This window comes from Cyprinodon tularosa, unplaced genomic scaffold (assembly GCF_016077235.1).
Source record: "Cyprinodon tularosa strain WSP-4 unplaced genomic scaffold, ASM1607723v1 ctg512, whole genome shotgun sequence".
Lineage (NCBI taxonomy): Eukaryota > Metazoa > Chordata > Actinopteri > Cyprinodontiformes > Cyprinodontidae > Cyprinodon > Cyprinodon tularosa.
Window position 1 is genome coordinate 203,135 of NW_024039244.1, and position 60,948 is coordinate 264,082.

The window sequence follows — 60,948 nt, forward strand, 5'->3', positions numbered from 1 at the left end:
GACATTACATAATCATATCCTTTGACTTGCACATGCATTAGTGATAAATTTTCTCCATCATTATTATTGATTACCCCTTGGTTAGTAGCTAGTGTTACCATTGCTAGTGCACATGTTTGTGTGTGACGCATTAAATGTGTGTGTGCACTGTTAGTATTAATTTTCATAAGATCCCCCCTTGTTAACCCACAAAGGGTTAACACAACAAGAAAGTTAATCAAAGTCTGAAGAAGGCGCATACGGGAGACGCCCAGACGGCGATGGGGTGGGCGGGACCGAGTGGATCGGCGGCCCACTTGCTTCGGAGGAGGAAGGGGAAAGGGAGGGGATAAGAGGGAAAGGTGCAGGTGAGGGATGTTAAGGGGACAGGACTCCACCAGCATCTGATGGGCCAGAAGAAAGAAGTTCGTCCAGTGCCTGAACGACGGATGGATCTGGGTGAGACCCAGAAGAAGTCTCAGTGGCAGAAGGATCATCATCATTGCATTGGTCGACCTGTAAGCATTTCATGAGGAGTAAGATGGGTTATGCGGTTAGTTTGAGAACGCATTGCCATTAATGCAACAGGCAAGGCGTCCACCCAAGTCAAACGGTTGTTGCTGTCAGCTATTATCTTAGCAATCTTCGATTTCAGGATCCCGTTAGCTCGTTCCACGGATCCCTGTGACTGGGGATGATACACACAACCAAACTTTTGTTTTATGCACAACAGTTTAAACATTTGCTGGATCACCTGTGAAACAAAATGTGGTCCGTTATCAGATGATATTGTGTCAGGCATGCCAAATCTGGGAAAAACTTCTTTACACAAAAACCGTGCTGCTGCTTTGTGGTCATTATGAGCAGTGGGACATGCTTCTACCCATCTGCTAAACCTACAAACAACCACCAACATGTACCTCTTTCCCTGAACCCGAGTTATCATGTCTACGTAATCCATCATCAGATGGCGGAACGGACCGTCTGGCATAGGGATATGTGCTAAGGGTTGAGTAAACATTTTACGCACATTGTACTTAGGGCAATGTGGACATAAGGCCAGTTCTCTGTCTACCATAGGTGTCATATAAGGTGACCACCAAACTGCCTGTAACTTTTGAACAACTTGGGCTCGTGAACAATGATCAGGTCCATGCATTATTTTAATGGCTGTCGGTAATAAGGACAAAGGTAGTACAAAATGTCCTCGAGAACTACGCCACAATCCATCGTGGGGGTGTGTTAACCGAGCCGCCCCCCTTTGTACCCATAGGCGTTTTTCTGCTTCAGATACGTTATTTTGGGCTTCTATTAAGGAGGCCAAATTAGTAATGGGTTCACACTCAGCTACATGAACCATTGGTCCCTGCACTGCTGAACCTATGGCTTCTTTAGCTGCCTCATCTGCTAAGTTATTTCCAATGGCAATAGGTGTTTTTGCTGTTTGATGAGCAGCACATTTTACAATAGCTAACGCAGATGGAAGTTGCATAGCTTTTATTAACTCTACTACTGCTTGCCCATGTGTCACTGGGGTGCCATCTGTTCTAACAAACCCTCGTTGTTTCCAGATGCTAGCGTTTATATGGCATACCCCGTACCCATAAGCACTGTCAGTATAGATTGTCACTCTTTTACCAGTAGCCAATTTACATGCAGCTGTTAATGCTTTTATCTCTGCCAATTGGGCAGAGCAAGGTTGATCTAGACTCATTGATTGTACCTTGGTAAAGGTCCCATCGGGGTTAAGTTGGACTATTCCATATCCAGCTCTATTCCCTGTGTCACCTCTGACGCATGATCCGTCTACGAACAGCGTCAGATCAGATGGGATTGGATGATTGTATAAGTCCTCCCTTACCTTCATGAAGGTGTCCGTCTCCTGGAGACAATCATGGGGCTCACCTTCTGTGGGCAATACCATTCTTGTGGCTGGGTTAATGGTGGTACAACGTTGTATTGTTAAATCAGGTCCTGAAAGCAGAACTTCATAACCTGTTCGACGAGCTTGGGTTATCACAAAGCGTGGGCTGGTGAGCAGTGCATGTAATTGATGTGATGTGTACAGAATAACAGGGTGGCCCATAGTAATAACTGAGGCCTTTTTGTAGGCGAAGGCTGCTGCTGCCAAACCCTGGTAGCAGGGAGGCAGACCTTCTTCGACACCATCTAATTTTGTGCTGTAATAAGAAATTGGCTGTTTACCTGTTGGGGTGTCTTGCATCAATACTGCACATGCATACCCTTGTCGCTCAGCCACATAGAGATGGAATGGTTTGCCATAATCTGGATTGGCCAGAGCAGGAGCAGTTTGGAGATCTTGTTTCAGCAGCTGGAACGCACCCTCTGCCTCATCTGTCCATTGTAATTGAGCCGACTGGTGTCCTTGACCTGCGGCTTTAATCATTGCTCTCAGTGGAGCCGTTTTGATGGCATAATCACACACCCACGGTCTGCTGTAACCTGCCATGCCAAGGAAAGACAACATGTGACCAACAGTCTGAGGTTTGGGCATTTGGGTTATGGCTTCCAGTTGGGACGGTGCAATACACCTCTTGTCCCCACTAAGTTGCCTGCCGAGATACTCCACTGTTTGCTGGCAGAATTGCAATTTTTGTTTACTTACTTTGTGTCCTCCTTCTGCCAAAGCAGTCAACACTGTAATGGAGTCTCTCTCACACTGCTCTTTAGAAACAGAACAAATCAGAATATCATCAACATACATCAACATTGTAGATGGTATGTCAAGGTGATTTAAGTCATTTGCCAGTACACGATTGAAAATTGATGGTGAGTGTACGAAACCCTGTGGTAATCGCGAATATGTATATTGTTGGCCTTTGTACATAAATGCAAATAAATACTGGGAATCTGGATGGACCGGTACACTGAAGAATGCTGAACACAGATCAATCACAGTAAACCATTTGGTACCTGGAGGTATATTACTCAGTAGTGTGTGTGGGTCGGGTACTACTGGTATTTCTTCTGCTACAATAGCATTAATCAATCTTAGATCATGGACTAATCTATAGTCATTACTGTTGGGCTTTCTGATGGGAAAAATTGGGGTGTTACAGGGGCTTACTGTTGGTTTAAGAACTCCTGCTGTTTCTAATCCTGTAATGATAGGCTGTATTCCTTCTACTGCCTCTCGTTTAAGTGGGTACTGTCTTTGGAAGGGCAATTTAGCATTTGGTTTAATGGTGAATTTGATGGGGTCTGCTGATTTTACTAATCCTACATCTGTCTTACTTTTAGACCATACCTGCTCTGGGACTTGTTCTAATAGGGATTCATGTTCTGCCGCCACTGCCATTTGTCTTTTCCCAGGAACTTTAATGTGTTCTGCAATTACTTCATCAGCTTGTGAATATGAGATCTTGAAAAACAGTCCATCTTTTGACATGCTAATGCAGTCCCATGCTGTAGCAATCCATTCAGTGACTTGCTTGGCTTCTTGAACCATGGGTCCTAGATCATGTGACTCATATTCGTCTGCAATCAGTAATGTGACATGTGGTGCTGAGTTGGTAACCTGGAACCATTCTGCTACATCTTTATCAGGAAATGTGACAACAGCTGCAGCTCCTTGTGGTCCAACCACTATGTCAGCATACTGGATGACAGTTGTTTTGTTATTTATGTCTTCATCCCAGCTTTTCTCGTAGTCTTCATGTGTTTTGCCTTTGTCATAAAACATGGTACAATGGAGTGGAAGAAAAGGTTCTTTAGATTTCTCGTAGTGATTCATTATCAGGGGTCTCCATGTTTCCCACTCTAGTTGGAGGAAGGAGGTTGGTGATGTGAGTTTCAGCCAAAATACTTGGTCTTCTGGCTCATGGCTTGTTATCTGGGGGGTCATTTGCAGGCCCATTGGCATCATGTAGGCTTCATTCTTGTCTGTTGCTTCAAAATAAATTCCATTAGGGGTACATTTAATTTTTGCATTGAGCTGGCACAGCACATCTCTACCCAGCAGATTTATGGGCGTATCTTCTGAGTAAAGTAGTGGTGCATACACAGTCTTTTCACCTATGATCATGGGAACTGGCTTAGTCATGGGTATTATTTGGGTCTTCCCAGAGAAACCTACTGTTCGAATCTTTGATGCTGAGAGAGGCAGGCCAATTCCACTTTTTCCTATACAGGAGTAGGCCGCTCCTGTATCAATCATAAAGCGATGATGGCTGTCATATATTATGACATCAATGGTGGGTTCTGTTTGTGGACGTTGGGTTAATACAGGTAGAATGGCCTCTCCATCAGGTTTCTCTGGGCACCCCTATAGCCAGTACGTGTCTTGTCCCGTTCCATAGGTGGCTGGTCCAGCAGTAGGGGGCTGGGGTCCCATCCATGGGTTAGTGGGGCAGTCTCTTTGCATGTGTCCAACTTGTCCACATCCCCAGCATTGCATTCTCACTCGCTGTTGTCCCATGTCTGGACCGGCCTGTGGCATCTGCTGGTATTGGCCTTGAGGGGGCCTTCTTGGGGCTCCTTGTGGGCCCCTCCATCTTCCCCGCATGGGTGGCCCCCCTCGTCCCCTTCCGAACGTTGCTTGTTGGGGACCTCCTCCTTGGTTTAGATGCACATGAATAGGAGGGACTGGTTGAGGTTGGGTCTGCTGTGGCAGGGCACCTCCCACAGGTGGCGCTGCTGGATACTGCATCTGCTGTGTGGGTGGAGGAATAACAGGAGACACTACTGGTGCTTGTACCACTGCCTCCCCTGTTGGTGCTCCCTCGGTTGGGGGTGTGGCCACCACAGTCAGTGCAGCTTGATGCTTGGGCTTCTCTTTCTCTTTCTTTGCTTTGGACAATTCCCCAATCTGCAGCTGGGTTAGCTTGGTGGCCAGCATCTTGCTTTGGTCCTCAAAGGCCCGTTTCTCGGCCCGATGCATGTTTACATAGTGAATAACATGCTCAGAGAACAGAGGCCAGTCCATCTTCATGAGCCCCACAACTCCGTCCAGTTTGGCTTGTACTTCTTTGGGCATGGCCTCTCTGATGTAGGTTCTGAATAGAGGGCCAGATGTTTTCAGTTCATTCCCATCACTTCCAGTCTCTGTTTTCCATTTCTGTTGGAACCTGTGCAGAAACTGGGCGGGGCTTTCATCATCCTTTAGGCATTCTTGTCTCAGCTTAGTTGGATCACTGCAGGTGGGGTATTTGTTCCTTAAGGCTGCCCACACCTTGGGTCTTATTTGGTTGAATGGTATCTTGTCATACTGGTGTGAGGTCATGACCCTTGGAAGCTGGGCTTCGTCAAACACCTCTCTGGCTGCTGAGTGTCCTGCTGTTTTAATTAGCAGCGCCTTGATGTCTCCAGCTGCCAGATTGATGCCTCCAGTGATTTCTTCCAGCTTTTCTATCCATCTGTCAGCACCATCTGCCAATGGGGTCAGCCTTCCAGCCAGGTTTAACATGTCCATAAAAGACCATGGCACGTATCTGTCGTCATGAGGTCCTTTAGACAGCAAGGGAGCCATATAGGTCCCTCCTTGATCTTGTTCCATCTTCTGCTGTCGCATTTTGGACCTGGTCAGCATTTGGCTAGGGCCGCTTTTTAATATCTGTAGCCCCACGTCACACTCAGCTGTGAGTGGCTTCCTTTCTTTTGCTGCTAGCCTGCTTTCCTCCTTGAACCCCTCATGGAATGGGTTTATAGTTGGCAGTATGTCTGAGCCTTCACTGTCCTCCCATTCGGACACATCACCTCCCTCTTCCTCATATTCCATGTCTTTTCCCCCTCTCCTTCCTGCCTCTTCGATCAGAGACAAAGTCCGTGGGCTTGGCAGGTCTGGGTAATCAGTTTTGGCCTCTATTATAAGCTGCTCCGCTTCCATTCTCTTCAATTTTTCCAATTCTTCATCTCGTCTTTTCTTCTCTTTTTGTTTTTCAATTGTCTCTTTAAAATTTTTTAATCGTCTATTTTGTGCTTTCTCTTCCAACTCTTGCTCCTTGAGTCGTACAAATGTTTCCGTTAGTTGCACCAAGTCCTGGTTTATCTCTTTTGCCAGTGATTCAGTTTCATCCAAACATAACTCTATCTTGGGATCTGTGTGGCCTTTGTATGCTGACTTGGTCCTGGGCTCTGAGCAGCATGTGGGGCCTCTTGGGTATGATAAATGGCTGCGACGTACTGGGGGTAGGGAACGGCTAAGGGTGGATTTTCTCCTTACTTCTGGGGTTTTATCCCACTTATCATATTCACAGCTGTAATCATACTGCTGGGTTTTACTCATTTCTTTTACTGTTTCTTCCTCTTCTTCTTCTAAAACTAATTTAAGTTGCCCTGTAATCTTTCCCCTGCCTGACTCTATCACAACTGGGTACTGACCTGCTGCGCTAGGGTGATAAGGTGGTGGCTTGTGATTAATGTACTCAGGGGCTGTTGGGCTCTTTTGGTGTTCTACTTTGAAATATTGCAGGATGTCTCTCTGTTCAGCCTGCCTCTGTTTTTTATGCAAAAGCATCCGGTCCCGTTTTTTATCTTTATTTCTCAATCTTTCTTCAACTTCATCACAGCATGAAGGATCAAAGCTGCCTTCTTTAGGCCAACGATTTTTTCCAGATGTCATCTTATGCCATTTGGTCATGCATTTTTGAATTTTGCGTTTATTGGATGGGTGTGTCAATATTACCAATTTGGCTGGCGTCAGCCCGTCAGACTGTTGTTTGCTCATATTGATTCCCATGGCTACTAGCAGTCACTCAACCGTCAGGTCCGTGCTCATTCACCAGTCTTTGTAATCCTCAGTTAATTTTTATCTTAACTGGTTCTGCTCTCTTCAATACAGATCGTGTTTATTTTCTTTTAGTTTCTTTCTAGTTAATTTACTTCCTAAATTTAGATCTTTTCAATTTTGAGATAAAATCTTTAATCAAACAAATTTGTAATGTTATTTTGCACTTTCACTAATTCTATACTTTATATATTTTACTTTATGTAGACTATAGTTTGTAATAATATATACTTAAAATATCTTTATCTTATAAGGCTTACAATTTCTTCCAATCTTATTTAGGAATTTTGTTAATTTATTTCATTCTCATAACTCTTGTGTTTCTTTCAGTTATCAATTTTGTTTTCCAATCCTTATTAATTTTCAGGTTATTCCTTTTAACTATATTCTGTACTAATTACTTCTATTAATTTATTATTATATCTTTAAGCTTTATCTATATTATAATCTTTATTTATTAATATCACTTTAAGCTTTATCTATATTATAATCTTTATTTATTAATATCACTTTAAGCTTTATCTATATTATAATCTTTATTTATTAATATCACTTTAAGCTTTATCTATATTATAATCTTTATTTATTAATATCACTCACCCCTTACTTCCCCTCAGTTACTCAGCTCTTTCACTCTACACACTAACACAGACACACAAGACAAATGATTATATATACATATTTACAGTTACTCAGCTCTTTCACTCTACACACTAACACAGACACACAAGACAAATGATTATATATACATATTTACAGTGCACTTCTTCTTTCTATGTTTTCCCTGCTTACCCGGCTGCACCCAGATAACTGGAAATGCATAGACGTCCTCCGGATGGTCAGCGGTACTATTCTGGCTATCGCTTAGCCTCTCAATACCTTTTCCTCACTGTTTCCCTACAGTGGCACAATACCTTTTCCTCACTGTTTCCCTACAGTGGCACAATACCTTTTCCTCACTGTTTCCCTACAGTGGCACAATACTTTTTCCTCACTGTTTCCCTACAGTGGCACAATACCTTTTCCTCACTGTTTCCCTACAGTGGCACAATACCTTTTTTACCTTAAGACTACTTAAGCCTTCTCGTGGAGCACCCCGACTACCTTAGTCACTGATACCCTCACGTAACACGCGTACACTATTGGTTCCGGATTTATGGCTTCCACAGACTATATATCAATCTGTCCCTTTACCAATCATCCGCTCAGAACAACCCGTGTTAAGCTTAACTTATTTACAAAATAATTCAAACACAGAACAGTTTAACACAAACATTAATAACACTTAAAACATACATTCATATATACATATATACATACCTGGACCCTTCCTCAGCTTAGTCTGTCTTTATATATTCTTATATAAATTCTTATCAAATTTGGAAATTACTTTATTAAATTTGGAAAACTAGGTTTTTTTAGGAGAGCTTTGTGACGTCTGACCCTCACAAGCAGCAGTTGGAGGCTGGTTCCCCACTAATTTAGAAAATTATAACGAATTCACTCACCTTTAAATGGTGAATTATGGGCCCTTGGGGTTCCACGCTCTCCAGCTGGTGCCTGCAGATCGTCCGACGTCCCCTTTTTGCTTTCCTCCTGGCTGGATCTCGCCAATTATGTCGTCCTATAATTCTCTTCTTGACGACTTAAAATTGAAGCTAAGTTTTATAAAAATTCAAAGTTCTTAAAAAGCAGAAAAAGTCTCAGACAAAGATCAAAAAATTCAGACAGAAGCCGCTGAGTACAGGTCCAGTGAATTTATTGCTACACACTACATATTTACACAGAGCTGGTGAGCCGAAGCTGACAAATGGTGAAACCAGCTCCCTTTTATACATTTCTTTATCGGTGAAAAAACACCCTTCAGAACATATTTCAGTCATTGGTAAAGGTCACATTGATATTTATCTGCAAAACACGGTGACATTCATATACACATCTCATTCTTGTGAGAGCACTCTCTCAGGCCATGAAAACATCTGGTGCATTCAAATCAGAAACTTATGACGGTTTAGTCAAAAACATTACAGCTCTTGCTTCAGGTCACGTCAGACGACCATACTGCTCCCCCTTCGTCTTCTCACCCTTTGTGGGATCATTACTGCTCCATGTGCTCTGAAAATAACACCTCCTTTGTATGGTCAGATTTTTGCTGATCTGGACTACCTTGGGATGTCAAATATTTCATTTTTATTGCGGGCGCTTTTCTTATCACTAAGAGGCCTCTACCCTGCGTTGTCCTGCAAACCTGTCTCCCATTGGCGCCAGCTGCAACCGATACACACACTCACTCTGCTTTTCTCCTCTTAGTCTTGAACTGCTCTGTTTTTCTCATTTGTGAAAACAACTTTAAACTTATAAAACATTAACTTTATTTTATCTTATGATTAGTGCAGATTAATACACAACAATATCACATTCAAAAAACAGCTGTTACATACAGAAACGACTAGAAATGATTGTCCAACCATAGCTTTGGCTCTCATTTGTGCTGTTTTGTGTCACATCAGTACCAGAAAATCCGTCGTTGATTAGAGCCGAAAACTTGCTGAATCCACTGATGTCATCTTTGTTTTGTGGACACCAGACTGGCTACAGTAATGTCACTTAGATATTATAGTGACATTCTATTGTGTTTATTTCCTTATTTAACACATAAGGGGAGTGTTTTGTATGCAAACATCTGTTTTTTTGTTTTGTAGGTAGAATGTATTGTTGGGACATCTAAACTGCATTCACCCAGGCCTAGAATAATTTATTTACAACTTTTCACATCCATGTTATCCTCCAGGATCTCCCCTTTAAGAGGTATAAATCTCCAGCAGAAGCAGACTCAGTGTGTCAGAGCTGAGCAAACAGATTGTTCCACGACCATTTGTCTATTTTATGGGGTTTAGGTGAAGCATTTTTACTGATGTGCAGAACAGTGCAACAGCTTGTCAGTGTCAATGTAAATGGAACCAAAATGTGAAAATGTCTCTTGTAAAAATAAAAATAAAAGAAATGGATTAGCATTAAAAACAGCTGCAGTAGCAACAGAATAAAATAGGTTTGAAGTGAAAATTCACTAGTGTGAACAATTAAAGCAAATAAAGTGGGTGATAGGATTAAATATCCTAAGACATTTGCAAGAGAGCGCAACTCTGTAAAACAGAGAAAGACCGATCTTTGCCTTTTCAAATGTATTCAGGATTAAGCATTTGAAGGCTTCTACTCTCAGAGAGGCAAAAAGTGTTAAAGGAAGGTGTGAACACAATTTTATACCTCACAGAGGAGGTTTTTTCTAGCTTAAACCGGTCTGTGATCAATATTCCTCCTTAGATGGCTTGGAGCAGAACTACAGTACACTGTGAAACTTTTCTCAATCCAACTCCTTAAACACAATCAGTACGGAATGACTTAAAATATGCAAAAGGGCAGCATGCAGCTTCCCTTAAGACAAGATATGGATATTGCAAAACAACTTAAGCAAATCAGGATAGAAATAATCATACATGAAAATTTTCCACCACACATGGAAACCAGAATTTCCAGTTTTGACCTCATTAACCAGAGGACCTAATTCTGCATTATTGCTATTTCCTAAATGGCCTCTAGCAAATGACTACTGCTTGTGCCTTTTGTCTAACAATGGCTTTATTGTTGACATTGGTACATCCAAACCAGATTTGTGAAGTACTTAACTAAAGGGTGCAGCTCACTCAGAGCTACCATGGGCTTCTTGGCTGCTTTGATTAATTATTTAATTTAATTCTTGAAGGTTCTCCTTACCTTGCCTATCAGCTGAGGTGAACAGCTAAATCTTTGTGGGGTGAGGTATTTTAGATTAGATCAGATTAAATTCAACTTTATTGTCATTAATTACACAGGTACTGGTACAAGGCAACACAATGCAGTTTAGGTCTAACCAGAAGTGCAATAGCAGCAAGTGCAGGATAAATAATGGTTCCATAAATACAGGACATGGGTTTCTACTGAATAAGTATAGAGATGAATACCATTATAAGCTGAATCTTACTAATAGATGGATATCGTATATAGATGATGAGAGATGATGGTGCCCTGTGAGGTGTTCCCTCAGAAAATAGATAACCTGAGCAGAACCACAGAACATAGATCGAAAACAACCAAGACAGGAAGTAGGCTACTGTAATTTGTTAGAAGCTGCTGAAACTTTTCCCATTATTCTCCAGTGTTGCATAATTTGCAGTAATTTCTGCTTTTCCGTTTTTTCTCTCTTACACTTAGCCAAATCTGGCCTGACCTACTGTTCAGACGTGCCTCTGTCCTCAAGGCGAAGATTGGATGGTTTTCTCCTGCTGCCAGGGACTTCATATTCTCCTTTCTTTGATCCACTTGGCCTCGCCTTTCAGTACTAACTGTGTCTCTCTTAGTCACACCTGCTTCGCAGTATTCAATGCAGGTCCAGCAGATTCTGCAACACTTTCTTCCCCATCGACATCAAACTGCTGAACGTTTGAGAAGCTCTATATCATGTCACAGTCTCTGCATCACACTGAAAACACCAAACCTAAACAGTACATATTTGCACCATATATATTAGTGAACTTTCATATCATATATTTTGCACCATGTTTTTTTTCGATCACTGCTGCACTTTATGGAATGAAAATGTTCATTTACTGTCTGAAAAGCTATAGTAATTAATGCAAAAGTAGGCCCCACCAAGCATTTAATGTTAATGGACATGAATAACTTTAACCATACTATTCTTTACCAAAACTTTTGGTTTTATTTTATTTCTTTTATAAACCTAATGTTTCTATAAAGTTTAGGTTTGGCTATTCTTTACTTTTAAGCTACAGTCATTAAAAACTAACAAGACGGCCTTACGTAAACATATCACCAGAATGATTGACAAATAGGAGGTGTCATGAAACGAGGACAGATGGACCCAGTATTCAGGAGAGACAGTCAGTAGGAAAGTTCAAAAGGTTTATTAAAATAAAAACAAAACAAAAGCGGAGCTGTGGCTCGCGGACACTGCAGGCGGGGGGGCATCGCCCAATCTCAGACACTCTGGTTTAACAGTCCAGACCACGAGTGTCCCCAGTGCTGCAGTTCCAGAGGGCATGCTGGAAGCTGATCCTGGTGAGGGATCCAGAACAGACAGGAACAGGCAGGATCCAGATCAGACAGGAACAGAGACAGGTGGCAGGATCCAGACTTCCATGCATCCACAGGCTTCCAGGAGGGTTCAGAGTCTTACTGGGACCAGAAGCATGACCAGTTGGTCACGCACAGGAGCAGACAGGATCAGGTGCAGACAGGCAGGCACAGTGGAAGAGGGTAGCCGAGACAGGACGTAGGAAACGGAACTTGAAGCAGACTTTAAACTGGTCTCCACCCTGGAGCCAGGCTTACTTTGATAAAAACTGAACCTCCCCCCATAATGAGCCAAAAACCCAGAGGACTCCGCGGGGGAGGAACAGTGGACGATCAGGAGACAAGACAAACACTAAAACCCTCATTCCACTGGCAGCTAGGATCCAGGACATGCATGAACCAAATAAAAACTGAACAGAAAGACTGACAGAAAGACAAGCAATGATCTGGCACTGAATGCTCAGGCTGAACTGAATATAAACTAGAGGAAACAGGTGAGTGGAATAAATTATAATGAGGCAGGGAGGGAAGAGGGCAGGTGAGAGGAATTACTAATTAAGGGAGAGCAAACAGGCCAGATCATGACAGGAGGACCACTTATTTGGATGATCCAGCTGGAAAAAGAACATCCAGAGTTTGGGCGGTAGTCCAACCTCGTTGCTGAGGAGTGGGTCGACACGTGGATGGTAGCACGCCAGGTGTACGAGCGGCTGATACTAAGCGGAGAGAAGGCGGTTGACATAAACTGGTTTGTGACTGGATCGGGATGGCAACAAAGTCAGATGGGGGTGGTGAGGATGACATGGATTTTGATGAGTGGACATCGGTAGGAAGAGGAAGAGGTAGAGGGAAGGCGAAGGTTCTGAGAGAGGATAGAGTAATTGGTAGCCAGAACAGTAAACGAAGTTTGGAAGAGTACAGCTCTGATGAAGAAAACAGAGCAGTCAGGAAAAAAGTAACAAACGAAGAATTTAAGGTAATACTTAAATTCAGGAACGAAGATATAAATGTTAACCTGAGCCCGATTCAAGTCTCAAGGGAAATAAAAAAGAAACTAGGGGAAGTGGAATTTGTTAAAACATTACGAGATGGAAACATGTTGATAAAATGCAAATCTGAAGATCAAAAGAATAAATGCATGCAGATTGACAACATTTGCAAAAAAGTTTTTAGTGAGAAACTAATTGTTGGAGAAAATAGAGTGTCACGTGGTGTTATCACTGGTATTCCGCTGGAGGAGGATTTAGAAAGACTCAAAAAGAATATACAGGGGGGAGAAGTTCGGAGATTGAAAAGATTGCAAAAGCATGTAAATGGAGAAAAAATAGAGAGCTTATCGATTCTTTTGGAGTTTCAAGGAGAAGTCCTTCCTGATAAAATTAAAATTGGATTTATGAGCTTTCCTGTAAGACCATATGTCCCTCCCCCTTTGCGCTGTTTTAAATGTCAAAGGTATGGTCATATCGCAGCAGTATGTAAGGGGAAACAAAGATGTGCCAAATGTGGAGGAGATCATCGATATGCTGAATGTGGAGTGGATGTACAAATGAAATGTTGTAACTGTGGAGGTCAGCATAATGTGGCATATGGAGGTTGTGAGGCAAGGAAAAGGGCAGCAGAAATTCAACAGCTGAGAACAATTAAAAACATCACTTATGCAGAGGCAGCAAAAAGTGTTCAAGAGAAAAGAATGGTTCAGAAAAGTCAACAAGTAATGTCTAGCACAAGTGCTGACCCCAGCCAAACTTCAAAATCTGAAATGGAGATCACAATGGATAAATTAATATTATTCATGGCATATGTAATCAACTGCACTGATCAAGTAAAACAGAAAACAGAAAAAATTTAAATTATAGTGAAAGGTGCAGAAAATTTTTTGGCCGTGAAGGATTTATCTTGGGAACTAATAAATAAAAGGCTTGAAATGGATGGAAAGCAAGGTGGAGGAAAAACTCAATGATTATCTTACAATGGAATGCAAGAAGTTTAATAGCAAATGGTCAAGAATTGAAAGGATATATAAACTGTTTGGAAATTAAACCAGATATTATTTGTATTCAGGAAACATGGCTTAGACCAGAACTAGATTTTGTGATTTCGGGATATGATAGCATTAGAAGGGATAGGGAGAAAGAAAGTGGAGGAGGTTGTATAATATTTGTTAAGCAAGGGATTCAGTATAGGTTTGTAGATAAAGGATCATCTTTAGAATGGGTATCTGTGGAAATTTGGATTAACAAAGAAAATATTAGGATAATAAACTTTTATAATCCCTGTAAAAAACTGAGTTTAGATGAAATAGAGGAAATGTTTAAAAATCTAGGAAAAATTCTAATCTGTTGTGGAGATTTTAATGCTTTTAGCACTGTATGGGGTCATAAAAATGATGAAAACGGAGAAGTGGTAGAACAAATAATGGATAAGAAACAATTGGTCTGTATTAATAATGGAGAAGGGACAAGAATTGATATTAGAAATGGAAATGAATCAGCGCTAGATCTAACTCTAGTATCAGCGAATTTTGCTGGGATTAGTAATTGGAAAGTTTTAAAAGAATCAACATTAGGAAGTGATCATTATCCTATTGTTATTGAAATCGGTTTAGAAATAGAGAAAGTTGTTAATAGAAATATAGAAAAATTGAATTTTAAAAATGTTGATTGGGAAAAATATAAAATAATAAGTGATGAAAAAATGCTAAAGGTTAATTTAAATTTGGATATAGATAGTGTAAATTCTTCGATCTGCGAAGCTATTTTAGGAGCGGCCCGAGGAACGATTCAAAAGAAAAAAGGAAAATATAAGAGAAAAATAGTTCCATGGTGGACAAAGGAATGTGATTTGGCAATTAAATCTAGAAATAAAGCTTTTAGACTGTTAAAGAGAAATCAGAATTTTGAGAATTTGTTGGCATATAAAAAGTCACAAGCTTTGGTTAAAAGAACAGTAAAAAGTGCTAAAAAGGTTTATTGGGGAAATTTCTGTAATTCAATAGGAAGGGAAACAAATATTTCAAAAATCTGGGGAATGATTAAACGAATGAATGGAATTAGAAGGGAATATGGTTATCCAGTTCTTAAGAATGGAGATGAAATGGCTCTAAATGATGAGGACAAGGCAAATATGCTGGGTAGGAAATTTGTTGAAATACATAGTAGCAAAAACTTAAATATAGAAGAAATAAGGAAAAGAGCTTCTATTATTAAGGAAAATAGTAATTTATTAGAAGTAGATACAGAATATAATGATCTATTGAATAATTCCTTTTCATTATTTGAATTGAACAACTCTTTAAGGAAAACAAAAAATTCTTCTCCAGGAAAAGACAATATCTCTTATATTATGATTAAAAAACTTAGTAATTCATCTAAAAAGATATTATTAGATTTCTTTAATAAGATATGGGAAGAGGGTTATTTACCTGTGGCATGGAAGGAAGCAATTATAGTTCCAATTTTAAAGCCAGGGAAAGAGAAGTCAAATCCTACAAGTTATAGGCCCATTGCTTTGACATCACATATATGCAAAATAATGGAAAGAATGATAAATGAAAGGCTGAATTATTTTGTAGAGAAGAAGGGGTTTTTGTCAAAATTTCAGAGTGGATTCAGAAAAGGTAGAAGTACTATGGACCCTGTTTTGTGTTTAGAACATTAAATCAGAAAAGGGCAAGTTAATAAGGAGAGTGTGGTGGCTGTCTTCTTCGACATAGAGAAAGCCTATGATATGATGTGGAAAGAAGGGTTTTTAATTAAATTAAGAAAAATGGGGGTTAGAGGATCAATGTTTAATTGGATAAAAGATTTCTTACATAATAGATCTATACAAGTAAGAATAGGTCAACAATTGTCAGAAAAATATTTTGTTGAAAACGGAACACCTCAAGGAAGTATTGTGAGTCCTTTGTTTTTCTCTATTATGATTAATGATATGTTTGATAAGTTAGAGAGTGGGATGGGTTGTTCATTATTTGCTGATGATGGAGCAATCTGGAAGAGAGGTAAGAACTTGAAATTCATAGTTAAAAAATTACAAGAAGCAATTTATAGTATAGAAGAGTGGTCATATAATTGGGGTTTTAAAATTTCAATAGATAAGACAAAGACTTTATTTTTCACTAGGAAGAAAGTATCTAGTGATTTAAAATTGTATTTGTATAAACATGATTTAGAAAGAGTAAAGGAGTTTAAGTTTCTGGGTTTGTGGATGGATGAAAAACTGACCTGGAGTAGTCATATTCAAAAAGTAGTGGACAAGTGTAAGAGAGTTTTAAATGTTATGAGGTGTTTGGTGGGGAGAGAGTGGGGCGCTGAGAGGAAAGCGTTAAAATCAATATATACGGGTTTAATAAGATCTGTATTAGATTATGGCAGCCTGGCATTTGGATCAGCATCAGAAACACTTCTTAAAAAATTAGATATTATTCAGTTTCAAGCCTTGAGGTTGTGTACAGGAGCCATCAGAACAACTCCGATCTCAGCTCTGTTAGTTGAAATGGGGGAAATACCACTTTACCTTAGAAGATTACAGTTAAGATTATCTTACTGGAGTTATTTAAAGGGTCATTATAAAAACCATCCATGTCAAGAAATTTTAAAACCTAGTTGGGAAAAAGGGAAAAAGACTTTAAAATCCTTTGGTTGGGAGATAGAAAGTGATGTTAAAAATTTTCAGTTATCATCCATAAAAATGAGTGATACAGTTCCTCTGTCACTGGTTCATCCATCTCTATTTAATGAAATCATTGTGGACTTATCATTGTTGAAGAAGAGGGAAAAAGGAAATTTTTCAGAATCTTGCTCAGTCCAATCATATATAGAAAATAAATATTTTGGTTATGTTCAAGTGTTTACAGATGCATCTAAAAGCCTAAGTAGCAACAATGGGGTGTCATTTATCGTTCCAGAATTTAATATTAAAAAATGTAAGAGGATTTCTGATGACGTATCAGTGTTTACAGGGGAAATGATGGGAATTATTTTGGCTTTGAGTTGGATTGAAGATGTTCGTCCTTTAAGAAGTTTAATTTGCTCTGATTCAAGCTCATCATTATATTCAATTAAAAATAATCATTCCAATAGTAGACCACACCTTCTATTGGAGATTCAGTTAATACTTTATAGAATTCAGACCATGGGATTAATTGTCATTTTTACATGGGTTCCATCTCATATAGGAGTAATAGGTAATGAATTGGCAGACAGATATGCAAAACAAGCTTCAAAAAACAGTTACATTGAGATACTGATTCCATTTAGTAAAGAGGAGATAAAATCTATTATAAAACAAAAGGTTAAGGAAAGATGGCAGAAGCAGTGGGAGGAGGAAAGAACTGGTAGATGGCTTTATAGCATTCAAAGGAAAGTTGGGGTAATGAGGGGAACAGGAAGAAGTAGAAAAGAAGATAATATCATATCCAGGTTACGTTTTGGTCATACAGGCTTAAACAGTACATTATTTATAATGGGAAGACATCCATCAGGAAATTGTGAATTTTGTTTTCAAGAAGAGACAGTAGAACATGTTTTGTTGTTTTGTCCAAAGTACTCTGAGGAGAGAAGGAAATTAGAATATCGACTTCTAAAGAATAAGTTACAATTAAAAATATCAGATATGTTGGGATATTGCTCCTCTTCTGAATATTTACGTCATTTATTAAGATTTCTTAAGAAAACTAAACTGATAGAAAGGATTTAGTTATTTATTTATTTTATTTTTTTTAAGTTGCGTCCTGATCCACACTCCTTACCAGTAGGTGGCGGTAATGCACACCAATAAGTTGCTTGTCAACCGCCATTAAACAAGAAGAAAGAAAGAAAGAAAGAAAGAAAGAAAGAAAGAAAGAAAGAAAGAAAGAAAGAAAGAAAGAAAGAAAGAAAGAAAGAAAGAAAGAAAGAAAGAAAGAAAGAAAGAAAGAAAGAAAGAAAGAAAGAAAGAAAGAAAGAAAGAAAGAAAGAAAGAAAGAAAGAAAGAAAGAAAGAAAGAAAGAAAGAACATCCTGCACCGCACTATACTATACTGACTATTTTTATTGGATCGATTAAACAAAAATAACTTATGGGGATTATTACAATTATTTACCACGTATATTTGTATTAACGGAATCAAACTCAGTACTTGACAAATTTCGTGAGTGATTTATTTCATAATGCAGAACTCGTGATATTCCAGGGTAAACTATAAAACATTTTAACAGGCGTTCTTCTCAGCTGCTCCTAGTAAAAGTTAGCGGGCGTGGCTTTAAATACGGTTTGGACCCCAAGGCTTCCCGTAGCTCACACCCTGGGCGTCGCTGCACCGCTACTGCTTAGGAACCAAACACTTCAACACAAACAGAGCCGGAGGGGTCTCTCACATCCAAAGGGAAATTTAATATAAAGTCGTGAAAAGAAAAAAATGCATTCGGCCGCTCTGGACAGCAGTGGTTCCCCCAGGAAGCGGACGATTTCTCGGGGAATGAGCGAGGATGAGTCTCTGCGCAGCGTAATAAAGGAGGTGAGGTAACAGATCACGGTGTTGTTGATAACTGTATACCTAAAGCGGCTGTTTTATAATCTGTAAACACGATCAGATGATGGATGTGTGCTTATTACTCTGGTTATAACGAAAAAAAGGCTAGATAGATAATACAGTAGCTGCCTCTGGCCTACACTTCCCCTTTCTTTGAGCTAATTTAGCCTGTGTTTTGGTTGTGATGCTAACTGTGTTTTCCCAGACCGAGAGCTCCTCCAGACGTCTGCCCCGCAGCGACAGCAGGACAGGGAACCTGAGGAAGAGGACTGACAGCCAGGTAGGAGATCAACAAGCTGGCCTCCACCCAGCATTCACCATCTCTATCATTGCAACACAAGGATTAAGCCTGAAAGCTGGATGTTTTTAGGAGTCTGCCTGTCTGCCTGTCTGTCTGTCTGTCAGAAACATCAGCTTTAAAGATAAGCTGTAAAAAAATAAATAAATAAACATATATATATATATATATACATACATATATATACCTACACATATGTGTGTATATACATATGTTTGTATATATGTGTATGTGTATGTATGTATGTATGTATATATGTATATATAGTATGTGTATGTATATAATCATATAAAACTTTACAGTTTTATATGACTGATGTTTTAAATACAAATTCATAATGAATAATAGTAATAATAATTTACCTTTATTGATCTCATATTGGAGAAACGTACCTCTGCATTTAACCTGCCACCTTGGGGAGCGGTGGGCTGCCATGGGGAGCAGCTTGGGGTTAAGGGTCTTGCTCAGAGACCCAGCCTGGTAGCCTGATAAACCAGACTAAATGTGAGATTAAATGTGTAATTTAGTCTGGTCCCGATGAATGAGACATCGGAAGATTGTTGATGAGAACAACCAGTTGTTTTTCAAACCATGTCTGTGCCTATTGGACAACGCTCTGACCAATGAGCGCAACTGACTGTAAGGTTGACAGAAAGTTGGTGGGGGAGTGCAAACAAACAGCCTGTCGGTAAAACGGTGAATATGTCCTTCTTAAAAATGGATGAAGCCTCTTCCTGCTCAGGTTTCAACGAAAACCCCAGGTCTAATCCTTCCGAAACTGATTTCAAAGCTGAGTCAAACGAGAACCGATCAATAGTTGTTACCATCTTCCTTGTTGTGATTTCTCTAGTGTTGCACAGTTTTGTCGTCCCCTCCTCAAAACCCCACCTGCTTTGCATCCAAAAATTCAAAGCACATCTCTGCGTTGTGATTGGCCCGCCAGTTCTAGGGCCTGGGGCAGTGATCGAGGCTAGACCAACTCAAGGTCAAAATAATTTTGGCCGCTGGCAGGTGGGGCTACTTTACTAGGCTACCAGAGTGGCAGTCTGTGGGAGTGGCGCTCGAACTCAGAACCTTAGGTTTCCAAGCTCTATGCCCTAACCACTAGGCTGCCGCTCCCCCATTTATTTGTAATGAGATAGAATCACATTGCTTATTTCTAGATCTGAGGATCTTAGAGCTAAAAATGGCCCTTTGGTGCACTTCATTTATGAAATAAAACCCTTTGCTCTATTTTTCTTTCTTTCTTTCGATCTATTGTTGGGCGCCCCTAACCTGACAACAGCCAGATACATGTCTCGCTCCGCCTAGCTCCACTCACATACATCTGGGAACCCGCCATAGGAATTGCCTTTACTGAAGGCTGGGCCTTATCAAAACTCCTTGCATATGATTGGATAAGCCACTTGTATGTCATCTTTATTGACGTGCTATTTCAACCACTCACACCGAAGCTAACCCGTGACGCTGTGAGAGGAGGAGCCATTTGGTAGATCAAGCTCTTGCCGGTCGGGAGGGCGAGAAGGGCGAAAACATCGTTTCCACCAACAAAAGCCTTCAAAGCTGTTCTCTGCTGTTCTTTTAATGAAATAATATCAGATAGATTGGATAACACAGAAGAAATAGCAGCATCAATGCTAACGCTTGCTTCCTCAATGCGAGCCGCCATTGTTGTTGGAATCTCACGGTCGCTTCTCCACTCCAGGACACACCCGCCCTGCGTCCTGATTGGACAGGCCATAAATTCGGTTGGGGAAATCACTTTCAATGAGCGGGTTCCCAGATGTATGTGAGTGGAGCTAGGCGGAGCGAGACATGCATCTGGCTGTTGTCAGGATAGGGTGCCCCCAGTAAAATAAACAAACTTTAAAAAAACACTATTTAAAGCCCTAAAGCCAAGATTCATCAAAAAAAGAAGGGCAGGTTGATATGTCTCGAGGATTATAAGTGGTATTATAACACTGTAGATTTTAGTCCAGAGTTGGTAGGATGGAGCTATACATGTATGTGATTTCCTTTTGAATTTTTGTTTAAATGCTCTGCTACTTGTTGATATTTTATGTTTGTCCTCTTCAGCAATCCGACCAGGACCTCTTCATGGGACTACCAGAAATGGTAACTCTTGTTCTTTTCACTGTTCAAACACGAAAGTCACTTAAATTGCTGCTGATAGTTGAGTTAAAAGTTGTGGAGTAATTCATAAAAGTATTTCTGAACATATGGATCAGCATACAACCTCCAACATACTGTCGCCTCCTCTTGTCGAGCACTGATTCAACCACACGCTCATTACCGATTAATGTGTGTGGTACAGTTGGAGCTGCAGGCCAGCTATGACGAGGCGGTGCAGGAGCTGCGTGGGCTGGAGGTGGAGCGAGAGGCTCTGTTGTTCCAGGTGGATGTCCTGCAGGATACTTTGGAGAGCGTAGAGGAGCTGCTGGCCGAAGCCCAGAGGGAAGCTGGGCAGGCAAATTTGGTAAGCTGAAATGTTTGAATCCTAACTGTATGAAAACAGGCCCAGCTCCCTATTGTTACGCTGGTATGTCTTTTATATTCGCAGGAAAGAGCAGAGAAGAGGAAACTGGAGAGCCTGGTGTCCTCTCTGATGAAGGAGGTGGAGAGATTAAGAGAGGTAAATCAGGAAATAAAAATATAACTGGGTGTAATAAAAGCAAAGGGTTACATGTGCTTATAAAGGGTAATATTATGCCTGGTTTTTAAAACTTCTGTTTTTTGGCTCTTAGAATCATTTCGTAGAATATTTTCCCCGGCCATGATGGAAATCTGTTGAAAGACGCCTGAATAGAGTCCAATTGGCGATTGTTTGGTTGGTCGTTTGGCGATCGATGGTTTCCATCTTGGACACTCATGACATGCATGAATAATGAGCCATAATATTTTCACAAGAGTTTAAAGAGGAATTTAAGACTGCCAACACTATGCCTGCTGCTATTACTTGCTGGAAACTGGAGCCACCATGTATAATGTTTTTATTTAATAAAAGGCTTAAACGATTAAGTAACATGATGTAAAACTAGGCTTGGTTTCCATTTGCTTTTCCTGGCTCTTGCTGTAAAGTACAATTCAAAGCCCTCCTGGTTAGACAGTTGATGCAGATAGACCCCTCTGAAAACAAGAGATTAAAAGGGAAAATAGTGGAATATATAGACAAAGCATTATTCTTTTATTGCCAGCCACATTTATTTTCATTTGATCTAAATAGTTCATTTTACCCAAAAGCAAAATGGTTAGCATGAAACCTGGTGAAATACAGCAAGCATATCCCATTTCACCCAATGACAACTCATCGTTTTTTTTTTTGTTTTTTGTTTTTTCAAATGTTGGTATTTCACATGCATGCTACCACTCTAACATGTTGCTTGAGCAGCTGGAAAGAAAACAGGCCCACAGCATCACAGATCCTCCACCGTACAGCTGGCATTAGAGCAGGGGGTGATGGCCTATTACGCATACACCCTCTCTGAATTTGGATCTACTGTGGTTCTTTGGGAGAGATGGTTCCAAAACATTGTCTGACCCAAACAGTAAGCATGGGAAATGTATAACTCTTGTCCAGCCTGGTGGGCAATGGTTAGAAGGAAGTGACCTGCATGATGCCAAGGGGAACAGAAAAAAATGTTCTTTTAACTATATACGACGTCCTGATTCGATCTAAAGAAAGTTACAGTTAAAGGTATAGTGGAAGATTCTCTTTTTCCAGGTGGATCATCTAAATAAGTGGTCCTCCTAATTGTCAATCATTCTGGTGACATGTTTACTAGGGATGCACCGATCCACTTTTTTCACCTCCGATACGATACCGATATTTGAAGTTTAATGTCGGCCGATACCAATACCAAAAACAGCACTGACTTATTACCTAAAAAAATGGTTTTATTGTGTGAAAAAAAAAAAAAATTTGTCTGTGCATATGATTTGACTTCCCTTTTCTTAAAAAATAGGAAACAACCCACATATAAAAGTTATGACTCTTAAACCAAAAGTTCTCTGACTTGATCACATTTAAAAAAAGTTTCATTATCAAGTATCATCTCTGTGATTTTTTGGCCTCTATACTGTTACATGGAAAATTTAACTTATTTCCAAAGAAGTTAGCTGCTTCCCGCTACTTCCTTTTTGTTTGCCGAGTCTGATAATCTCAGCTAGTTCCTTGTTATGAAACTTCTGGAGGTGTTTCAATAAGTTGGTGGTGTTATAGTTTGAAGATTTAACACCGCCTCATGGAACATTTCTCCCACAAATAATGCACGTAGCCATTGGGCTAGTAGACTGAGAGAGCCTGAAAAACCTCCACAACGCAGATCCTTTCGCCGCGCTCCATCAAAGTTAATATGACTGTGTTGTGTTGTTGTGCTGCCGCATGACGGCAGAGCATACCCTACAGTTCGAATGATTAGATCTGCCCCTATATTGAATCAATTGTCACAGATACCGATTTTTTTTCTCTCCCTTATATCTGGACCAATACCGATAAAAATATTGTATCGGTGCATCCCCAATGTTTACGTGCTCGTCCCCATTTTCATTAACGTTGGTGAGTCTGACACAGTGGAAAAAATTGCTAATCTCCTTTTGCAAAGTAAGCTTCTATGAGTGATCCAAACAACAACTTTGAAACAGAGGGTGAACGAGGAGAAATGGGTTCATGCATGCTCTTGCAGGCGTTTAATAGGCATTCCCTCTCAGGAGCGGATACCGGGTTGTGCATGTGCTCTTTTTTTTTTTTTTTTAAGTGGGCAGGTCTTTTCAAAAATTCGTGGAAATCCTCCACTAGCTAGTGATTTTAAAATGCTTCGGTTTGATTATCATTAGCATCATCATAATTTTAAAGAACTTCTCAGGATTTCTTGCCATTCCCATTTAGTTTTATTTAACATGGTATGTTTTATATTAAATGTCCTCCAAATGGTGTGATAAAAGATCATTTATCTGAGATCTTCTATACACATTTAAAATTTGACAGAGATGAAGATTCTAAGTATATATATATATATATATATATATATATATATATATAAACTGCTCACTAGTAAGACTTTTTTACTTTCTTTACAGGGAGAAAGCAACCAGCAGACTGCTGCGTTGAACTTGACAGATGAGGAGAAAGGCGGAACAGATGCTGTTGTGTGCGAACCTTGTATCACCAAACTTGACAACGCTGGGCTTGTTGCTGCGGAGGAAGCGGGACCAGATAAAGGTTTAGGAGAAGCAGGAAGTGTCATCACAAAGACGGGACGAGTGGTCAGCCAGGATCTGGGCCTGCCGCCTTCTCTAGCTCTACACGACATCATTTCCACCGATGGCGTTCTTCAGAGGCCCTATGAAGGGCACACTGAGGACGGGCGGGATCCGTCTCCTGACAGGAACGACTCAGACAAAAGCGCATATGAGGACGCATCCGCTGAGACCCCAGAGCAGGACCGGACCTTTCCAGGCGATGGAGACCTGCCTGAGGATTCAGAGGAGAACGGGAAACATCCAGCTGACAGCAGCCAGAAAGAGATCAACCCTGATCTCTGTGTTTTGTCTTAAATTCAGCTGCTTTTAAAAGGGAAACTTTTTTTTTGTTTACATTTGGTTTGATTTTCACTTTTATTAGTATATAAAACATCAATCTGAGCTGCAGTTATTTGATTGATAAATCAAAAACATTCATCAGCGGCATTTTACACTGAATGTTTACTGTTTTCAGCTGCCCTTTAAGCTTAATAATTGCCAACCGTTCCCTGCCTTCCAGAAAAGATAAGAAATTTCTTTATTACACCTGAAGTCATCAAATGTAGTGACATTATTCAGGCTTTATGACTTAAAATTGCTAATGATAAATTTTTAAGGTGGTATTTATAATTTTTATCAACCAAATCACTACAAAAAAGCTCAGGTTTTCTATCCTGAAAATCACAGACTACTTTATTTTAGTTGCCAAGCATTATGTTGACTTCTGCTTTCACTTTTCTTTTTCTTTTTTTGAAATAAGAATAGGGAAAACTGTTGGTTCATATGTCAGAACCTGACAGGATGTTATCAGGATTTGATCTGTATCCAAAACATGGTGAATTCAGGAGGAATGCAGACATGGAGCGTTGTGTTTCATTTCAAAATATTAAAAAAAAAGTTTTCACTTGAAGCAAGTTCATGTCACATGTTGAGAAAGTTTAGAAATGTAACTCTATGGAATATTATCCATGAAGATTTTTTAATTATGTTTGAAGATTGAAATACATTCCTCAGTTTTCAGATACTTTTATACAATCCTTTTGATATGCTTTACTCTGAAAGTTTATTAAGAACATGGTTGCATTTGCACTTTTCTTTTTTAGGAACAAAGTTTTGTCAGATTATAAACACAGGCAAACAAACACGTCAAGTGTGAAATAATCTTGTTTCAACAGGCTGAATACACTCTGCCTCCACAGAGACCATGTATGTTTGCACTTTCTTTGTGGAACCTGCTGAAATGTCTCTTTAGACGTCTTTTATTGCTGTAAACATTTTTATGCTGTCACATTACTTAAGCCAGCTGTAAACTGGTGCACAAACATACATTACATATTCTTTGTTTTACAAGCTGCAAATGAAATTATTCTGGTCATGAATTCTACTTAATGCACAGATTTTTACTTTTGTAATTCACTGGTTAATGTTTAGGGCAAATGCCCTAAAGCCCTTATTGTATCTTAAAGCCTTTTGTTGGTCTTAATATTTTCTATCATGTTGCTGGTTTTTAAATGTTTTGTTGTAAAAAAAAAAGGATTTATATGACAATAAATTGACGTTGACATGCATTCTGTCTTCATTCATTCAAATTTGAGACATAAGGAATGCTTTCACATGCAGCTCTACTGAAGCATGGCGCTGAGGAATTAACTAAATTTAGTTTTTGCTGTGTTGGTGATTTTTTTAGAAGATGAGACCAAGATGACATCGTAGCAAATATTCTAATAGCAATCTTGTGCAGATTATTGAGTAATGCAAAATGAGGAAGAAGAAGTTTGCAAAAAAAAAAATATTCCCAGGAAAACAATGAAAGAGACATTACAGAACCTTCCAGTTTAACATGTTTCAGTTTTTATCCTACTGGTTCAAAATAAGAATCATCAAAGCCTCCTTACTTTTGGTTCCATTTTTAAAGTAAATATTGGTGACTGGGTTCAGCGGGATATTACACATTCCCCCATATTAAGGGTTTAATGGTGATTAAGTTATTTTCATTTACAGAACTCTTAATTTTATTAGCATCCCTGTTAAATTATACAACAATTTTGAAGAAATGAAACCATTATTTTAGCACATATTTCTGTTTATAACAAAATAATCAATGCTATAATTGCTTTTGCAATTATTCAGAAATATAAGGTGTTTTTAAAAAGAAATAAACATATAGATAAATAACAGATAATATCCCCTCCCATGAGAAAAGCTCAGATCCACCTTTACATAATAAAGACACCCTTTAATTGCCTGTGTTTTTAAAGCATAATTAACATGAATGTTTAACATGCATTTTTTTTAAGTGAAACATCAATGATTGTAGATAAGCATTAAAAAGTGAAGAAAAACCTTCATGTAAAATAGAATTTCAATGTAATGTCTGATGAGGAATAATTTATATCGGTGTGCAATTGTTTTATAATTTAAGATTTGAGTTAAGCACATAGATATTTAGTTTAGTGTTCTCCATACATTCACACTGAACATCTGAAGAGCCATCTGAGATCCTCAGAAAGAAGATTTTTGTAGCTTATAAGTCTGATGGTCTGAAAGATGACTCAGCTGAATTCAAAACCAGGAATTTCATCACATAGAAAACAGTCTTAAATTGCTAATCTGCTTAGATCTAGTCATCCAGGTACATAAGAGAGAAATGAATTAGTTACGTTAAAGGATCCTGCTAGTGTTTTAAAAGCACATGTCTGTACAGTCAGAAAGATTTACAAAGGTTAAGGACAGAAGAGAATAGAGGGAAACATAACCCGACCAAAGTCTGACTGAATACAAAAACAGCAATGTTCTACAACAGATGAGTCTAAAATATAATTTTATTGAACACCATAAAAGGGGATGTGGTTAAGATAAAAACGTCAAGCATTCCAGGAAAAAAATCATCCTACTAACTGAAGCATGGAAGTAGAAGTGTCATGCTTTGCTAGAGGACGGCATGTCTAGCTCACCCTCAAAGATTTCCCTGAACTTGACTTCATCAAGATGCTGCGCAGTAAAACATCAAACAGCTGAATGTAACTAAGGAAACTGGCAGATGGTTACCTGATGAAGCTCTAAAAGTCAAAGCCAGAAAGGATCATTGGGTGTGCTAAAGATATTCTCATTTTGTTTATTAAAATATTTAGTTTAATGAGTAAAACAACTTTAAGTCTTTACTTGCTATCTTTACCAAATACAAAAAGCATTTTTAGACTTCTTAACATTTCCTAATAAAACATTTTTTCTAATCTTTTTACAAGGCTGTACAGTTTGAGCATTGATGAATAAAATCAATAAATAGTCAAATTCAATGTTTATCTTTATTACCAAGCATAGTCTGTGGGGTAGCCGGAACTGTAGGGATGTTTAGGCTTTTTTAGACATCATTACCGGAGGGACCAGTACTTATTGAGAGTACCACATTTACAAATCCCAACTTTCTCAGTTGTTGGATTTCACCAGAAGTTTTTCATAAAAATCTGGATTTTAATGGCAGTCAAAGCAATACGCCATCAAGAAGCAATTCAGAATTAAAACAAGGGGGGGAAAAAATTAAACCGTGATAGAAAACATTTGCCTCTTAACTTTAAAACACAATACAAAGCCTCATCAAAACAAGCCTTTCTCTTTCTTAAGGTTCAGCTGCTTCCACTGTGGTAGGCCTGCAAATTCATCTTTGGTCATCGAAAATACGCTGCTGAAGTCATCATCAGAGAGGTGTTTCTGGAAAAAAAAAGCCCAGAGAAAAACCTGTAAGTGCAATATGCTATCTCTGTTAATGTACAACATAAACATAATATTTCATAATCATCCAGATTGTTGTTAGAGAATTAATTCAATTGGATAATAATAAAAGAGTTTAAAAGACCAACAAATTTAATTTAAAAAGCACAAATAAGTTCATCCAGCAGCATATTGTGACCGTCTGTGATTATCTTTTCCTCTCACAAGTACAATAAAACACACACCTCTTTTGCGGAGGGGTCCACACCTTCAGGCAGCTCTTCGGTTTGTTTGTTTACCAACAGGTCAAGAGGAAAAGACTGAAAGTATTTTTCTGTCACAGCGGTTTCCTCCTAGAAAAAAAAAAAAAAAAAAAAAAAAAGTAGAGACTCAGACTATGAATAATCATATCAGCATTTAAGGGAAATGCTTTTTCTTTTTATTGTTGCAGGGTGGAGGATAGATCTTTGCTAAAAAAAAAAAAGACTTTTTATTCTTAACAGTGGTATTGTAATTTAAGATTTAAGCATCAAAGCAGCATCTCAAAGGAAAATGATTTCCTTTAAGATGCTGCCGCCACCTACTGCTCTGCATTCCTCATTGATAGGAGTGCTTGATAAAGTTGAAAACAAGAGAGATATAACAAAGATATCTATCAATTTGGGTTACAAAACATGTAACTGAATTAAAGTAACGTAAAAGTCAGTCATTTAATGCTAATAATATAGCTTAATTATGAATATAAATGCAACAGCAAGTTCTCTGTTTACCAAAAGGTTTTGAGTCACTTACAGTTTGAACGAGAATGGGTGTCAATTCTTCTCCCAGTTCTTTCTTCAGCTCTTCATAGCTCTTTCCTCCCTTTATTACAGGCAATTGTTTTTTAAAAGAATTATAAAAAAGAAATTAACAACATGGTTGTTGGCTTGCGTCTGAAAAGACTCACGCTCCATTTAGAGGGATCCCAGGCAGCAAACCAGCCGGTGAAGGTGGGCGGCTCGAAGCCCTGCTTGATCAGGACGATGAGTGTGTCTGGATCTCTGTTCCCAGGGTGGGTGCGCAGGTACTCCTGGCTCGTGACCACAGCTTCTTTGCGCTCCACCTCATTCGCCTCTTTGCCAATCCAAAGAAACAACTAAGGATGACAATGAAAAAAAGAAATGTAAAATGAGATTAAGTCAAAAAGGGGGGAAAAAACTGCTTGTTTATCAAAAGCTCTGCATCTTACCTGGTCCCAGGTATCCAGCAGCATGACGTCATCCTCACTGAGGTCATCCTGTGTGAACTGAGCCACCTCATTGACGATGAAACGCCCTGTCTTATTGGAGCATTCAAACAGGCGTGGCTCATGGTCTAAAACCATTTGCTGTAATCTGCAGAAACAAACACATAAGCATCATCGGATGGGCGTCTCCTACTGAGGCTGTAGTACAAGTTAAATTAACGCTGATATTTGTGTCGGTTTTTTTTTACCTTTTGTCATTTGCGTAAGGAGCTTTTCCTCCAAGCAGTTCCCAAAATTCAACAGGTTCCTGACCCTCCGCTACAATCTCTTCAAAACCTCTTTCTGAACCAAGGCCGATCACAGAGCTCACCTCCTTTGCCATGGCTCTCTCATCTCCACTTGATCCCTAACAAATGAACCCCATGTTTATAAGTGCAGTTTAACAGGATCACAACCATATGTAAAATTATCAAGAGAAAAGTAACTTTAAAAAAAGAAAACTTTAGGAACATTGTACAGTTTTTGTGTTTCCAACCAATGAAGGGGACTGAGAAAACATGTTTAAGAGGGTGTGCTATTCAGAAGAGATCGGCATTAAACTTTAAGGTCTACATGCAGAGTGTTGTATGAAGTGGAACACTAAAGGCCTGGTTATGCTCCTGCAGCAGTGTGTCGCAGTGAGCTTGATGCAGATATTTTTGATTTGTGCCCAATATTGAAGCATTATCTGCGCTATGTTGTTCCACACCACAACGCAAGAGGGACAATCCCGAACTAGCTGTGGGTGTAGATACGGCTGAGGCGGTGAGGAAGTGGGGACAAGTTTGTGCGACAATGGAGGGACATTAGGGCGAAAAAGAGCAGGAATCCAGGTATGAACCACATTCATACAACGCAAGGGTCCCACCTGGCCAGTAGAGGACGCAATGACATCGCAAGCAAGCGTGCTCTGTGTTTAGGAAAGTAAACATGGATGGTAATGCTGGAGCACATCTAGCGATCTTTCCCAACCTTAAAAACTATATCTTTTCAAGATGTTTAAAAATTGAATTATCCTCAGTCATGGTTGTTGTTTTTCGTTCCCCTTCTGTGCAGCAAAATGCAGAACAGTGACCTTTGTTGAGTATTAATAATGTTCAGGTCGGATGAATGCGATCTTGCCGTTCAGACATAGATCACATTTGAAAAAATCAGATTGCTTTGTGGACATAGCCTAAGAGTTAAACATGGCGGTGGTAGGATCAGGCTGTGGAGATGGTTTTCTTTAACATGGACTTTTGAAAGTTGGTGGGAAGACGGATAAAGCTAGACACACAATAATCTAGAACATAAACCTAGTAGAGCAGGGGTGGACAATTCCAGTTCCTGAGGACCAGTATCCTGCAACTTTTAGATGTGCCCTTGGTTCAACATACCTGAGTAATTAGATGATTGAGAGGAATCTGGAGGAACTGACTGCTTACTGGGGAGGTAAGTAAGCCATTTGTTTCAGGTGTGTTGGACAAGTCTGGTCATCAAACAATGTTTTAGTCATAAGGGAAATAAAAAGGCTTTTTTTTCAGCAAAAACTTAAAGCCTCTTTAAGTTATTTGGGAGAAAAAAGACATCAGTGCCTTGATGTCAAGAGGTAGTAAAGATATGGCAAAAAAAATTGTAGCTTCGCCTAGACTGTCAGTCTGGATGGACTGCCAAGTTTCAAGTTCGGCAAAGCGCTTTTTATTTCAGATGTTGGATTACAGATGGCTCCATGACACCACCGAGGTTTAAAATGTTTTTTTATAACCCTAAACTACTCTACACTGCTGAAACACAGCTTTCTCCATGACCTACTGCTGGGTTTGTTTGTCGTGATGATGCCATTTGTTCACATCATGCTACCTAAAAAAACCTCTGAGGCCTAGAGAGAAAAGCCAACAGTTGGATTTTGAAAACAATTTGATAGGCTAGATTTTATTTGTGGAGTTAGAGTCTAGGGGGTTAAATACAGGAGTGTGCATCACTGTTCAAATTATTGTTCCTATGACTAAGCGCTACTTTGTGTTGGAATATCACCTGCAATCCCCAAATACATAGAGGTTTTTGATTGTAACATGACAAAATATGAGAAACCTCAAGCCGCATTAAATTAATTTGCAGAGCACCAAATCCGTTGTAAACAAACAAATGCATGAGGAATCGGTTGTATCGTTGCTGCGTCTTGTTCACCTTCCCACACCACAGATAAATTCCTGTTTGGCTCTTAAGCAGAAACACATCGTTGGAGTTCAGGGAGGTGGCCAGCGCTGGAACTTCAAAGGTTTTAGTGTTGGACTGGTCAGAGCCGCGGACCTGGAAAAGCCTTACTGGAGGCTCAGGATCAGAGCATCCATTTCTGGATGTGCCACCCTAAAACAACAGAAAAGCACTGAGCATCATGGTTGGCATTAGGTAATTTCAACACAATTATATAAATGCCATCTTACATCAAAAATAACCATTTTTCCCTTGAACATTGCCATGAAGTGTCTTGGTTCCTTTCCCATTGTTACTCTCACTTGAACTGGCTCTCCGTTGTATTTCTGATCTAAGTTCACAGCCTGAAACGCCGAAGCTGCCAGTTCATCCTGTGTGGCGTTGCGCCCCTTAAGGACACAAATGAAAAAGCACAGAAATATCTCACCACACAAAGACGAGGCAGCTAGATATAAAGTAATGGAGTTACCGTGTCCTCACCTGCCACATGTACAGCAGATAACACTTTTTGTTGTTAACTAGGTAGGTGTAGAGGATCAGGTAGCAGTCTCCTCCATAAAAGTATCCATATCCCTTTGGGTCCACTGGGGCAAGCTCCAGGTTCTCCACTCTCCACACCTTAAGAAATCAGGAGTTAACTAAGTTGACTAAACATCATCATGTCTAAGAGCCAGAAAAATATAAAGAGATTCAAAGTTATAAAAAAAAAAATTATACATTAAAAATGTATGCCCACTCATTGGAGAAAAACACTTCCATTATTAGAGGACTCCTCCTTACGCACCCCTGAAATCAATAACAACTTTCCTGCATCTGAAACGCTTTTTTTTCTTAGTGTCTTTGCCAAATGAACATGACAATATTTGGCTGCAGTTGTGTTCTTATTATATATAGCATTCTCATGTTCCTTAGTTCCCGTTCAGCTTAACCCTTGTGATTTAAACAAAAACCGATCGATGGTGTGTTCAGACTGAATGCAGAGGTTTTGGTTGCCTGCCATTGGTCTACTAATGTTTCAACTCCCTGCTGTTGAATCTACAAAAATCCACTCAGCTTGCTTCACTGCATTATAAAATAGGAAGAGTGTCTATCCGCTTAACCAATGTTAGCACATATTCTGCGCCTCACGGGTCTAAATATATGATGGGGCACAGAATATGGTGCATCACCCATTATCTGTTCAGATCACCATGGCTGCAAGCGAGTCACAGCGCTGTATGGGAAATAGAAAGCTAAATAAATACTTATACTGGCAGTGCAACTTCGCTCGAAATGTGTTTCTCCTACAGGCACCAGATCACATGGATATCAATCACTCCAGTGTGAGTCTACCTTAGGAGTGATGATTCTGGTCAGAACTTTCAAAATATACCTGATTTTAAAATTTTTACTCTCAAGCGTTAATGTTATTCTGCAGTGAATCATAAGACTGGAGTCACCATGGTGAGCTTTTAAATTCCTGGTGAGGTGTCTGTCTCTGTAGTCTCCAAGCTCCCGTTCTCAAACAGCATCACCCCTGATCCCTCCCTTTTTAACTGGTACATTTTCTGAACATTAAGCAATTAACCTTTTCTGACAACTTTAAGGTGTTTCCACTGCTGCTCTCTGCTCCTTTCTTTTTCTTTCATGCTCAGAACATGTAGTTTAACATTAAATATGATTCTAACAATAACTAAGAGAACAAAAAATGGATGCAATATCCCGTTTATTTACATCTGAATCATGACAGGCAGAAAATGTTCCCACATAGTGGAATTAGTGGAAAATTAGCTTTGAGGTCACAACAGCAGGCAATATGTGAGCAAAGCTTTAAATCTAAGAAAATACTAAATGATGCATAGATAAAAATGCTGAACAAACTGACTCTACACACAGTGCTTATGGTTTGCTTTGAAACCTCAGCCATTAGCCAAACCTCATCGCTGGCAGGCTGTCCAAACGGCAGATTGTCCTGCAGGATAATGACTTTGCAGTAGCTATAAATTGAGTTGCTGTTAAAGGTCGATGCCCATTCCCAAAGATATCCTAAGGAATGAGTGGATGTTGGGATCCGTAACATCTACTTTGATTTTATTTCTGTTTCAGTTTTTCTTCTCTTAAATTAAGCTTTTCTAGTTCTCACTAAAACATACAACCTACCTGATTTATTCCTTTCATTAATGGTTCCTACTGTTTGACTGCTCTATGTCTGTTTACTCCACATTTCCTCTTCTTCCGTTGCTACGACAGGTCAACACGTATTTGATCTCCTACGTTGTTTTACCTTGATTATTTTTATTTTATTTTACCCTATTCAAACTATGGATCCTTCAAACCAAAATATGACACAGGGTAAATTGTGGTGGTTAGAGGGTTTCAAACCTTCCTAGTATTCCCGTAATAAAGTAAAAAATAAAATTTTCATCAAAAATTGATGATCTGTCACTGGAATTGGAGTTTTAAAGTTTAAAAATAATACTAAAACATATTACTTACTTGAAATAAGATAAAAGAGATGTTTTTTTTTCATATTTTTAATGTAAATCTCAGTTCATCTGCAAATTGTCATATACACCCAATTAATTTCAACATATTCTGGAATCCTGGGCTTTAAATATATCAGTGAATTTGAAACTGTAATTTATTTAAGTGACACCAATGTGGCATTGCTACCTATGGACTGCGGAAGATCGCTAAACATCAGCATCAGACGGCGTTCGGCTGTTGGCGGCTCAATGCGACGTATAAGGTGAGAGAGAGTCAATTTCCCCATTGTGAGACAATAAAGGGATTTACATAAGGTGTCCTATTTTCAACCTGAGCACCTTCCCCCAGAAATGTCTGTGAACGCCAGTGATTACACCACTAAGCTTTAGTTGCCCTTTATGCTGGTTGAATAGATCATTTTGAAGTTTATAAAGTCTATATAAGATAATACGTAAAATAGGCCTAGAAATAGAATTAAAAGTAGAACACAGCTGATCAGAGATTGACTGATACAGGTTTCTAGATTTCTTTAATGTCATATCCAGCTGTTCCAGAATTACTCTAAGGCCTTTTAACTTAAAGATTACATCTGTAAAAAACTGAATTAATCCAGGAAACAAATGTAACAAACCCAGGTCATAAACTATGAAAAATCTGCAGCAGGTTTAGCCCAGAGGGTCTTAGGAGCAAATTCCGCCTGAAATTACATATGTGAATTAAAGCAAGGGCAGCTCCCAAGATATAAACTGGAAATACAATTGTTTGTATTTGTATGACAAAAAGGCATTGAGGAATATTTTTCAATTGGAATCACTATTTTAAATGTCATCATGTCTGATTTATAGCCTCCCCAATATTTATTCCAAAATAAACACTGCAAAACATCATGAAACCCTTTTTGAAGCTCTGGACGAACCCTCAGACTTTATAGATCTGCATCTTGATTATAACTCGAGCAAATTTGGACTGAATGAGCTGAAGCAAGTTTGTTCCACAAAGGTTTTATTGGGCAGTGCGGTGCCAAAAGTGGCCAAATTGTGCCAAATTCCTTTTTTCCATTTATAAAAGGGAATCAGGCAAGACAAATATGCTGATTTACATTATTGGAGATCTTCTGCATAAGGCAAAGCCTTTGCTCCTAAGAGTTAGCCGTTGTTTCTATTAAAATTCATCATTGAACACACAACAATTTCACAGAATTGAACGGAAAACAAGAATAACAGAGCAAACTTATGTAATGGATGCCAGTTACATCATCCTAAATGGTCGCACAATTACCTCCGACCGCTCCTTGGAAAGGTCTGAGCCTCTAGTTTCCAGTGATGCTGGCCATTAGGGGTTGTGGCTAAATATGAAAACCTTCTGTTGCATTACTCTCAGAGTCACACATGTCAGGTGGAATTTTAAATCTCATTTTATCTGTTTACACAGCTATAAAACAAAAAGTACTTAAAGTAAAAAAATATTTTTAAACATGTTTTAGAAATTGTAAAGCCCCATTTGAAAGGTGTGTGAATGAAAAACCATGTGACTGTATTTTGGCCATTTCTATAACTGGATCAACGTGAGCAGGTGTCAGATGGGCTCGGTACCAGGTTCTACAGGCTCAAGGGGTTAATAGAGGTAGTAGTTCAGAATGTAATTGAAAATAAAGGACTTAATATCTTCCTAACCTTTAGCTGTTTTGTTGTTTTTGGGAATCACTGAACAAGCTGTTTTATTGTTTATCACTTAATTTTAAACCAAATCATGCAACTTTATTTGATTTTCAAAGAAATGTCTCAATATTTCGCTGCTCAGTGGCACAGTGGGTAGCACTGCTGCCTTGCAGCAAGAAGGTTCTGGGTTCAATTCGATTCTTTCTGCATTGAGTTTGCATGTTCTCCTTGAGCATGCATTGGGTTCTCTCATATATATATATATATATATATATATATATATATATATATATATATATATATATATATATATATATATATATATATATATATATATAAAATATATATATAAAATTATATAATTATATATATATATTATATATGAAATATACACAGATTCTCAGTTTAAAAACAGAATTTTGTAAGAGTATTTTGTCTTTGACTATATGGCTGTGATACAATTAGTGGAATGTAAAAACACCTTTTATTTTGAGGTGTAAAAAAAACAACAAATAAATACTTCACCTCCACCTGACCTCCACCGTTGTCTACCATTCTCTCCTGTGCAGCAACCTCTGGCATGGCGTGCATCAGGGAGGCATCGAATTTCTCTTGTGTGATATGAGCTAACATCAAAGTGGAGGGGAAAAAATGACTGACTGGCATAGTCTGACATTTTGTTTTTCCTGTAATATTCCAAATGTTATTTTTCTTTTGTCATACCAACGTACCAATTTTGCCCCTGGTATTCACCTTTCCGAGGCCTTGCGTCTGGTCTTTCACAGTCCACCTCTGGAAGAGCTGCTTGAAGAGAGCTGACTCCCCGCCATCATGCACTGACTCAACATTAGTGGTCATAGGGTAGTTTTTTGCTTTGATGAAGTCCTGCAACAGGCAGAAAACAAAACAAATGGGGGGAAAAGGTAGCTAACTTCATCGGTGCTGATGTGGGACACTCACCACAGCTCTGGACATGGCAGCCTGTCTTTCAGCTTTGTTTGCTTTCTTTCCTTTCCAAACAAAGATCTTACTCCCTCCTTGGTCCAGGATAAAACAGTCCTGTACAACATGTGGATAATTGTTATTTTAAATGGAAGCATATAATTAGCATGTGCAGACCTCCAAGCAAGCATAACGTTCTTATAAAGTCAAAATCACTAGTTTAATCATCCATTTTTATCACTTATTACTTAAATTTTCTGCTATATGTATCTGTCATATATTGCAAATAAAGGTTCACATTTCATTAGATGAAAGTTACATTAGTAATTGATAAACATCTAAAAAATCGTTTTAGAGACACTTTTTTGTTTTATAAAAGAGGTTGACACAAAACTGAGTTCGGCTGCTTTTACCAGAGCAGTTGATTTAAGAATGTGGACCTAATTAAGAATTGCATTTGCTTCTTTTAAGGTTTTGGAGAAAGTTAAGGCAAAATTAATTTTAAACCATAAAAAATTGAATGTTTACTTATAACCTTTATAGTATGCTTTTTTTTCCCCTTATGCCACACAAACTGATTGTTTTCTCTTTACTGGAAAGATAACTTGAATGAGGTAAAGAAACCAAAACAATTTTCATTTTAAAATGATTAAAATGATTAGTTATCATCTGGAAATCATCAAACTTTTTTTTGTATCTCTTTTAATTTTTGAAATTGTAAAATAAATAAATAAATGTTTTTTATTATTATTATTGGTACATCTGTACCCCACAGCTAATTTGTTTGTCCCATTTATTTTTTAGTTTCTGTATAAATCATTTTTTGTATTTTTTTTTTTTTGGTAAAAGATTCCAGATTTGTGTTGATAATCTAGACTTCCATATAGTTGGAAAGGAATCTGATTCTGTTTCAGGTCAATTGCAGTATAATTTGAGAAGCCTTGATGTTAAATGTTAAAAAAGTCTTCATACTTCCACCTTTCTTCAATGGTTCTATCTTTGATTGTGAGTTATGATTTAAATCTAAAGATTGATATCGAAATCTATCATTGTTGTCAGACATGTAATGCTGGACAATCATCTCAAATTTGCCAATTTAGGATGCATAAGAGAGGCAAGGAAGCAGTGTTACAAACCTTCAGAAAATTAGAGATTGTTGTTCAATTTATATGCTAAGAGATAATCCTGTGGCAAGCAACTGGTTTTGGTTATTATTGTGCATTTTCTTTGTGGGTTGTTTTTAAATTGTTATTAATCTGCTTTAAACCTCATATCTAACAGGCTTCCTATGTGAAGAATTGCAGTATTATTATGGCAAAAAAATAAAAAATAATTTTAAAGCCTAAATCTTGCCTTTATGAAAATAAACAAATGATTGAGTGGATCTGGATTGTATTGATTCACCTCATGGTTAAGCAGATCCTGAACTAGTGGATTTGTAGAGATCTCTTCCACTTTCATTTGGCCTTCTGCATCTGACACGCTGAAATCAAAGACAAACATTCAAACAATAACCAACAAATGGACAGACTCTCATCCACACTAAGGTTTTGAAGACAGATGAATGGAGCGCCCTACCGGTAAAGTGTGAGTTTTCCCTTTACTTCCTGGTCGACAGTCTCATCCGGCTTCCCATCTGGCAGGCTGGAGGGTTTTTCACCAAGAATATTCTTCATGACCTCTATTATCTGAGGAGAGTTACTCTCGGTGTTTCCTTCTATCACTCTGACCTCTGACCGGCCTCCTCTCTCTCTGTCTCGAATGTCTTTGGCCAGCAACATACCCTGGAAGGCAGAGATGTTTTTATGTTTTGGTCTGGATTCTTTGCTATAATTTAATTTATTTACCTCTTCCTTTTAGTTATGGGGTTTGAAGATTCACAATTTGTTGGTCTATCTGGCCTTCTCTAGCCATTCATTATTTATTAATCAGCCTTTATTAAAACAGTAAGAAAATAACACCCAATACATTGATAACAAGGACTCATTTAAAAGGGTGACTTGGCCAAGAGGTCAATAACAAACACAAATTAATAAAAGAAAAACAGTTTTTTGTTATGTTGAGTGCAATTTGTAACAGTAATTCAGAATTATTCAGAATTACAGGCATTACCATCATGGACACTGGAAAAAGAAGATAAAGTGCAAGATTTAAAGTGATACAGTTTTCAATAAGACAAGTTCAGACATTTTTCTTACAAACTTGAAGCAAATTCCAAGCAGGAGTAAAGTAATTAAACACTGGAAAAACGATCTAGAAACAAGAAAAAATTTCTAAATTAAGTGTATTTACCCTTAATTTGAGTAGGTAAATGAGGTAGTTTGCCAATGGAATGAGTATTTTTACTCTTAAAATAATATAATTAGATAACATGCACTTGAAATAAGACAATGCAAATGTCTTTTACTTATTTTAAGTGTAAATTGTCTTGTTCCACTGGCGATTTACAATGGAAATGGCCATTGTAAATTGATCAAATGAATAAATGTAATCGCTTTTACCTCCTCAATCCAAGGACAAATGCACTTACTTTTAGAAAAAGTGACTTATCTAGATTTCGATTTTTTTCCAGTGAAGCCATCCAACGTCATCCTGCCTGTTTTGTATCAGAGTTTCCCCTTTTAGAGTACTAACAATCTGAAATAAAAGCAACTATCTCTTTACAAGTTTTCTTTTGGGGAAGTTATGACACTAAATATCTGGACAATATGCACTCCAAGGATTACTTTCCTAGTTTTTAACTGTGCCCTTTCATGTCTCTCAACGTTGCTACGGTGATTTAGCTGCTTTGGCTGGATAAAGAATTAATTGTGGTAAAATTTACAGTCGTGCAATGATGCAAATCTTTATTGATGAGCATGAACTGAAAATGTGAGGAGTGTTTAGTTAGCTGGGAAATGGTTGTAAAATGTCAAAAATGTAAAGATAAATTGGGGGGGGGGGGGTGCTTCTTCCTGATGCATCATTCATGTTATCGTTTGCTGTGTCTGATCTAATATCTTTATGAGTCCTATGTCCAAACACTGATATAGGGACTTATTCAGTCAGAGGAACCGTACTTTAAGCCTTTCCTGCCTGTTGCTCTTGGGTCCGTTCCACTGGATAATGGTCTTGCCGAGGTCTAACAGAAACACATCTCCAAGGTTGAAGCTCTTCCAGCTCATCTCCACCTGAAACCAACATCCAAACAACTAGTTGAGAAATACAAGATTCAACAATTTGCATTGGGACTGTATGAGAAAGAGCAGTGCAGAGGTAGCACATGAGCTAACAGTGAAGTAGAATAGAAAGGATTTATGATTTATTTTAAAGAAAGCTATTCGAAGTGTCCATAGAGCAGGACGCACAACATGTGACGTTTTTGGACAATAGGCTAACAGCTGTTTGATGAACAAGCCAAACACTGAACTTAAACCTGGACACAATATACAAACTGAGAAGAATGGGTGAGAGCACCATGTAGTGGCAATGCTCTATTTAATGGAGGCTGATCAGAGTATATGGGAAGAGCTAAATAGCTACTTGGAGATGCTGGAAGAAAAGCTGTTGAAACCTGATCCAAGCTCACCTCCAACAGGACAGCAGCACTGAATATACTGACAGCGCTATGCTGCCATTGTTTAAATCGAATTTATTTACGGCATTACATGAAAAGCGATGTGTGCTAACCTTTCGATCCAATCTGAGATATTTTGAGCTTTTCTTTTTAAGAAGATCAAAGCAGAATTTCAATATTTAGGTGGGAAAAGTGATCTGCAGCTGTGTTGCAGCAAAAAGTGTTGACTTGGATGTCTAAATGCAACCACATTGCACACTCTAAAAAATATTTTGTGTCTATACATAATTGAATGTCCTTCTATTTTGCAAGTCTATGCATCTTTGCGAGCCAATGCATCTTTGTGTTGCTCTATCACATACATTCCCTGATGCTTATGCCTGAGATGTTGCAAAATGTTAAAAAGGTTTAAGAGGCAGGAATACTTTTGCAATGTGTTGCCTTTATATATAATGTGTTGCTTACCTCCTTTGCAACGACTCTCTTCTTGCCTTTTACATGAAGCAGCCTCTCAATGTTATAAGCATTGGTTTCTGTGTGCCTCATGCCAGTTGCAACTCCACCTTTCTTATAGCTAAACAAAACAGAAAAAAATGTGAGAAGAATTTTTTACTTCCCCCAAAATCGATATGTAAAAACATCTTTGGCTTACATGATCCCATTTTTGAAGTATCCCTTGAATGTATCCGACTCATTGTGCTGAACCTCTCTGTACTGCACTGGGGCTGAGCCTAAGAAGTCGTCCAGCTGTATGGTGTACACAGCAGCTGCCCCCTGCTCATCCTGGCTGGACTCTGAGCCTATCCAGAAGTGAACATTGTAACTCAAGGAGCTTTTCAGCTTCTGTGTCTGGAGAAAAAGAAAAATGTAGAATCCATGTGTGCATCAACATATATGGAAATGTAAAGACTTCAGTAGGATGCAGCTCAAATGAGCATTGCAATATGAGACTTACAAACAGAAGTACATAGCAGTCACCCTCATAGAAGTTTCCAAAGGACTTCTCAGGAACTTGAACCAACTCCATTTTCTGTTGCACAGAGATGACCGCAAAACACTTTTACTTACAGTACGACTGAATTTACCTCTCAGAATGTGCTGCAGGTTACCATTAAATAAGGGCATTAAATAAACAGAAGAAAAAAACTCAGTTACCTCAACTCTCCAGATTATAATCCCCGGGTTGCGGGTTACTGCTCTGAAAGTGTACTCCATGTTGCTTCAACGCTCACAGCTTTGCTTTTTTGGGGAAAAAAAAAACAAAAAAACATGGATGCAGGATATTTAACACATAGATTTTAATTAGTAGTTTTCTTCCCAGTACCTTCATAACTTATACATACCATGTAAAACTGTATGCTACGGAGATTGTTGTATCCTCATCTGATCATTCAGGAGATGATTTCCTGTCTGATAAACTAAGGAAGCTACAGCTCTCATCCAGACGGTTCTCATAATAGATTTGCCTACTTTTGCATTTCCAGGGTCTGTCATGACTCTGACCAATCACAGAGAAAGGTATGGGTTTAAGTAGGCAAATGTGCTGGACAGGAAAAAGCACTGACTCATATTCAAATACACCTATAGTAGTACTTATCAGCTTTATTATGTCCCTTTGAACCAATGCAACCACTCAGGATCATTATAAAAGCCGATCAGTTAAAACTGTCTTTTACACTCAAAGAAATAATCATACGTAAATAGAGTTTGTGTCATGAGCCAAATGTGCTCTGTTAATGTTTTTCAGCATTTTCTTGATTTTTTATTATCTTCTATAGCGCTTTCCATAATTTGTTACTAATTCCTTTCGGGGAGATGTCCTTATCTCTACTTCACTTGCTATCATTTCTGTATATTCTCTCCTGTCAGCAGCAACTTTTTCAGTTAATTAACCTTTGACCTGGTTCCTGATACTTTCTTATGTTTATTTTGTATTACCGGTATATTTTGTTAGCTTTCTTCTTTGTTGTGTTTGTCCTAGTTTTCCCCTGATTATTGTTTTCACCCCCTCAGTCTCTGCCTTTATGCTCCTCAGCTATTTTGAAAAAGAATGGAATAAAATAGCTGTAATTATCCCATATTGGGGAAATTCACACACACAAAAAAAAAACATATAAAGAAATGTATCTGTGCTTTTTTTTAAAGTTGCGTATTCTTAATTGCAAAAAGAGGTTCAATTCTCTAAGGCTACCTCCCTGCCAACCTCTTACTCATTGTGCATGACAGGGAGAGCAACCTTAGTTTTCAACACATTCCAGTTCAAAACATGTTAATTATTGTTCTGATGGTGGATACAGTCAGATTTATGGGAACAGTTATGTTCTTGTGGACACTCCCTGACAAACAGATCCACATACACCCGCCTTATTTGCACGATGTGTTCCCTGTCTTTCCCATTTTAAAAAGTTTCTAATGGACCTCTGTGTTATTTCATATGAATGCCCTAAAAAACCCCAAGAAGTAATGAATATCTAGATAAGTTTCCCTAGTCACTTAATTAGTCACATATTTTAAAAGAAAAAATAACTTTCATCTTGCCACTGCCTTTGTTATATTAATTCAAAGAATATCAGTAGTATGAGTATAGGACCTGTTATTATATTAAAAAGCTAATATTGGTAGCCATGGGACTTTTCTGTTTCCATAAAGGTTTGATTTGAGGTGTCATTTAAGGACTTTTACTTGTCTCTAAGAGTTACCAATATCTGTGGGGACATATTGCTGCCTATCTATGATAGGAATACAGACAGGCAGCTTTAGCAGGGCTTAACTCAGTTCTGTTAGCTTTCTTTTCCAGACAATATTAGATCTAAGATGCTTTCTGTGAAAATCATTTAATCAGAACCCATTTATCAAACCGAAAGCTCATGGAGTGAACCTAGTCTACCGAGGCAATGTATCTGGCTCTCAGGAGCCAAAATAAGCACATCATGCTAAGTAGAGGTATTATGTAATATATAGAGGAATTATGTTATATAAGTGTAAAAATTGGCTAAAACTGCAACCAAATGAGAGCAAGGATATTGTCCCAGAATAGTGAACTCTTTGTAAATAAAATGATGAAAACAAATGTTTCATTGATAATGCTGAAGGTACCTGATATAATTGAAGTTTTGCAGCCTAAATCTAGAACATTGAGGTGAGAAAACAACTAATGCTCTGAGATATTCTTTGGTCTATAACACCCCATTACATATCTGGATTCTGGTATGAACGCCTTGACATTCAGAGGTTCAAATATGCAACAGACCCTTTGTATTACAAGGTAGATTATGAGGTTTCTAAAATGATCTCATAGAAATCCATGCTGGATTTACTGGTGTCATTCTTCCTATTTTAGCTGCAGCTTTAAATTATTCTTCATTTTCTCAATTTATTCATGAGAATCCGTCCCGCTAAATCAGTTTAGACTCATCATTCAAAAGAACATTACTGTTGTAGTCCTGGTTTTTCTCTGTTTTATTTGAGGCAAACATTAGTCTGGCCTGTGTGTTGATCAACAAGGAAAGGATTGGAAAGATAAAATGTTAGCCAAAGCACCATGACTATGAGATAACAAATGTATGTCTAATTTTAAAGTTGACTTCTTCATTCTCTAGTTAATCACAGATAAGTGTTCAAAAATTCCAAAGCTATTCATTCTATACACTAACTGGTTTGCAACTTTTGTTGTGTGGTTACCCATTTGCCTTGAACACAGAACGAAAAACTGGGTTATTCTGATGTAATTAGCAAGGCTACACATGTTAAAAGAAACTGGCTGCCCTCTTTACTGATGTAGAACTCATGAGCAAAACACTGTAAAATATGACTTTTCCACTTAAAACTTATGCTAACAAACAGCTGATGCATGATGGCCTGGATGTTAACTGCTTATTTGGATACCATCAGTAGCCACAGCAGAAACTCTGCTCTCTCCTCATCTATCAAACAAGTTGGTTACTCAAAATGTTTTTGCTTGTTTGTCACAGGAAAAGTGTTTTTCTAATATGAAAAACACTTTTAAATGACCTGTTCATGTCTTTAAACTATAGAATAATATATAAAAGCCTTTTGATTTTGGTGTTTGTTTATTTTTACTTAAAAAAATAAAGAGAAAAAATAAAAACATGTTTTTCTTTGTAATTTGCTTGAATGCTTTGCAGCTTTAAGGTATTTGGTCTAATTTTCTAAAGTAAAGGTTTCAAAGGTTTTTGTTTATTCTACATTAAAAAAAATCCTAAAACAAGTATTTATAAAGAAACTTTTTAAACTGAATATATTCACAGTGGTTCATTAGAGTACTATTTTATAAACCTCTACTCCACTCTTGCTTTTGCATTAATGGTCATTCAAATAGAGTAGTGTGGTTATTAACTCTGGAGGCAAAGTTGGTCTTGGAAATGAGATGGGGAATAAAATTTCTAGATGCAAAGTAATACTACGGATAACAGAGCCATAAACTTAGAAAAAACCTTGTCTGTGTGTTATTCTCTAGGTATTATATATGTATATATATATATATATGTATATGTGTGTATGTATATATATATATATATATATATATAGTATAAGGATATGATAGAAAGCTTTACTCATCATGCTTAAATAAGTGCAGCTGAAACAGCTCATCCATGACTCATTTTCATTCATTGCCAACCACATGTTTTTCCACACAACGTGGCAGTGATTGGTCACTATAGCCACCGACTAAAACTGACCATATTTTTAAACTTAAAGCAAAGGTTTCATAACCTAAAAAACAGTGGGACAGAAAGGATAGTGAGTTACATTTTTTGGCTGTTTATTTTGTCGAACCCCCAATTCATTCAATCATGCAACCTGTTGGCATCACAGGTCTGAACTAAATCTCCCCTTATTTACTTCTCCTATGAACTTACACACTAACACAGTTTTTTTTCTTCCCATTCTGTAATTATAATAATAAAAAAATCAATTCAGATGAGAGGCAGAGAAGACAAGGATGAAACTTGTAAGTGTGGATGAAAATTTAAGGCCTAATGTCATCTTTCCTAGAAATCAGCTTATCGGAAACAAAGTCCCTGTAAAATAGAACAAGTGGAAAGAGCAGAGATGCACTGCTTCTGCACAGAGCGGCCTTGTTGGTTCTCTATACAGAAACATGCAAAGTAATTCCATTGTAGTTCACATGTAATGACAAGAAGTCTGCTTTGCTATGCAAAATCATGTCACCACCTCTGCTTTATAGGGTGTGGTCAGTGTTTGGTTTCATGAACAACAACCCTTTGTGGTTTTCACCCTTCATCTCTCACACTGAAAGAAAAAAAAGGAAAAATTATTGCTGCATATACTTTTAAAGCCTTACCTCAAAATTATGTCCTTAAAACAGACCAGCAATTAGCTTATATATAGGTACTCCACAATCACCAGCAAAGGAGAGCAAAATAAACCCTTTGGGAAATGATTGTTTACTAAAATCATCTGGCTTTTGTTTAAGAGCTTTGGCCTGTAATTACAGGGAAGATCAAAGCCTGATTTTTTAGGGATATGGGCTTATTTTGATGCAACGCAAGTGATGATAAAACCCGCAGAAACACACATTACTTATCTAAATTCAACCATTTTTAGTTTACATTAATTCAGGTGGCATACATTTAAACTGTATATGATTCTTTATTCTTGTTTTTAGTGCAGAGGTAAGTGGCTTATCTGAGAACTTTCATTTTGTTTGGATTTATACTTATACATATGCATATATATATATATATAGATATATATATAGATGTTTGTATGTCTCGAGCGTGTAACAAAGGTAATTTCCCTCTAGGATTTTTAAAGTATGTCTGATTCTGATTCTGATTAAAGGACTCTCCTTGCTGCTAGCCTATTCTTTAGATTTGATTGACCTCTCACATCTCTGGAAAGGGTCTTTTTTTAATCCTTAAACCTATAGTGAGATGCATTTTTAACCTCACAGCACTGAGCTTTTGAATACTCTAGCTTAAGACCCGAAAACAGCTGAGGGTTTGGATGTTTTAAAATAAATTAAAGCTATCTCATTATTCCTGTCTGACTTTTAGCAGAAGTTTTTAGATATTTATTTCTTTGTCTGGGTTTATTATAACACATTTATTGACACTATTTATAGCTTTGGCAAGTAAGATAATAATGCTATTTTAATCTTTTATAGATTTCATCATAACCATGCTGATCTTTGTATAACATTTTCTGGTTTAAAGGAATTTAGTGTGTCTATAGATGTTTCTTCTTTAGATATACAGATTCATTTCCAGTTACTTAACTTGTCAGGCTCAGAACAGAAGGATCCCGTTTTCAAAGCAGACAAACAGATTTCTCAAAAGGTTTATTGAAAACTGAATCAAAGTGAGCAGCGTCTGCGTCTAAGGCAGGAACCTCTACAGGTGGAGACAGCAGGTTACTGACCACGTGTTTCTGGAAGTGGATGATGACGAACATGTGAGTCACTTACCTGGTCTTAGAGTTCATTCCGAGCCCAGAGGGTGAGGATGGTTTTCAGTGGGCTACCTACAAACGCGGTGCGGCGGTCGGAAAAGAATAGAAAGTAGCATCAAATCTCAAAGTGTTCAAATGTATTACCATGTTTTCTATTTTTTCTGGACGTGTGCACACTTTTGAAAACCACTTCACCAGAGCTTCCCTGCTAAGCTTTTTTTTTGACAAAAGAGTAATAATATAAATAAATCAGCATATTCAGAGGTGGGTAGAGTACCGAAGAAATGTACTCAAGTAAGAGTAGCAGAACTTCAAAACTGTTTTACTCCAATAGAAAAAGTATTCACTCAAGAAATTACTCAAGTAAAAGTAAAAAAGTATTTAGTGAAAAGGCTTGAGTACTGATTAATTGTTGGATTAAAAGATCTGATTTGATGTTTAGAAATTATGAAGACAAACAGACCTGATGTGAAGTTCTAGTATTTTAAAGACTCAAATGCATAAAAAATAAAAATAAATATAATAAATATAGAAGGACAAATTCATACATTTGAAATACTTTTACAATTTTTTTTTGTTACACATAAACAAATCCTTACAGTGAGAACTCTATATATTTTAGGACAGGCTAGAGAACTCCCATTGATAATTTCTACTGTTTACCGTATGTTTATATGATCCTGGACTAGTTCAAATTACTCACAGAGGACAGAGTAGTCAAAGATTTTACTCATAGTGATGCTTTACAAGAATATTACTCAAGTAAAAGTAACAAGTACGGCAAATTAAACTACTCCTAAAAGTATATATTTTTATATATTTTATATTTTATATATATATATATTACATATTTTTTTAACTCGTTACTACCCACCTCTGAGTACATTGTTTTGCGACAAAGAAAGATTTTTGCTCTGTAGCAAACCTGTTTTCCAGCATTAAGTTTAAAGAACTCAGTATTGTATAACCAGTGGCCTTTTTTATTTATTGAATGGTAATGAGCTTTGAAAATTCTATAAACATAATCCAACTACAGAGTATTTTTCTAGAACTAACTTAACATTATAATCTAAATGGGACATGCTAATGTCAATGCTGCAGTACATACAAACAGTTTTTGATAGGATGTTAATGTGGGGATAAAATGTGGGTAGTGGTTGTGTAGTTGTGTACTGCATATTAATGATTGATAAGTCAGAGCATGAAAATACTTGCTTCAGGTTACATTAATGACAGAATTTAATTGGATTAAAAATTGAATTCAGACAGTTTAAAAATCAGAAGAGACAAGAGAAATATCTAAAATAATACATGATCTTCAGATGGGCTTTTTTTATGCTGAATTACTTTGGTTTCAGATTTCCAGTTTTTTCCTCATGGAAAGCTTGTAGAGGATCTGGTAGCCATCATCCCAGGCGTAGAGTAGCTGCTCCTGGGGATTATACTTCAAACTGGCGTGAAAACCATAGCGCTTTGGAAAGTAAACTAAAGGTGCCTCTTCATTTGTCACCAGGTCATTCACGTCAAACACGCACTGCACTCGTGAGCGTCCGGGCTGCTTGGTGTTATAAACCACATACAGGGTGCCACAGATGACGAAGGCCGTCTCTGCATTTTCTCTCGGGCAGTTTGTGTCCCACATTTGCTCGATGTCCAGGGTGTTGCTATCAATCTTAGCCAGAGAGATGTGTCTCTCATTCTGCTTTGTGGCATAGATAGCCCATAGGCCTTCCTCATCCACAGCCAGGTCCATCACTGTCTCAGGGTTCAGGCTATAGACAGGAACATGATCCTGTATTGGAAACACCGCGCTGTCTGTCATAGACTTTTTTATTGTGTCAAATTTGACCACAGTTATCTCCTCATCCTGATTTACATAATACACATGGTTGTTGTAGACCACATGTCCAGTCCCCTTCCAGGAAGAGGGAATCTTCAGGTCAGTGGACAAAGAGAAGCCTATGGAGCGGGCGAGGTCCTGAACAGAGGCAAACTCATTGATGGTGTCCTCAGCTGTCCCGTTGAAAATGTAGACCTTCCCAGAGGCTCCACTTGTGTCTTTGGTCCACATCCCCTTTGGCCCCCCCACTCGCTTCAGGATCTTCATGGCTTTTATGCTGGATATCATATCACTGCAGTCTGTAAAAGAAAAACAATGCTTTGCATATTTAGTGAGCAGTGAATTTTCAAAGTAGTTTACATTCATATCACCCTAAAGATTAGGTTACAATGGTAGTCTTAGTGTCCTTCTCGTTTTTTCATTTGCTTCGAAGCCCAAAAGTGACTATAAACCAAAGAGCTCTATTAGGGGGGAGTTCTGGTGCCTACACCAATGTTTATATGCTGGACAGTTTACCAGTTCCTTACAGGAATAACAGCCAGGTATTTTTTTTGGACTTTGGGAGGAACTTCTAATATTCACAAAGACCAAGCAGACTTCATGCACACAGACCATCTCCTGGATTCAAATCCACCCCTGTCTTGCTGTTAAGAAATAACAATCATGTAAAACACAATGTAGCTCATACCCACCAACTGGAAATATCCATTTCCCAAAGACATCAAGGCTATCCTATACAGAGGATAATTTAACCTGCTGTAAGGCAACCATGTCAGTGGTACTAACATCCACCACTGGAGCACCACAAGGGTGTGTACTTAGCCCTTTTTTCCCCACACAAATGTATTTGTCCTTTATCAACCACCGTGTTCCTCCACTTACCCAGTCGCTATTTCACTGTTGACAGATGACACACATTTTCTCAGCTACAAACAGCTTTGTATTAAATATAGCAATATCTGTTTAATGTCACCATATAATAATCCCTCCCTCATTAAAATGGACAACTATGCTGTAAAATTAGTGGAGATCTTAAACCTCTTAGAGTAGGAAGGATAGAAAGCTCATCTTGAACTCACATACCACCAGCTTTGTAAAGAGAAGCCAGTAGAGAGTTTCTGCCATGCATACGCTCTAGGGACCATAAGCAATCACCTGTACCTAAAACATCATCAAGCCAAACATTTTTTATAATGCAATCTATTCTTCAGATTATTTTGTGCATGTTATTTCAGAAAAGATGATCTGCTATACTTGCCCCCATGGCCACAGAGACTTTAGGAACTTGCGTTGCACCATTTTTAATTTTAATTTTAATTTTTTCTATTACTGTTTCAACAATCTTATTTCTATCAAATCCCACCAGCGTGTCATTAATTTGTTTGTTTATTCATTCGAGTCACATCAAATATTTGAGTCAGATTTTTCTGGTTAAGTATTTAAAAGATCAATTTTATTGTCCTTCTATAAGATAAGACTATATATTTTTTTAAATCACCATAAGCGATCACTAGCCGTCGCTCTGTTTCAAAGATTTTCCCTTTATGACAATTGGTTTTTGAACAGTGCCGATTGGATCCTTCTTCTGCATCCCTGTGTCGTTAACTCTCACACCTGTTGCCAAGAAAACATGGGAATCATCATGGCAACCAGGCACTAACAGAAGCTTAGGGGTACGTTTCAAAATAAAATTCATGCGTTTTCAAAGGCCCAGATTCATTAAAATGGTTAAACCAAATCTAAAAAATTTTTTATTAAATTTGAAAAAAAAAAAACAAATGCATGTGATTTTATGTGATTTTGTTTAAAGATACTCTTTAAAATAAGCCCTCAATGTTTCCATTGATGAGAATATTCAGTAGTTCCCACATAACTTTACTTTCAGTAGTATTTTTAATATTTTGAAATAGTGGCTTCATTTATTTCACTGACAAATTAGATCCTAGTTAAATAAATGCATTTTGTTTTAAGTCACATTTTTCTTTTGTTGGTTTTAGATTTAATTGATACACAAAGAAGTGGTCAGATTTATCTGAACTGAATAAAACTGAACAGCTATTTTTCCCCCTGCATCACATGAAGTTTAATTAACCAACAGCTCATCTCACCTGTGAGTTTCAGATACTTGGCCTTCTGCTTCTCCTTCACCAGGGTGACCTGCTGCTCTATCAGCCTGTCGTCCACGTCCACGCACGGCTGAGCCCCGTTCTGTGTTTCCAGGTAGTCCAGTTCACGTTCCACCCGGTCCACCCTGGTCCCCACTCCATCCAGATTTATCCTCAAAGTTTCCTTCTCTTTATCCAGACTCTCCAGCTGAGAAACCATTTGGAGCTTCAGCTCCCGAAGCTCAGAGGCATAGCGTGTGGTCTGCTCTTGCCACAGAGAGATCCTGTCCTGTTTTAAACAAAGCTGATTAAGCCCAATTGAGTCTCAACCACAACTTCACAAGATGTTTATTTTATGCTGTAACTAAAAAGAAGTTTCTAGACTTAACTCATGCCCCCAGGCCTTTCATCAGGATGGTTTAGCCCACATGTGGCAAGCATCCACCCTGCATAAATGTCTTTCAGGAAAACGGTCTGAGATCGCTTTGCTACTGGTCATTTGTTGTTTATTTTATAAGCAATCTTTGTTGATGACTAATTAGTTATATGGGCTGGAACACAGTGAAAAATAATGAGTTAAAACTGAATTGCTGTTAGAGAGCTCAACAGAAGTTGAAGAATTAAACATTTCATTTTTAAGTTCTCCAGTTTTTGGTTTTGTGGAATGTTTTTCCACATTTCAACTTTTTTTTTTCCATGTTGGGACTGACTGGCTAGCTCCTATAAAAATTGTATTTACACTGGAAAATTCATATTGGTTTGATGGAGTGTGTGTGATAATTATCAGGGAGTATTTTACATCAATGTCGATTAATTTTGACATACTTTTAAGAATAGTTTTACTTTAGCCACATTAGAGGGCAAACACAACTTGTTAAGAGTCATATGCAGCCATGTTTATCAGATTCAATCTCTGACATTTTTCCATTTTGAAATAGTAGACATGAACTTGACAGCGTGACTTATGTTAACGTAACCTAATTGACCCTGAGTAAGGGTCAAAAACTGAACCTTAGAAATTCTCATTTTGATGTTCTAGCATACCCATAACACCTCTCCTCCAGCAGAATGTTTTTGTTTAACATTTTATTGTCATTTCCCTAATCTGTTTACAAATAGAGCATGCATGAATAATCCATAATAAACATTTTATTTTTTTTTAAATGAATAGAAAAACTCTTGCTTGGGAGCGTTTCTTCCTAAAGTCTGTTTTTCTTATCAAGTTTGTCAAGCTCTCGTTTTATTTTAAGTCACGGCTTCTCTTCCATTTTCTTACTGTTGACTCAGCCGATATAATGTCAGATTGAGTGGAGTTTTTTTGAGGACCCAAATGGAGAGACTGAAGCAGAAGTGAGTTCTTGCAGGTTTAATAATCCAAAGGGCACAGAAGCAAAAGTGCACAAAAAAAAAAATACTGAAACTCAAAGAGAAAACTAAAACAGAACCATAACCAAGATTTATATCAATTCATCCATTATGTAGATTTCTTCTATTATCCCAGTCCATGGCAAGGAGTCCACCTTTCCCCATTTCGTCATCATAGCTTTCTCTCTTGCTGTTAACATTATCGTGATCTGACACCTGTCCCTTACTCTGATCTTTTATTTGATATCATTAAAAATGCAAAGATGAAGTACCACGCTGCTCATAGGAATATCCCACTACTTAATTATATTTAAGGACAGTTCCAGAAAATGTCTAGTCTGTACCATTATACCTCTTCTTGGCACCATCACCATGTTTGAATGTAGTTGTGATGTTTCATTTCCAAAAAGTGTTTGTTTTACAGCCAACAAATAACTTCTTAAATTAAATATTTAGCTTTCTGAGTCAACGGGTTACGTTTCTAAGTTTTAGGAATAACAGGTTTATTTTGGGGAAAGCTGAGAAAGGCCCTTGCTTTGTTTGATCATCAATGGATTTTACCAGGTCACTCCATAATGGATCGACTTCCTCTGGAGTCTTTTTTTGTTTAAGATTAATGAATTCAACAGACATGAAGGAAAGTAAAGCCTGCAGAGGTTAAAATGGGGATCTGAGTTGTATTCGGGACCTTCTGAGTGAGTCAGAAATGCACTTTTATAGTAATTTTAATATGCTGAAAACTCTTGCAAAGGTTTTACCACTTTTCCTCTCTCATGTCAGCTTGCCTGGAATGACCCATGACAGACTTTAAGACATCAGTAATTTTATCACTCAGCCTAAATTTCTATAAATTGTGGCTGGTTGTTCTGCCTTTCGAGATTATTTAGCCTACTTCTTGTTAATTAGATCAGTGATTTCTTGAGTCAAATAGAATAGATTACAAATAGAATCAGTATCAATTATTTGTATATTCAGTCTACCCTTTGATTTGTTTTAAGTTCTAAAAAATAAAAATATGACCAAATCTAATTAGTTTTTCACTAAACTGAAACCTGCACACATTGAGCTTTAATTAGAATATTATCCCTAAAAATAAATGCTTTTTTATAATGTGATTTCTGGAAACTTTCTTAGTTTGACATCATACTGCAAACATCTATAGTCAAGTTTAAGAGCTGCAGACTCAGAGGAAAAGTTTGTGCTGTCTCAACAGTGTGACAGATTTGAATTGCCTAGGATTTTCCCCAGGATTTTTCCACTGCATTCCACCTAATCGGTTCCTGAAAATTTCCTCTGTGGGGAAACTCGTGGGGATCAGCAAGAAGATCAAAAAGTCTTACCTCAATAGCAAGGAGCCTCCTTTCCAAGTAGTCAATAAGAGCTTGGTGCTGAGCGGCAGCAATGTAGACCAAAGTAAGAATGAACACAAGTTGTCTCATTTTGTTGGAGCTCAGGCACCTCTTAGGTCACAGTTAAAACCTGACCAGATGTCGGCGAGTGAGCGAAGGAGCCAGCAGACTCCCAGAGGTGGACTGGAATGTCTGGGAGGAGCCACAGCCATCTGGTGGAGGCCAGGGACAATACTTTTTACTGTACATCCTTTTACAGTTTGATGATGTTAGAGGTAAAACAACAAGGAAGCATTTTGGTTGAACTCTGTTGGACTTTAATTTTCTTTAAAACATCAGGTTTTAATAAGGCAGAATTTACATAGAAGGAAGAACCAGAAAATGAGATCAGTGAAACGACAAAGGAGGACACCACTGCTGAAAACAAATCCTAAAAAAGCCAAACTGGAATTCATCAAACTACATGTTGACAAGCCATAAAGGAGAATGTCCCGTGGACAGATGAGAAAATTGTCCCTACATCAAAACATGGAGGAGGCTGTTATGTTCAAGGGCTGCTTTGCTTCATCTGGCACAGGGTGTCTGATTCTCTGCAGGGTTCAATGAAATCTCAATACTTAAAGCATTCTAGAGAGAAATGTGCTTCCCAGTGTTAGAAAGCTTTGTCTAACTCACAGGTCATGGGTCTTAAACAGGATAATCACTTAAAACACACAGCTAGAAACACCCAAGAATGGCTGAGAAGAAAACATTCTCTGAAGTGGTCCTCTGTGAGCCCTGAGCTAAATCCTATTGAGCATCTTTGGAAGGAGCTGAAAGATGCCGTCTGGAAGAGGGAGCCTTCATATCTGAGACATCTGGAGCAGTGGACCAAAATACCTGCACTGAGGAGCAGATGTCTCATTAATAGTGAGGGGAATCATTTGATTGCAATGATTGCCTCAAAAAGTTGTGGAACCAAATACCAATTTAAGGCACCATCCTTTTTGTCCAAGCCGTTTCATTAGATTCTTTAAAATAATTCTGTCGAAGTTTGGTTAAAAAGCAACGTCTTCACTATTATTATTAATTACTATTATTACAAATCTATCTAAATAGTCTTGATTCTTGATGAAATGAGGGTAGGACATTCATGACCTTTCCATTTTGAGATAAAAACATTCATTTGCATTCAGTGGTACTCGAGTAAAACACTTTTCCAGTTTACGTTGGTGAGAAATGTCAGCAAACAAACTGTTATCTGGTATAATTAGGGACCACTTTGTTGCTCAACTTCCCAAAAAAACAAAAATAATTAAAGTTTAAAATTCAAATGTGACTAAACAACTCAAGGGTTGTTACTACTTTTTCATGGCATTAACAATTATAATAGCACAAGCCTGTCAATTTCATAACCATCCTTAAAATCTTGACCCCAACAAAGTGAATTAACTGACTGTCCAACAAAAACCAGCAGTTATCTAAACAAGTTTATTTAGTCCAACTGTATATAAACATTATACATAAAAATTGTGCATTAAATTTGGGTAAAATCTAAAGTATGAACAATGCAATAACAAGTTAAACTCTGTAAAATGACGATGGACTACTATAAATCACATTACTATCAAACAAAGGTGCCGTTTTAAAACCACCTCAAGATCATTTGCAGTGAAACAAAAGTCAAGCAGGAGGAAATCAATTAATCTGATGTTCTTTTAGTGGCTGGTTGTACTGAGAGCCATCACTCTGTTCAGTAGTACCTCAAGCTTTCCAAGAGCTGGTGATTTTATTAGCACAGTCCCTCCAATTTATCAATTTGACTAATTAACAAACTACTTGAACATCAGAAACAATATTAAACATTTAAATCTGGAAGTTCTTTTCCAGTTATTGTTCTGAGCTGAACATCACAGATTTAAATCATTAATGATAGATCAAATGTGGCAGCTGTACATAAATACACCAAATAAAATTAGAAATAACAGTTTAACACTTGAAACAAAAGCTGCAGAACGTACAGCTACTTAAAAGCTGTTTTTAGATAGTGAGGGACCCTTCGGCTCCTGTAGTGTCCAGGTTTTCTGTCCGTTCCAGCCACAGGACTGCAGTACGTCCTTATTGCTTAGATGTTACTCTGGTCTGAACCGGCCTGATGATTTAAACAACTCAGAGTCTCAGGTGAGGAACTGGCATGGAAACGTCCCGGAAGAACCGATGTACAAGTGCATTTTTGGCAGAAATCCGTTTGTTTGGGTCATAATTCAGCATTTCCTAAAAAAGATAAACAAAAAAACATCACAATTAAAACACAGTCACACACATTACAATTCTTTCTTGGTGTAACATCTTTCGGTTGCTTTTTAAATAAATCAATTTAATTTGTTCTCACTGCCAGCAGCTCTCTCCCGTCCTCCTCCAGAAGAGGAACTACTTTGGCTAAATCCTGCCGAGCCCACTTGGGGAAGGACGGTTTGTAGTCGGGCATTGATGTGACTCCCGGCCAAACGTTTTCATCAGGTGTCCCCAAGGTGCGGAAGATCCTGAATAACTGATCTATCTCAGAGTCGCCGGGGAACAGGGCCCTCCTGGTGACCTGTGAACACAGCGCTGCTTACAGACCACTCTTGTTTCACTTGACAAAAAAAAAAACATTCAGGTTGTTTTACCATTTCGGCAAAGATGCACCCCAGACTCCAAATGTCAACGGCAGTGGAGTAGAATTTACAACCCAGGAGGATTTCTGGTGCCCTGTACCAAAGAGTGACCACCTGGAAAACACAATATCTTCCAGTATGAAAACAGTCAGAAATGTAGCAACTAAAATAAAGGATATTTTCTAATCAAAATGTATTGGATAGATTCTTTTATTCTGATATCCTTTCATCTTCAGCCTTCCTATAGCTGACAGGCATTAATTATATTAGGAAAAGCACAAATGCGTGAGAAAGTATTCGCTTTACAATCAGACTTTTTTTTATGTAACACAAAACATTTAGAGTTAATTTTTTTAACTGTCTTAGCATTGAAGCAGCATTAATAGAGTGAGCATTGCTAACACAGCATCATCCATAATGCATCCCCAAAGAGACGGTATCCTTGTCCTAACTCAGAGATTTATGCAAAGACTGCAGACATTTCTGAATCTAGAAGCCACAGGTTAAAGGGATGATGTATTCGTTTAGCCTTCCTGTTTGCTGCTGAAGGTCTCACTCTATCTTGCAAACAGTGAACGGCAGATATGACTCAACATGCCATAGAAAACCGAAAGCAACTTCTTAAATCTTTGTACTTCCTTGATTTCAATTGTTAACAGTCAACTGATACAGGAACCATCTAACTGCAAGCCCCTTTCGCTCAATCACAGTGTTTACACTGAAGAGGGTTGCTGTGAGCATGACCTGGTAGGAGGGAGAAACCAATCAAATTTCTGAGTTCCCTCTGAGTAAACAAACAAGTTCTGGAGTAAATCCAGAAATGTGTAAAGAAATGAAAAGGTTCTTTTGATAAAGCCTTTGGATCAACATGAAACAATTAAAAGTATATTAATTAAACTACCCCGGCTAAACGTCATCATGGCAGATGATCCAGGAGAAATGTGAAGTTTAATCAGAAGCTGGACACAGAGTAAAGACCAGACCATACAACCATCTTACCTCGTGTGTGTAAGTGCGTACAGGTACTCCGAAGGCGCGTGCAAGGCCGAAGTCGGCCAGCTTGATCTCTCCTTGAGCGTTGATGAGGAGGTTCTGGGGCTTCAGGTCTCGATGGAGAACTCTGTGCGAGTGGCAGAAGGCTAGGCCTTGCAGCAGCTGGAAAAGGTAACTCTGTAACACAGAGAGAAACATCAGGAACAAACACAAAACCAGAGAAATAGGAGCTTGAATCTGCACAAATGTATTCATATCAGGGACACTATTATGGCAGGGCTTTTCAAATTGTCAGAACGTTAACTCCTCTTAACCAACCAATATACCCCAACAAAATGATTATTTGTGTCAACCTTTATTTAATTTTTTTATTACTTAAGTGTTCTATTCACTCTCATCCATTTTACACATTTTAAACAGTTTTTTGCTCCTTTGAACAGTTTCTTTTTCACTCCCAGCCATCTTCTTGGAACACTCAGCTATAAATATCACATTTTCTACGTAATCACATATGAACAGTATGAAAGGGGATTTCAGAAGGGAGCATTCAATGTATTTCATATCATTAGAGCTTAATTTATTTAATTTTTGAAGTTTCTAAAGCTTCAATTTAATAAAGGTGAATAACAGTCCTCTTCCTCTGTCAGCCTACCTGCTTGAATTTAATGTTTTTGTTCTCTAAGTTTGAATAAGTGTTTATAGAGATAACGAAATCCATCAACATACTCTCACTTCCATGTGTGTTCCACATGCACTCATAATCAAATTAATTTAATGAAGTGTGGCTGTGACACAAAGCCTTCACTTTTGTTTTGTTGGTAGAAACATGGGAAATGTGAGAGGTAATTAAGATTTGCGACAATCTGTCTTTACCAGTTATAACTCAATCTTTTCTTTTTTAACTTAATTTCTTGGTTCAGTCTGCCAAACAAGTGTTTTTCATGATGCACATAGATAAGCAACACATTGTTACAGCTAGAATTAAAAGTATATCCTTCATATTTGACCAGCTTCTTTAATTTTAGTCAACATCAGATGGCATTTGGCGAAGTGTGTTCCATCACCAGCGTGCACATATCTACCGGTGTGCTTTTATCTGCATAGCCCTGGTGTCACATGAGTCTGTCTCCCCTCGTGTTTTGATCATTAACAGAGGAAAAGATGTTATGAAGACATGATTACCTTCACCAAAGGCAGTGGGATGCCAGTGACTGAGGAGGAGTCCATGAACTTTTTCAGATCCTGATGAAGAAACTCAAAAACCAGATAAAGTTTGTTCTCGGTGTGGATGACATCTCTCAGCCTAAAAGAGCAAAATAAAAAGGTTGGATCTAAAACCTGAGAAGGAAGACAGTAGAATCAAAGGTAACGTTCTGCTAACATCCTATAAACTTACTTGACAATATTTGGGTGACTGAGTTCTTTAAGAAGAGAAATTTCTCGAATGGCTGTGCTGGGAACGCCCTCTGTTTCCCTGGGAACAATATAAAGCCGTTACGTTATGCTCTTAAGTCAGTTACAGATGGTTCAAATGTTTTACCTCAATGTCATTAAAGATAACATCTGACACATTAACCAAGAAAGCTGCTACATTCATCACCTATCCAGGTTTTGTATGTGATCTCTGTAACATGCACGTCTATTCCTGTGGCCCAAAGAAGGCGGAAAAACTCAGAAAACAACCCCATTCATTTAAAAAGTGTTCCAACTTTTAGCCACTAGGGATGCTAAATTTGGAACTTCCAGGTTTAGCCCCCTCAAAACTACTGGCAGCAATGCATCGTCAGTAAGTTAAACTATTTCTTTTGGTGTTTTGGAATCTGATAGATTCACCTGCAGATTAAGAAGTCATGGAGTCACTAGTAAAGACCAGATCACATCCATCCCTCTAGATTAAACCAAAAAAATGTCTGATTAGGTAAGGTCTCATCGGTTTTGTTGCAGCATCTTTTAGCTTGGTAAGCTTTGTGTTTAAGGGAAGTTCAGACTGCCATAAAGTGGCACTCTGGGTTACATGACTCAGGGACGGATCCGACCATCTCAAGTTTTAAAAGAGTTTTTGAGAATAGCAGCCTGCACAGAGCATTGATACGCTCCAAGTGATGTTAAATGTGATTTATCTCAAATTAGGCATTAATTTAAGTCAAAAGTTATGCTGTGTTGTTTTAAAAATCCTTATCCTTATCCCCAAGAGAGGGCTGCTGCAGATGGGCTAAAATTTAGCCCTGGCTGAGGTTAGCCTCGGAGGTCTGCTGGTTGCCGCGGTCCTCTCAACATCGGAACTTTTTTTATAAATTAATAAATTAGTAAATGGGCCATTTAGTGACGCTTAAAAGTATAATATTTTCACCTTAAATTATCTTAAAACAACAGAAAAGAGAACTTTTCACATAATACTCTGTGAGCGCTCCCCTGGAAGCTGCTGCCGCAGTGCATGCTGGGATGGCTGTCAATCTCAGGAACGGACAAGTCTGCTCTGATGCATACTCGGTAAAGAGGGAGGGGCGAGAACAACATCCCGGGACTTTCTCCGTTCTCGGTCTGCTGTTCTTGTCAATAGGCACAGTACTAGGGCTGAAGCTGATGATGTTTTTCAACTACACAAGTACATGAGAACGCACAAGTACACATATTGAGAAACGGAACCCAGTCTCCTTATTTTTACAGACCCCAAAGGATCCAGTGAGATCCTGTCCAGTCAGGACCTGATCCAGATGGACCAGGTCCTTGGAGGATGCAACCTTTGAAATTGAACACTCCCTATCTTAAGGCTCAGTCATGAAATCAAAATCATTTGGAGCTATGCCAGCACTTAAAAAAAAAAAAAATAATAATAATAATAAAAGAATATCACATACAGTCTGAGTAGCCCCATGCATTTTCAATTAGCTCCAAGTGCCACATATGACCTGATTTCATGTTGGATCGGATGCTACACTGTGGTGTCTTCCAGCCTTTATTGATGCATCACTGAAGTCAGGTGCTTCTACCATTTGAAAGGTTATGTTTTGTAAATTTTTCAAATACACTAAATTATCTCTATTAGATTCTCAATTGGGCTTTGCTGTTAAATCACCTTAAGGCTATGGTCATCCCTGCTGATAGTGTACGCTTTTTTTATTCCCAACAAGTTTTCCTTCCACTCAACTTTTCACATACAATGCAGCACTCTGTAAGGAGACCCTTTATTGTTTCAAATCTTACTCTTTATTTCCTAATGATAGGTTTTGGTATTTATCTGAAGCCATAACTGCCATATTAAACGCTTATAAAGTACTACTTGAATTGTAACGACTCAACTATGTTACTGGAAATGCAATTTGTATTGGATGTGACTTAATTTAATTAAACCATTTGCCTTTTTAGTTTACTCTTTGTGGAGGTGTGTAACTACAGTAAACATCCACAAAGGTTTAGCAATTTAAGATATATGTGTGTTAGTTATTGGTGGGGAAAATGACTTCACTACCGGTACATTATAAACTCCAACACTAAGTGTCTCGACTTACGTGTCCAGCCTGATTTTCTTCAGAGCAACGGTTTCTCCCGTCACTTTGTTTTTAGCCTTGTAAACCACTCCGTACGTCCCTTCTCCTATTTTCTCCACCTTCTGAAACGTTTCCATCTTAATGGTCAACCCCGACTTCAGTGTTTTAGGGGCAGCTTTAGCAGAGCTGCTCTCTTTGTGTAGGAGCTAACGGCTACAGGGACAGCGGTTTCTGGGACCGACCGACTGCTTCCTGCATTCAACCCGGGGACCCCTCGACAATGGGTCGAGTCTGTCGGTTCTAGGCACAGCTAACGACTAACGGAACAAACCGACATGTGTGCACTTTACTTGTCGAGAACAGCGTAAACCCCGAAGATTGGAGCGATGGATAACCTGTGGTGGAAACTACTAAACCGACACACCGCGCTTTCCCGCGTTGTGCCGGGTGCGCTCGATTATTATTTCCGGGACGCACCGGATAATACTCTTGGATGATATTACGATCGTTGTTTTACCCATTTCCCAATAGCGCTAATTCTTCTAAACGCACCCCATAATGTTGGTGTTTTCTAATGTTTCAAACATGCTTCAAACTGATTTCTAGTATTGCTAAAATCCCCTTTTTTCTAATATTTTGTTATAGGCGGGTATACGCAGATATGCGTGGTCAACACACCGCAGTAGTCACGTGATCAAAATTCGAGGACGTTTCTGCCGTGGTTTACATTGAATGATAAAGCTTTATTAGTAAGTTAGGTAGGTAACATTAGACAGTATTATTGTTTTTAGAAATGATAGATAGATAGATAGATAGATAGATAGATAGATAGATAGATAGATAGATAGATAGATAGATAGATAGATAGATAGATAGATAGATAGATAGATAGATAGATAGATAGATAGATAGATAGATAGATAGATAGATAGATAGATAGATAGATAGATAGATACTTCTAATGTGCATTTAGTAAAGTTTTAGATATTTTGTTATAATGGCTTTAAAGTGGTCAGGAAATGTCTAAAGTCTGAGGGATTTTGTGTTTTTTTT

The 60,948-nt window shown here is 38.2% G+C and overlaps 4 protein-coding genes across 5 annotated transcripts; 1 reads left to right on the plus strand and 3 right to left on the minus strand.

Annotated features, from left to right (window-relative positions):
• Positions 1–18,100: 18,100 nt before the first annotated feature.
• si:ch1073-456m8.1 lies at positions 18,101–21,207 on the plus strand. The gene is made up of 4 exons (XM_038303539.1): positions 18,101–18,346; positions 18,567–18,641; positions 20,736–20,774; positions 20,974–21,207. Exons 1-4 carry the CDS (start codon positions 18,248–18,250, stop codon positions 21,142–21,144), a joined length of 384 nt encoding a protein of 127 aa, XP_038159467.1. The 5' UTR covers positions 18,101–18,247; the 3' UTR covers positions 21,145–21,207.
• Positions 21,208–26,701: 5,494 nt separating this feature from the next.
• avil (advillin) lies at positions 26,702–41,159 on the minus strand. Of its 2 annotated transcripts, none has more exons than XM_038303513.1 (20): positions 41,028–41,159; positions 40,840–40,923; positions 40,640–40,714; positions 40,337–40,533; positions 40,150–40,258; positions 39,188–39,298; positions 37,707–37,912; positions 37,533–37,611; positions 36,147–36,245; positions 35,918–36,071; positions 35,712–35,812; positions 31,543–31,680; positions 31,293–31,451; positions 31,036–31,215; positions 29,079–29,236; positions 28,834–28,978; positions 28,552–28,740; positions 28,398–28,466; positions 27,851–27,958; positions 26,702–27,605 (listed from the first exon to the last, which is right to left on the minus strand). In XM_038303513.1, the coding sequence occupies exons 2-20, from the start codon at positions 40,897–40,899 to the stop codon at positions 27,492–27,494; spliced, it is 2,451 nt and encodes an 816-aa protein (XP_038159441.1). In that variant the 5' UTR covers positions 40,900–40,923; positions 41,028–41,159; the 3' UTR covers positions 26,702–27,491. The 2 variants fall into 2 exon arrangements, with proteins under 2 accessions (XP_038159441.1, XP_038159443.1); XM_038303515.1 differs by having other exon boundaries at positions 40,840–40,918; positions 41,028–41,117.
• A 6,175-nt stretch (positions 41,160–47,334) lies between these two features.
• Positions 47,335–52,957, minus strand: olfml3b (olfactomedin-like 3b). Its single transcript, XM_038303516.1, has 3 exons — positions 52,770–52,957; positions 50,068–50,353; positions 47,335–48,258 (listed from the first exon to the last, which is right to left on the minus strand). Exons 1-3 carry the CDS (start codon positions 52,866–52,868, stop codon positions 47,474–47,476), a joined length of 1,170 nt encoding a protein of 389 aa, XP_038159444.1. The 5' UTR covers positions 52,869–52,957; the 3' UTR covers positions 47,335–47,473.
• A 1,271-nt stretch (positions 52,958–54,228) lies between these two features.
• Positions 54,229–60,501, minus strand: cdk2 (cyclin-dependent kinase 2). The gene is made up of 7 exons (XM_038303517.1): positions 59,917–60,501; positions 57,804–57,881; positions 57,590–57,710; positions 56,414–56,584; positions 55,427–55,528; positions 55,150–55,353; positions 54,229–55,031 (listed from the first exon to the last, which is right to left on the minus strand). The coding sequence occupies exons 1-7, from the start codon at positions 60,030–60,032 to the stop codon at positions 54,927–54,929; spliced, it is 897 nt and encodes a 298-aa protein (XP_038159445.1). The 5' UTR covers positions 60,033–60,501; the 3' UTR covers positions 54,229–54,926.
• Between the last annotated feature and the right edge of the window lie 447 nt (positions 60,502–60,948).

Coding starts and splice junctions, on each gene's coding strand:
- si:ch1073-456m8.1 (XM_038303539.1), top strand. CDS start 18,248: ATGCATTCGGCCGCTCTGGACAGCAGTGGTTCCCCCAGGAAGCGGACG. Junction 18,347..18,566: donor TGCGCAGCGTAATAAAGGAG/GTGAGGTAACAG, acceptor GTGTTTTCCCAG/ACCGAGAGCTCCTCCAGACG. Junction 18,642..20,735: donor GGAAGAGGACTGACAGCCAG/GTAGGAGATCAA, acceptor TGTCCTCTTCAG/CAATCCGACCAGGACCTCTT.
- avil (XM_038303513.1), bottom strand. CDS start 40,899: ATGGAGTACACTTTCAGAGCAGTAACCCGCAACCCGGGGATTATAATC. Junction 31,216..31,292: donor GAAAAATGGTTATTTTTGAT/GTAAGATGGCAT, acceptor CTGTTGTTTTAG/GGTGGCACATCCAGAAATGG. Junction 28,741..28,833: donor TGCTGGATACCTGGGACCAG/GTAAGATGCAGA, acceptor TGTCATCCTTAG/TTGTTTCTTTGGATTGGCAA.
- olfml3b (XM_038303516.1), bottom strand. CDS start 52,868: ATGAGACAACTTGTGTTCATTCTTACTTTGGTCTACATTGCTGCCGCT. Junction 50,354..52,769: donor GGAGGCTCCTTGCTATTGAG/GTAAGACTTTTT, acceptor TGTTTAAAACAG/GACAGGATCTCTCTGTGGCA. Junction 48,259..50,067: donor CAAGTATCTGAAACTCACAG/GTGAGATGAGCT, acceptor TTTCTTTTACAG/ACTGCAGTGATATGATATCC.
- cdk2 (XM_038303517.1), bottom strand. CDS start 60,032: ATGGAAACGTTTCAGAAGGTGGAGAAAATAGGAGAAGGGACGTACGGA. Junction 57,882..59,916: donor AAGAAAATCAGGCTGGACAC/GTAAGTCGAGAC, acceptor TATTGTTCCCAG/GGAAACAGAGGGCGTTCCCA. Junction 55,354..55,426: donor GGTGCATCTTTGCCGAAATG/GTAAAACAACCT, acceptor CTGTGTTCACAG/GTCACCAGGAGGGCCCTGTT.